This window comes from Lathyrus oleraceus, chromosome 7 (genome assembly GCF_024323335.1).
Source record: "Lathyrus oleraceus cultivar Zhongwan6 chromosome 7, CAAS_Psat_ZW6_1.0, whole genome shotgun sequence".
Lineage (NCBI taxonomy): Eukaryota > Viridiplantae > Streptophyta > Magnoliopsida > Fabales > Fabaceae > Lathyrus > Lathyrus oleraceus.
This window is the reverse complement of record NC_066585.1, coordinates 245,528,227-245,600,315: the sequence shown is the minus strand read 5'-3', so window position 1 is coordinate 245,600,315 and position 72,089 is coordinate 245,528,227. Positions and strand designations below refer to the sequence as shown.

Below are 72,089 nucleotides of genomic sequence, written 5' to 3'. Positions count from 1 at the left end.
CAAAAGGGAATCAAAATATTTCCAGGAGAAGGTACAAGGTACAGGTTACCTTTTTCAGAGCAAGCACCAAAATGGGATAGACAAACTGGCAGCACCAAAAGCACTTCCAAGTTCGACACCCCTTTGGTCTCAGAGGCCAATTCAAAAGACTCTTGCAATATGACTATAAAAGGGATGCCACTGTTCAAGAGCTGAGAAAAAAACCCTAATTTTGAAGAGGATTGGCGGCTACCATTCAGAAAAGAAAAGGAGAGAATTGAAGGCAACGCTTACTCACATTTGTCGGTCGAGCTCGCCGCAACCGGTTAGTTTCCTTTCCGAGCTTTATTTCCATGTTTCGATTATGCTTTGAACTTCATGTTTGATTTAGCAACACCGCTGCCTGTTTGATTGTGATGTTAACTTGCTGTTAAGACTTTGATTTTCAAAATGGAAAGAAGACTGAGCTTGGTCATCGTCGTTACTGTTTTCATCATGAGCTTTGTTTATTCGTAGTTACTGTTTTCAACTTTGTGTTTTATTTAAAAGGTTTGGTGCGTCGTTTGTTATATTATGTATTAGTGTTTGAAACTATATGACAAGGATGTTTATCTGGTTGAGTTGGTAAAGAGGTGCTTTGCTAAACTCTAGGTTCTGGGTTTAATCCCTGGTTTTCAACATTTCTCATTTTTAACATACTTTCTATTTTTTTACTAGTTTTCATTATTATTACCATTTTTTTATTATTTTAAACATTTTATTTATTTATTTATTTTTTCTCCTTTTTTTACACTTGTTGATTTTAATGTTAAACATCGATTTTTAATTTATGGATTTGACAATTTTCTTGTTATTTATCCATGATTATTTTTATCGATATATTGATAGTATTTCGCCGCGTTTCGATTAATCGCATATGACATTTCAATTGTTGTCAATATGTGCAAACCGGCTTTGAGCACATTATTTAGGTTTTGTGTGTTCCTCAATGTCCATCCGTATAAATCTCGATTTTACCCTTTTTTCGATTTAATTTTTAAGTGTCTTGTAAATATAACTTGTTGTGTTATTTTCACATGGCTTACTCTTGGGCCTTCTTACAATGAGACAGTTCTCTTGCACTTACACTCATTCATTGCATTATTTGTTGTTTGGGCCCGATTTAATTATTCCAGTATTTTGAATCCCCATTTGACAAAATGTACCCCACTCCCCCGATGTGTAATAATTTTACTGTTTTATTTCTTTGACTGTTTAGTTAGCTACTAACACAAGAATAAAATCAACAATTTCCAAAAGATCAAAAATAAGACTCGATCCAACGTCGAGTATTTTCTCAATAAACAAATCAATCCATTTCTTTTTCCCATTCTATTTCATTTCTTTCAAACTTTCATCAAACACTTGATTCAACGTCAAACCATTTTTCCTAATAAAAACTCAAAAAATATTAATTCATAGTCAAGACCTTTTCAATAAAGATGGAAGTGGAACGTGGTGTATACCGCGCACTCCTGAGACTAGGATTCGAGATGTATATCTCGCCAATCCTAGCCCTCGCCATCATCCAAATTTATCCACTTTGTTTTCTCTCAAACACTCATTCAAATTTCTCTTAAACGTCCATCAATACTTGATCTAGGGTCAAGTCATTTTCACAAAAAACTCAAAAATACTTAATTCCATTATTAAACACTTTTCAATAAAGATGGAAATGGAACATGGTGTATACCGTGCACTCCTGAGATTAAGATTCGAGACGTATGTCTCGCCTATCTTAGCTCTCGCCATCATTTAAAATTGTCAATGCGGTTTCTTCAAACCCTTTCTCAATCAAACCTCGAAAACACTTAATGCTTATTAAACATTTTTGCAAGTAAGATGGAAATGGAACGTGGTGTATACCACGCACTCTTGAGACTAGGATTCGAGATGTATATCTCGCTCATCCAAGTTCTCGCCATTATTCAAAACACATCAAACCAATCAATTTCTTTTTCTCGCCGTCGTGCGATTAACCCCTCAAACCTTTTTTCAAACGAAAGGTACTTTGTTTCAAAATAATGCAAGGCAATGTTTTTCCACTTGTTTTGGGTAGTCCAACAATGTTTTCGTCGATTTGACACAAAGTAGCTTTCGCTAAAATCGACCAACCAACAAACATTTTTTCTATCCAGAACTACGTAAGCCTTGATTTCTCTTTTGAGATACGTAGGAGCAGGATTCGTTAATCTTGTCAGGCCCACTAATAAAAAACTTAGGTTTAGTCCTTCGTCAAAAATCCAAAAATATTCTCCTCTCTTCTATTCTTTCCCACTTAATAACTTGAAAAGCCTAACATTTTAAACTAACATTAACGCGCACAACCGACCTAATGGTTCCCGTTGAGTACAACGGACGTGAGGGGTGCTAATACCTTCCCCTTGCGTAATCGACTCCCGAGCCCTGATTTGGTTGCGACGACCAATAATCATTGTCGTTTTGTCTTGGGTTTTATCGATATTTTCCCTTTCCTTTTTAGGAATAAATAAAGTTCGGTGGCGACTCTGTTCAGTCCATCATTGCGAGCATGCGATTGCGCTTCGCTTAGGTCGTATTCCCATTTTTTCTATGAGGTACGACAGATGGCGACTCTGCTAGGGACTACACCCAATCCCTAAGCGAGTCAAGCCTAGTTAAGACGTTTGTGTGCCTTTGTCTATTTAATAGTGTGGCTTTTCCTTATTTATTGCTTTTCATTATCTTTAATATTATATTGATATATTTGTTGAATATTGGTTCCACTGTGTTGGGTACTTGGGTATTTGATTGCAAATCATGTGGGAAAGACTCTACACCTGAGTCTAGAGTGAAAAAAACATAAGATAGGACGATGGTTGAGTAGTACAGACTCCCGAGGTGTATACTTCGTAAGAGTCGGTACGAGAACCTCACTTAGAGTAGATCCTTTTGCAAATATTGTCGCCCGAGGTGTATACCTCGTAAGCTTCGATGTTTCAAAGGGGTCCATGACTCTAAGAACCTTTTAGAACATTGAACCTTTGGCCAACTTGGAATGATGGTTGCGTAGTATAGATTCCCGAGGTGAATACTTCGTAAGAATCGATACGAGAACCTCGCTCAGAATAGATTCTCTAGATGGAGTTGATGATCGGAAAGTATTTTTCGTAAGCGTCAAACAGTCTTTTGAATCCATGACTCTGAGTACCCTGTCTAGAACCGAGTCGATGGTTGCGTAGTGCGGACTCCCGAGGTGAATACTTCGTAAGAGTCGGTACGAGAACCTCACCCAGAATAGATTCCCTTGATGGAGTTGACGACCGGAAAGTATTTCCCGTAAGCGTCAAACATTCTTGTGAATCAATGACTCTGGGGATCCTTTGTAACAAAGCCCTAGATCATACCCGGTGAGAACCCCGTTTTGGAAAGCAATCAAATTTATCCATACCTCAGACCTTTGAACCCGTACCAAAAAAAAGAGAAAAAAACATTGCATCCATCCATTCATTGCATATGCATAAAAAGCAAAACTCTTGGTTTTTATCAAACAAGATGCATTCATACATTCTTAAAAAAAATAGAGTCTCATTCCGCCCTTTCTTCCTCCAGTTTCACGCTGAATCTTCAACACCGGTATAATACTCGCGCCAGAGCAAGACAGAGAATGGCTGAACAAGAACAAGAGAGCGCCCGAGTTAGAGCCGAACTAGACGAAATCAAGGGAGACATGTCTCAGATGCGAGAGATGCTGCAAGCTTTGACCTTCAGGTTTGAGATTCCGCAAGCGACTGTGATTTCAGAGACCACAGGCCCAGCAGTGGAAGTCCCACCTCAGAGGACGTTACCCTTAACCCTTCCTCTGTATGGGCTACCTTATGACTTCGTCCCCCGAGCGGAGGTGGTGCACGACATGGGGCAATCTGTCCAACAAGTCGTGCCATTACCGGTTTACACTGACGCACGTCCAGTCATCCATACTGTGGTTCCACCAGCTGCCTATGCTAGGCATATTCCTCATTATGAAGATCAAAAACACATGTATCAGACTGTCGACTCAACCGTTGCTGGTGACGAAGTAAGGCTTGAGGATTTCAGAGAAGTAAAGGAGAACATGCAGCTCCTTGAGAAGAAATTCCGAGATCTAGAAGGAGACCACGTCTTTGGATCTGCTGCCAAAGAAATGTGCCTTGTATCCGGGTTGGTGATTCCAGCAAAATTCAAAACTCTGGACTTCGACAAATACAAGGGGCATACTTGTCCAAAAAGCCATCTCATCATGTATTACCGCAAAATGGCTGCACACGTGGAGGACGACAAGCTAATGATCCACTGTTTTCAGGACAGCTTAAGTGGGGCTCCTTCCAAATGGTATCTAAGTCTGGATCAGAATAGGATCAGCTGTTTCCAAGACCTGTCAGACGCGTTCATAAAACATTACAAATATAATATGGACATGGCGCCCGACAGAAGACAGTTGCAGAGCATGTTCCAGCATGACAAAGAGTCCTTCAAAGAATATGCTCAGAGATGGAGGGAGCTGGCTTCTCAAGTTGAACCACCTCTTGCTGAGAAAGAATTGGCCGAACTGTTTATCGACACTGTCCAGCCTCAATTCTATGAGAAGATGGTTGGAAGTGCTTCCTTGGGATTCTCAGAGCTTGTGGCTATAGGAGCTCGCGTGGAATATGGTGTAAGGAATGGCAAACTGGCGGCTGTAGCTGGAACTTCAAGTGCTAATCCAAAGAAGTTCTCTGGAGGGTTTCCTAGAAAGAAGGAAGGGGAAACAAATGTTGTGACTGTTGGACAGGGAAGGGCTCCTCCAAGAAGGAGACCATAATAATATCCACCTCAGCAGTATGTTCAACAACCAATTCCCTATCAGCAACCCATGTGTCCCGTCCAGTATGCTCCGCAACCATACGTGGCTGCTGTGACGCCTGCATTCAATCAACAGCCTGCTCAGGCTTATCAAGCGCCTCCAGCTTACCGACCAGCTCCAGTTCAGCAACGTGCTACGGCTCCTCCAGCTTATCAACAAGCACCTGCAGCTCCTGTTTATCAACAGTCGAGAGCTCAAGCGCCAAAGCAAAATGCTCAAAACCAAAATAAGAGGCAAGGGGAGAGGGCGACCTTCAATCCAATCCCAATGTCGTACACTGAGCTTTATCCCTCCCTATTGCAAAAGGGGTTGGTGGTTCCCAGGCCTATGGGACCTCCACTTGATCGTCTTCCTCCATGGTACAACCCTAATGCACACTGCCTTTTCCATGAAGGTGCCCCCGGGCATGACTTAGAGGGTTGTTACGCTCTGAAGCATAGGGTTCGTGAGCTAATTGAAAGTAAGATCTTGTCTTTTAAGGACATGGGACCGAATGTGAAGAGCAATCCTCTTCCTCCCCATGGAGATCCTGCGGTGAACGCCATTGAAGATGCATCTACTATTGTTATGGTTGAGAAGGTGGATGATGTAAAGACTCCTTTGGCAGCATTCCATGCTCGATTGGTGGAAGTTGGCCTGGTTAATGTTGATCACGACAATTGTGAAGAGTGTGCCACACACGCAAAGGGATGTCAGGTGGTACGAGACAACATTCAAAATTTAATGGATAAGGGAGTGCTTCAAATATCCAGTGCTGTGAAGAATGAAGATGTGTTGGTAATTGAACCTTGTTTCAATTTACCTGAACCAGTTGAAATCCCTTACTATCTCAGAAGGGTGGCGCCTGAGAATAGTCATCCGTCGCCTGTGGAAATATGTATGCCCACGCCTTTTCCCTACGAGAGCACCAAGGTCGTGCCTTGGAAATATGAGATTACTGCTGTGGATAAGGTTGTTGAAGGAAGTGCAGACGCTTAAGTGATAGAAGCTGTAAGTGAAGATGTCACAAATATTGCAGGAATGAGCAGAATGACCCGTAGTGGTCGAATCTATACGCCCGAATTCAATATGACTCCTCAAGGGCCGACCAAGGAATCAACAGTTGTAACTCCTGCTAAAGAGCCCGAAGTGGTCCAATCCAAAGATGTTGTTGAATTCTTGAAGTTAATCAAGAGAAGTGACTACAAAGTGGTGGACCAGTTGCATCAAACGCCGTCTAAAATCTCTATTTTGTCTCTGCTATTGAACTCCCAAGCCCATAGGGAGGCTTTGTTGAAGGTGCTTGCTCAAGCTCATGTAACACAAAGCATAACAGTTGACCAATTCGATGGAGTAGTTGCAAACATCACAGCTTGTAATACTTTGAGCTTCAGTGGAGAGGAATTACCTGAGGATGGACAAAATCACAATCGTGCTCTCCATATCTCGGTAAAATGCAAAGATGATGCTTTGGTAAGAGTGTTGGTTGATACCGGATCTTCTCTGAATGTTATGCCAAAAAGAACACTCGCCAAGTTGTCTTATCAAGGACCAGCTATGAAGCCTAGTGCCTTGGTAGTGAAAGCTTTTGATGGTTCCAGGAGAACCGTGATTGGAGAGGTGGAACTGCCCATATTGATTGGCCCTCGTGTATTCCCGATTAATTTCCAAGTCATGGATATTAATCCAGCATATAGCTGCTTGCTGGGACGTCCCTGGATTCATGCTGCAGGGGCAGTTACCTCCACCTTACATCAGAAAATGAAGTTTGTAGTGGACAATCAATTAATCATCATTTCTGGAGAGGAGGACTTTCAGTCACCTTTCATCCTTCAGATACATTGAGGCTGATGAGGACGCTTTGGAAACCTCTTTCCAAGCTCTTGAAATAGCCAATGCCACTTTTGTGGAAATGAAGGACCCTGTTGGGAAAGCTTGTTCATCTTTCGCTTCTCTGAAAAGCGCAAAGTCTAGCATTGAAGGAGGAAACCCTGAAGGTTGGGGTCAGCTTATTGATATTCGTGAGAAGCATGATCGCTTTGGTCTGGGATATGTGCCTTCCGCTGCGAAAGGAGCCCGAGTCCCTACAAAGGACAACACCCGAAGCATCCAGGAAGTATTCCTCAGCACATGATTCATCCATGGAGATCAAGTCAATGCAATTGAAGATAGCACCAAAAATGAAGATGAGCCATGTTTGGTTTACCGGTGTGAGACAGCTTTGAACAACTGGAAGGCGGTTGAGATCCCCGAAATTTTTCCTTTGTCAAAGTAATAATTATTGTCTTTTTCCTTTCAAATCCTTAACTCTGCCCAAGGCTAATGGATCATGTTGTATGGGCCCTTTTCATTTTTCAAATAATCATTATCAATGAATGAAAGGCATTTTGTTAAATTCTTTTTATTCATTTACTTGGCTTTCTCATAAGAAAATGGCAATCTTTTCAAAAACAAAAAATATTATTTCATTTATGCATTTTCTATTTTCACTTTTCTAAAAGAAATCAATCATTCAAACATGCAGAATAAATGATAACCCCGTTGAATCCAATGACTTTACTACCTCTCATAACTTTGACTCCCCTATCTATCAAGCCGAAGAAGAGGGTGAAGAAGATTGTTACATCCCCGACAAATTGGCAAGGCTACTCGAGCACGAGTCCAAAGCCCTTCAGCCACATGAAGAACCGGTGGAAACAATCAACCTTGGCACAGAGGAAGAGAAGAAAGAAGTCAAAATCGGCACCACGCTTGAAGCAAGCATCAGAGAGAGATTGGTCAAGCTGCTACAAGAATATGTGGATGTATTTGCGTGGTCATACCAGGATATGCCAGGTCTAGACACCGACATCGTTGAGCACAAGCTCCCGCTTCAGCCAGAATGCCCGCCAGTAAAACAAAAACTCCGAAGAACAAGACCAGATATGGCTCTGAAGATTCGTGAAGAAGTCAAACGACAATTTGACGCTGGTTTTCTCGCAGTGGCGAAGTACCCACAATGGGTAGCTAATATTGTACCTGTGCCCAAAAAGGATGGAAAGGTGAGGATGTGCGTTGATTATAGGGATCTAAACAGAGCTAGTCCAAAAGACGATTTCCCTCTACCACACATTGATACTTTGGTAGACAACACTGCAAGATTTGTTGTCTTCTCCTTTATGGATGGTTTTTCTGGATACAATCAAATCAAGATGGCTCCAGGTGACATGGAGAAGACCATTTTTATCACCCCTTGGGGCATTTTTTGCTACAGGGTAATGCTTTGGTCTCAAAAATGCCGGGGCAACTTACCAAAGAGCTATGGTCACTCTTTTCCATGATATGATGCACAAGGAGATAGAGGTCTATGTTGACGACATGATCGCCAAATCTCAGAATGAAGAAGATCATATGAGCCATCTGAAGAAGCTGTTTGAACGCCTTAGGAAGTTTAGATTACGATTAAATCCTGCAAAATACACATTTGGTATCCGTTCAGGGAAGTTGCTTGGTTTTATCGTTAGTCAACGAGGAATTGAGGTGGACCCTGACAAGGTCCGAGCTATACAAGAAATGCTTGCTCCACGCACCGAGCGAGAAGTCAGAGGTTTCCTTGGACGTTTGAATTACATCTCAAGGTTTATCTCACACATGACGGCCACGTGTGAGCCTATCTTCAAATTGCTTCGAAAAGACCAAGATGTTGAATGGAATTCTGATTGTCAAAATGCTTTTGAGAAGATCCGTCAATACTTGCAAGAGCCTCCTATTTTAATTCCACCTGTCCCGGGAAAGCCATTAATCATGTATATGACTGTGCTTGAAGGATCAATGGGATGCGTGCTGGGGCAACATGACGAAACTGGTCGGAAAAAACATGTTATTTACTATCTGAGTAAAAAGTTTACCGATTGTGAAAGTCGATATTCACTTTTGGAGAAAACTTGTTGTGCGCTAGCATGGGCCGCTCGTCGTTTAAGGCAGTACATGGTTTGCCATACTACTTTATTTATCTCGAAGATGGATCCAATAAAGTATATCTTGGAGAAACCTGCCTTGACTGGAAGACTTGCCCGTTGGCAGATGCTTTTGTCAGAATACGACATCCAGTACGTAACCCAGAAGGCAATCAAGGGAAGTGTGTTAGCAGAGTATCTTGCTCATCAACTAGTTGAAGACTATCAACCATTGAAGTTTGATTTCCCTGATGAGGATATAATGGTGATAAAAGATTGTGAGACCCCCGACCCAGATGAAGGACCAGAACCAGGATCTCGATGGAAGCTCGCGTTCGATGGTTCTTCCAATTACAGTGGTCATGGTGTGGGGGCTGTTTTGATGAATCCAAATGGTGGCTTTACCCCTTTTACAGCGAGGTTATGCTTTGATTGTACGAATAATGTCACAGAATATGAAGCTTGTATCCTTGGTCTTGAAGCTGCAATTGATCTCCGAATCAAGATCCTTGAGGTGTATGGAGATTCAGCCTTGGTGATCTATCAAGTCAAAGGTGAATGGGAAACTCGCGATGCGAAGCTGATCCCGTATCGCGCTCATGTTATGAAGATGATAGAATACTTCGACGATATCACTTTCCATCACATCCCAAGAGTAGAAAATCAAGTGGCGGACGCTTTGGCAACATTAGCATCAATGTACCAAGTCAGATTCCATAATGAAGCTCCACTTATTCGAATCGAGCGAAGAGATGAGTCTGCCTATTGTCAACTGATTGAAGAAGAAACTGATGGTAAACCATGGTTTCATGACATAAAGCGATATCTTTTAAGTCAAGAGTATCCAGAAGATGCTACATTGTTGGATAAGAAAACTCTGAGGAGGTTATCGTCCAAATTCTTTTTGAGCAATGATGTGCTTTACAAGAGAAACCATGACATGGTTCTGCTCAGATGCGTGGATAGACACGAAGCAGACATGTTAATCAAGGAGATTCATGAAGGATCCTTTGGGACCCATGCCAATGGACATGCCATGGCCAAAAAGATTTTGAGAGCTGGCTATTACTGGTTGACCATGGAGTCTGATTGTTTCAGCTATGCAAGAAAATGTCATAAATGCCAAATTTACGCCGATAAAGTGCATGTACCGCCAACACGACTGAATGTTTTAACATCCCCTTGGCCTTTCTCAATGTGGGGCATCGACATGATTGGTGCTATAGAACCTAAGGCTTCCAATGGTCACCGTTTCATCCTGGTCGCCATCGATTACTTTACTAAATGGGTAGAGGCTGCTTCCTACACCAATGTGACGAGACATGTGGTTGCTCGCTTTATCAAGAAGGAGATTATCTGCCGCTATGGAATCCCCAAGCAAGATCATCACCGACAACGGTTCAAACTTGAACAATAAGACAATGACAGAATTATGTGAGAGTTTCAAGATTGACCACCATAATTCTTCTCCATATCGTCCAAAAATGAATGATGTTGTTGAAGCTGCCAACAAAAATATCAAGAAGATCCTGCAAAAGATGGTGAAAACTTATAAGGATTGGCACGAGATGCTACCCTTTGCTTTGCATGGATACCAGACCTCAGTCCGCACTTCAACAGGGGCAACCCCATTCTCCTTAGTATATGGGATGGACGCAGTCCTCCCAATCGAAGTAGAGATACCTTCCACGAGAATATTGATGGAAGCCAAGCTGGATGAAGCTGAATGGATCCAGAATAACTATGATCAACTTAATCTCATTGATAAGAAGCGAATGACCGCTTTGTGCCATGGACAATTGTACCAGCAACGAATCAAGAAGGCATTTGACAAAAAGGTCCGTCCTCGAGAGTTCAAGGAAGGAGATCTCGTGCTCAAGAAGATCTTGCCAGTACACAAAGATTCACGTGGGAAGTGGACTCCCAACTATGAAGGCCCATACGTTGTAAAGAGAGCGTACTCTGGAGGTGTTCTATTTCTCACAACTATGCATGGCGAAGAGCTCGTTCACCCTGTGAACTCTGATGCAGTCAAAAGATACTATGCCTAACAAACCCCGGTGGACTGAAAACCCGAAAGGGCGGTCTAGGCAAAAGTTAGGGATATAAAAAAAATGGTAGCTCGCTAAGTCGAAAACCTGAAAGGGCGACTTAGGGAAAAAAGAGCGTCCCGGTGGATTGAAAACCCGAAAGGGCGATCCAGGCAAAAATTAGGGACAAACGACATATACTGCATCAGTCTGTCACTGATCAACACAGAAGAGCTAAAAAGGGAAGATCAATCTAGTTACTCCCTTCGGAAGCGAGGTCTCGTGGAGTCATTGTTATTAGGGATAGTAGTAGTCATTGCGATTCAATGTAAACCTTTCCCTATTGCCATTTTCAAATTTGTAACATTCCATGGAGCTACGCCATTTGTGTGCTACCATTCTTGAATAAATACAAGTTTGCATATCAAATTCTATCATTTTCTGATTTTCTTTGTTATGCAAAGTGTCATTTATTTGTTAATAATGAAATTTTGAACCCAAAAAGATTTTTTTCAACATATTGAGAAACACAATTTTGCTTTGACATGTGGAAATATTAAAAGGAAATCTTTCGTCTTTCCCCGCAAGTCTCAAGTTGCAAGACTCCCCTTGGATGATCAACATCTATCTCCAAAGAGCACAAATTTATCATTCTCTGGAAGGATTATTGGGCCAGTTGTAACTGTTCAGCTTGATAGATCCTCCTTTGATGCATTTACTCACTCCTTCGGTTGAGTTATTGGTGTTGAGGATTCAGTACCTCCATAAAGATTTCCCTAACTTCCAGTCTGTATATTGTCAGCATTTGCATTTCATGATCATTCATACATCATGCATATAAGCAAAATCCAAATCATGCATAGCCCAAAGTGCTTCGCGCTCATTTGCATAATCTCAGGTCTCGTTGTTGATTGTATCCCTTGACCTCTGAGACCAGTTGTTACTGGCATCGTCTGTTAAGTCTGGTTGTCACCAGTGTCTTTGACCAAATCCAGTTGTAACTGGTATCCTTTAAGGTCTGGTTGTAACCAACATTTATTTTTAAACCCAATTGTCGTTGGCATCACTGTCAGTCTGTTTGTAAATACATTTGTGATTGATATATGAAGTTTGGTTGTCGCCAACATCATTTCAAGTCCAGTTGTTGCTGGCAAACTCCGTTGTAGCCGATAATTGTTTACTAATGACTTTCATCAAGTCCAATTGTTGTTGGCAAAATCCGTTAAGGAATCTGGTTGTAATCCATTGCTTACGGTCAAAGTCCAATTGTTGTTGGCACGTACAGAGAGTTTGAATACCTTGTCTTTCCTGATGGTTCCGTGAAAGTCATGTATGACTTATCATCTTGAGGAATTTCCATAAGCTTGGAGGTTCTTCGTGTTAGAAAACTCCAACGATGTTCCTTCGTATGTTTTCCAATATTCTCATATCATGTATGAACCTATTGATAAAACTCCCTTTGGTTTTTCCCAAGTGTTGTCAGGTCATGTATGAACCTGCTATTGAGCACTCTTTGAATGGTCAAGTGTTGTCAGGTCATGTATGAACCTGTTGTTGAAAATTCTTTGAATGTTCCTATTTTATCAGGTCATGTATGAACCTGTTGTTGAAAATTCTTTGAATGTTCCTGTTCTATCAGGTCATGTATGAACCTGTTGTTGAAAATTCTTTGAATGTTCCTATTTTATCAGGTCATGTATGAACCTGTTGTTGAAAATTCTTTGAATGTTCCTGTTCTATCAGGTCATGTATGAACCTGTTGTTGAAAATTATTTGAATGTTCCTATTTTATCAGGTCATGTATGAACCTGTTGTTGAAAATTCTTTGAATGTTCCTGTTCTATCAGGTCATGTATGAACTTGTTGTTGAAAATTCGTTGGATGTTCCAGCGTTGTCAGGTCATGTATGAACCCATTGCTGTTGAGCTTTTATTCCAATATTCCCAGGTCATGTCTGAACCTGTTTTTGAAGAATCTTTCCAATGTTATCAAGTCATGTATGAACTTGTTCTGGAAATTTTCTCAAAATGTTCAAGTTTGTTATTAGGTCATGTATGAACCTGTTGATATAATCTTTTTGAATTTTTCTGAGTTTGTTAGGTCATGTCTGAACCTACTGTCAGAACTTCTTAATATTCTCAAGCATTGTCAGGTCATGTATGAACCCGTTGCTGTTGAGCCTTTATTCCAGTATTGTCAGGTCATGTATGAACCTGTTGCTGAACCTTTTGTTCCAACGTTGTCAAGTCATGTATGAACTTGTTGTGGAAATTTTCTCAAAGTATTCAAGTTTGTCATCAAGTCATGTATGAACCTGTTGATATACCCTTTTTGATTTTTCTGAGTTTTGTTAGGTCATGTCTGAACCTGCTGTAAGAAATTCTTGGTATTCCCCAACATTGTCAGGTCATGTATGAACCCGTTGCTGTTGAGCCTTTATTCCAGGTCATGTATGAACCTGTTTTTGAGTTTTTATTCCAGTTTTACCAAGTCATGTATGAACTTGTTGTGGAAATTTTCTCAAAATGTTCAAGTTTGTCATCAGGTCATGTATGAACCTGTTGATATACTTTTTTTGAATTTTTCTGAGTTTGTTAAGTCATGTTTGAACTTGTTGTCAGAACCGTTCTTGTTATTCCAGCATTGTCAAGTCATGTATGAACTTGTTGTGGAAATTTTCTCAAAAAAAAAAGTTTGGGTTTAGTAAGTCATGTGTGAACTTACTACCGAAATCTCTTATATTCTAAGTGTCGTTCATCGAATTTCACTTTGAGTACTCTCTAGTGTGTGTCTGATTCTCCAGCAGGATTATTTTCCTCAGCGAGTTGGTTTTTACCATTTGTCTGTCTCCCTGTGGACCATCAGCATTCCCCACAGATCGGTTTGTCCAGTAGCATCTCATGTTAAGGATTCACTGTGTCCCTAACATATAAATGCAAAAAAAATAAAGAATCATGCACCCATGCATATCATATCATAGCATTTGCATTTTTCAGGGTCAAAATTTGGGTCTCCATGGTATTTAACCATCCCCCACTGCGATCCGATGAAAAGTGCCATTTCATTTTCCTCTGGTGGAGAATGTTTAAATAGGGGCAACTGTCATACCCCGATTTTGGCCCTGAAATTTTTTCCCCATCAATCACTCGTTTTCATTCTTTCTTCATTCACCTTCATATCCTTCATTCATGTTCATGTTTACTATTTCATATTTTTTACGTTTTTCACATTCCAAATTTACATTCATATTTTCTTCATTTACATTGGAAATTTTTTCATTCATATTCAAGAATTTCCACATACTCATTCATAGTTCGATTACTTCGTTCATTCATTCAATCATAATCATCCATGTACATGACATATGAATAACTTATAAAAAAAAACATCTCATCACATGAATACATGAAGTTTCTAAGATGCAAAAAAGGACTCTCTTGAATGATCTGCATATTCTGGACTTGGAAACTATGACTTGGGACAAAATTGATGTCGTTGGAGTGCCTCCTTCCCCAAGGTCTGATCATGCTGTTACTGTACATGCGGAGCGATACTTGCTCATCTTCGGAGGGGGTTCACATGCAACTTGCTACAATGATTTACATGTTCTCGATTTGCAAACTATGGAATGGTCTCGCCCCACACAACAAGGTGAGATACCAACTCCACGTGCAAGATTCTGATATGAACAGGCAGGAGTTGGTCCATCTCAAGCAACTGGTCGCAGATGTAGAGTTTGAGAAATCAAGAATTTCATATCTTCTGCATATGGTTCAAGCATCTTTAAACACAGCAGAATCAGATGCTCTAGTCATGAAATAGAAGATCAGTGCCGGTCTTAAATCTGAAGAAATACACTCTCAGCAGCACAATGAATCGTTTTCCAGTCTCGATCATTTGGAAGCTGAACTTCAGCAACTCAATTCCAAAAATCAGATCAGAATAACACAAATGATGGACCTTTAGTTTCAAGACAGAATATTCAAGAAAAGAGCATGTTTGGACCTACTGCTCATGGTATAAATAGTAGAGTCAATGTGGAAAACTTGTAGCAAATGAATCACGAGCAAAGATTTGTATCAATGCAAGATTTTAACAGGAGACAAGAACTAGCTGGATCTTCAGAGCTATCATCACAAGACAAGATAGTGCAGGTTCCTTCTTCACAGAACATAGCTAGACTAGATCCAACTGAAGAGAAGATTTTTTTTGGCTCAGATGACAGCCTGTGGGATGGATTTGGTACAAATATAAGTGACATTAATATGCTGGATGGTACAGATAGTTCTAGTGGATTTCCATCCCTTTAGAGCGGGAGTTGGAGTGTGCTTCTGTAGTTTGCTGTAGCAGAAACACCTAGTAGTGACATGGGTATCCAGGAGGAGTGGAGTGGTTTTGGTTTTCGGAATATGGGACAGTTATCTGGAAATGAGCAACCTTCAACTACTGATGGCAGCAAACAACAATCAGTTTGGGCTAACAGTAACATGCAAACACCTTCCAATTTAAACTAAAGACCTTTTATTCAGCCCGATGATCATGACAGATTACAGACCGATTCTCAGAGACCAATTCCACAATGGCTTTTGTTTCTATACCGAGGAGCAGCATTTGTTGATTTAAGTCCACATCCCTTTGCGGTTGCCGATGCAGCTTATAGGCTCGTGATAAATGGTGGAATCAACCAGTCAGTATTGGCTCATCAGGTGGTGGAGGAGGGATATGAGTTCTTTGCTATGTGGATGTCGTGGCGATGAATTAGGTATCACCAAGCTTCATGCGCAAGAACAACCTGTTTGCCTTAGAGATTGCTGTGAAAAGAGATGGTGGTTACAACTACTCTTCAACTGATCTAACATCAATTTGGTACCGTCTGAATGTCGAAAATATTGAATGGAATATATATGTTACAGATGTTGGGCAGTGGCAACATTTTAACATGCTCTTTAAGGATTACAGGCGTGCAGGGTGACTCCCAAAGGATGCAAATGGATATCCAAAATGCACTCATGTAGTTTTTGGCCTTGTTCTTGGCGACGATGGAAAACGATTCGAGACTCGCAGCACCGAGACAATTCGATTGGTTGAATTACTTGACGGAGTTAAAAGGCGCTGTCAAGCTTCCCTTCTTGAACGTGATAACGCTAAAGGCTGCACAGAGGAAGAGATTGAGAAAACATCAAATGCAGCAATTATGCATAAATTCACCAACTCTGTCATATGCCATGAAAAGCTTGAACAAAGAAGAAAAAGCTTACCGTAAGTGAATGTCGGTGTTGTCACTACAGCAAACACAATTGTGGCCCTGCAAGAATTAGACCAAATCGAACTCAAGCTGCTACCTTCCAATGCCACTTTCCTGAGCGCCGACCAAATTGCGATGATCAGTTTACATCTTCTGTCCTGTCGCTGGGGATGGATTTACCATCAGTAATTCAAATAATGAATTGATTGGGGATTTGCCCAATGCTCTATCTGATATATATTCTCATGGGATGACATCTGAATTACCGGATAGAATAATTACTGAATTTACAGCAATCGACGACGCTGAGCCGGTTGACGGGGTCATTAAAAATCAGGGCCAAGTTAGTGAATTTGCACCAAATCATGGACATATTGGTGATTTTGTGCCAGCGGAAATGAGTCGAGAAGATCCTCAAGGGGATAGTCAAGTTGTGGTATCTCAGTCTAATGCAGGGGCTAGTAATTTGGCAGCCTTTAATCAAAGTTCATCATTAAGAAGTCCACCAATTTTTGTTGGCCAAGTATTCAAAACCTGAATGCAGTTGCCCACAAGGAAAAATGCGGATGGTGCTTTTCTTGTAAGGATGCAAATGATGACAGATTGCATATACCTTGTTGTCAGTGGATTGCAGACTGATATATTCAAAATCAACTTTCGGGCTGCTTGGATTATAACTGTCATAGTGATAGTCGCTTTTCTTGCAAAGATCATTGCTGTTATTTAGCCAGGTTACAATTGGGACCAGTTCAGAGTCTCAAGGAGGGACAAACGTGGAAAGCAACAATGAACTGCATGAGAAAAGTGGTTCGCCAAAGGACAGTGATACAACACAGAGGGTTGTAAGAAAAACCATTCAAACTTCAAACAGAAAAAAAATCACAAAACAGGTTTGACAGAGCATATTTCTTCACCACTTCAGATTGAAGCTCAGTTAGATGGTCCTAACATGAACAAAACCAATTCTAGAGTGCTTGATGAGTCTCCTGGATTTTCAAACCAAAATGATGTAGCAGAGTCAGGCTGCCAAAGACTGGACAGACTTGAAACTAACTCTCGCACTGTTAAAGGTGCAAAAGTAATTGGGCAAGACAATGAAGCATATGGATTTGTTCTACAACCCCTAAGATGGTCGAAGGGATCTCAAAATATTTGCAGTGATCAAGATCTTCCTGCTTCAAACCAGTCATTAAGAATTCTCAAATCTAGTTGATGCCGGTGTCTTCAATTCCACTGGACAATTAGACGAACTCATAAGTGAGCTTCTTTTGTTTACCAGATCTGTTGTAGCAATGAAGTCTGTTGAAGTTTTGACCTGTTAACAAAGGGTTTCTCGATCACCAAAGTTTTGCTAGATATTGGTGGGAAATTCTGTTCAAACTCATATGCAAACCACTGGGTTGAATTGATTGACATCTATTCTCAGGTTGTAACTTCCACAAATGATGCATCAGGAAGAGTTCTGTATGAGCCTAGTGCTTGCATTACAGTCATGTTGTCTAAGTTGCTCAGGTGCTTAAATCATCTCAAATTTCAAGCTTTGAGACACTGAACGAATCAGCTAACAGAATTATAGAGCATGCGGAAACATTTGTTTTAATTGACCGTTTGTTCTCGTGCTTAGCGACTTCAGGTTCAGGTCTTATTGCAGGTTCTTCCAATATGCTACAGGCTGCTTCTGAAGCATGCATGGCTGCGTGGTCGTTGATTAATATTCTGGATGTCCTTTTTAACAGAAATAGTGCCATTTTGTTTCCCATCAGTGCATTGCGGAGGACATAAATTATGGATCACCGACAAGATCCCTTGTTAGATGAAGAATCAACAAAAAAATGGCTGATGTAATCACAAGAGCATCCCTGAGATCCGAAGTTGTTCAGGTTTCCGTGTATTATTGTTTTCACCAACGGATTGAGTCTGCAATGATTTATGGTCTTCGGCTTTTGTCAAGTTCCTCTCTCAGCAAAAATGCACCCAGATTGCAACCATGCTTCGGATTATACACACCTCCTTCCTGCAAGCATCAAATAATACATATCATATTCAAGTGAATTCGCAGCAGTGAATAGCTTTTTACCGGCGGTAAAAATCCACAAATAAAAGGGAATCAAAATATTTCCAGGAGAAGGTACAAGGTACAAGTTACCTTTTTCAGAGCAAGCACCAAAATGGGATAGACAAACTGGCAGCACCAAAAGCACTTCCAAGTTCGACACCCCTTTGGTCTCAGAGGCCAATTCAAAAGACTCTTGCAATATGACTATAAAAGGGATGCCATTGTTCAAGAGCTGAGAAAAAAAACCCTAATTTTGAAGAGGATTGACGGCTACCATTCAGAAAAGAAAAGGAGAGAATTGAAGGCAACGCTTACTCACATTTGTCGGTCGAGCTCGCCGCAACCGGTTAGTTTCCTTTCCGAGCTTTATTTCCATGTTTCGATTATGCTTTGAACTTCATGTTTGATTTAGCAACACCGCTGCCTGTTTGATTGTGATGTTAACTTGCTGTTAAGACTTTGATTTTCAAAATGGAAAGAAGACTGAGCTTGGTCATCGTCGTTACTGTTTTCATCATGAGCTTTGTTTATTCGTAGTTACTGTTTTCAACTTTGTGTTTTATTTAAAAGGTTTGGTGCGTCGTTTGTTATATTATGTATTAGTGTTTGAAACTATATGACAAGGATGTTTATCTGGTTGAGTTGGTAAAGAGGTGCTTTGCTAAACTCTAGGTTCTGGGTTTAATCCCTGGTTTTCAACATTTCTCATTTTTAACATACTTTCTATTTTTTTACTAGTTTTCATTATTATTACCATTTTTTTATTATTTTAAACATTTTATTTATTTATTTATTTTTTCTCCTTTTTTACACTTGTTGATTTTAATGTTAAACATCGATTTTTAATTTATGGATTTGACAATTTTCTTGTTATTTATCCATGATTATTTTTATCGATATATTGATAGTATTTCGCCGCGTTTCGATTAATCGCATATGACATTTCAATTGTTGTCAATATGTGCAAACCGGCTTTGAGCACATTATTTAGGTTTTGTGTGTTCCTCAATGTCCATCCGTATAAATCTCGATTTTACCCTTTTTTCGATTTAATTTTTAAGTGTCTTGTAAATATAACTTGTTGTGTTATTTTCACATGGCTTACTCTTGGGCCTTCTTACAATGAGACAGTTCTCTTGCACTTACACTCATTCATTGCATTATTTGTTGTTTGGGCCCGATTTAATTATTCCAGTATTTTGAATCCCCATTTGACAAAATGTACCCCACTCCCCGATGTGTAATAATTTTACTGTTTTATTTCTTTGACTGTTTAGTTAGCTACTAACACAAGAATAAAATCAACAATTTCCAAAAGATCAAAAATAAGACTCGATCCAACGTCGAGTATTTTCTCAATAAACAAATCAATCCATTTCTTTTTCCCATTCTATTTCATTTCTTTCAAACTTTCATCAAACGCTTGATTCAACGTCAAACCATTTTTCCTAATAAAAACTCAAAAAATATTAATTCATAGTCAAGACCTTTTCAATAAAGATGGAAGTGGAACGTGGTGTATACCGCGCACTCCTGAGACTAGGATTCGAGATGTATATCTCGCCAATCCTAGCCCTCGCCATCATCCAAATTTATCCACTTTGTTTTCTCTCAAACACTCATTCAAATTTCTCTTAAACGTCCATCAATACTTGATCTAGGGTCAAGTCATTTTCACAAAAAACTCAAAAATACTTAATTCCATTATTAAACACTTTTCAATAAAGATGGAAATGGAACATGGTGTATACCGTGCACTCCTGAGATTAAGATTCGAGACGTATGTCTCGCCTATCTTAGCTCTCGCCATCATTTAAAATTGTCAATGCGGTTTCTTCAAACCCTTTCTCAATCAAACCTCGAAAACACTTAATGCTTATTAAACATTTTTGCAAGTAAGATGGAAATGGAACGTGGTGTATACCACGCACTCCTGAGACTAGGATTCGAGATGTATATCTCGCTCATCCAAGTTCTCGCCATTATTCAAAACACATCAAACCAATCAATTTCTTTTTCTCGCCGCCGTGCGATTAACCCCTCAAACCTTTTTTCAAACGAAAGGTACTTTGTTTCAAAATAATGCAAGGCAATGTTTTTCCACTTGTTTTGGGTAGTCCAACAATGTTTTTGTCGATTTGACACAAAGTAGCTTTCGCTAAAATCGACCAACCAACAAACATTTTTTCTATCCAGAACTACGTAAGCCTTGATTTCTCTTTTGAGATACGTAGGAGCAGGATTCGTTAATCTTGTCAGGCCCACTAATAAAAAACTTAGGTTTAGTCCTTCGTCAAAAATCCAAAAATATTCTCCTCTCTTCTATTCTTTCCCACTTAATAACTTGAAAAACCTAACATTTTAAACTAACATTAACGCGCACAACCGGCCTAATGGTTCCCGTTGAGTACAACGGACGTGAGGGGTGCTAATACTTTCCCCTTGCGTAATCGACTCCCGAACCCTGATTTGATTGCGACGACCAATAATCATTGTCGTTTTGTCTTGGGTTTTATCGATATTTCTCCTTTCCTTTTTAGGAATAAATAAAGTTCGGTGGCGACTCTGTTCAGTCCATCATTGTGAGCGTGCGATTGCGCTTCGCTTAGGTCGTATTCCCATTTTTTCTATGAGGTACGACAATAAGCCTTGGCAGAAAGATCTTATTAGGGAATCATTGATATACATTGAGTTGAAGCTCGCCACATTCTTACGAAAAGCGACCATGCTTCCGTGTGAAATCTCCATAAGTGTTTTGTCGATCATGTGTAAGAAGATACCAAGTAACATTGTTATCCCTACTTTCTTCATTATCAAAGCTACTATAACTATTGTCATAGCTTTCGAACATCTTCATTTTAATAAAACTCCAATTTACTTTTCCATATATTCTTCTAGAACTTTCAACTCAACGCCACCATAACTCACACTTTTTCTCATGAGTATTAAGCTTGAATATATTACTACTTTCATCATAATCCCTAATGAATACCATCTTAGAAACACAAAATAAAAAGATAAAGAAGGGAAGAATGATGTACCCGTAGTTAGGCTTTGTGAATGATTAATGAGATTGAGTTTGCGATGAAGACAAGAATAATGAAATACGGGTTTTACAAAGAGTGGGAGCTATTATGGAAGAAAGCGTTAAAAGAAAGAGACAAATGTTCTAATATTTATACACTCATAGACTTACCCATCCAACTTAGAAGTGATCATTAGCATGACAGAGCATCAACGAGTCCCATTCCAAGCATGAAAATTAATGGATGACCCGAATTAATCAACCATTCCCAATATAAAATTAATCATCACAACCTTAAAAAGGAAGTTAAAAAGATTTTCTAAATTTTTTCATTAAAAAGTTGAACACTCTCACTTAAATTAAATGATTAAATTAGTAATGTCATTAGTAACATGACGATAACAACCTTTATAACTATCCTTTTTCTAGATCACCCAGTCTCTACAAGCATCATGCTTGAGCGACTATGAACTATCAAATATTCTATAAAACACCCTACTCATACACGTCCCATGCTTAAAGAAATATAAACTATCAAATATTCTCTAAATCATTTCGCCCATATAGACCTCGTCATTCAGGGATTGTGAACTATTAAATATTCTCTAAATCACTTCGCCCCTACAGACCTCGTGCTTGAGGGGTTATGTATCAATATGTTCCTAATGGACCAAACTTGTCTAGAATCAACATGACCTGACTCATCCCCTGTGTTTGAATCAACGTGGGTGTGGCAAATCCGACCTAGAGTTGGATCGACTAACCCATCACAATCTTATGAATGGGCGAAGTCACCAAACTATAAATCAACTCAACTCTAAAGGAAATGAGTTGACACAACCATGAGTCATGCAACTGTTTATCAAATATTATGAGACACAATCCTAAACAAATGAACATGATAATAATGACACGAAGATGTAACTGCCATAATGGTTATAAACAACCATAACAATAAAACCATAAATATATATCGTGCGGTCAACTTTCAGACAAGGGAGGAACATGATACAAAAAGGCAATAATTATATAACAAAAACTCTCTAAAACTAGAGGAGACTAAAATGATTATAAATAGGTTTACCGTGGTGACAAAATATGACTTATTTAGTATTAAATGAGATTTACTTGTCCATACACATACACTGTCACATATATTATACTGTTTTTTCAAATATAAAAACGAATAAACCAATTAGAAATTGTGTACAATCTCTACCGTATTGAATTCCCCTAGCATTTGAATGTGTTCGGGTTTAAAAAACCCGAACTAACCAGGAGCTTCGGTTACTCGCATCTTGACCCGGTTGCCCAAACCCCAAAAACCCTCTCTTACACTCTCACACTTCACGCTACTCGTTACTCCCTCCCTGCCATGGCGTCACTGAAGCTTCTCCTCTCTCAAGCTCGCCGCCACTGCTTCACCAATCACCCTTCTCATGTCCACTCTCCCCTTTCTCATTCCTTCTTCTCTCAAACAAGATCCTTTTCTTCATCCGAATCAAACCCTTCAACCACACCCTTCGAACCCATTCCAATCCAACCCGTTTCCTACCCCGTTAAACCCCAAGACCCACCTCCACCGGAGCCCCAATCTTCCTCCGATGCCCCATCCCTCAGTCAACCTTCCCCACCTCCTCCTAAATCAGCGGACGGTCCCGAACCACCACGGGCATGGACGCGCGAAGATATTCGCTACGTGAAGGACGCCCCGTCGATTACTCCGGTGTCTTACCCTGTTCGGGTAGCTCCACTCCCGGACGATAAGGGTCCAGCTGAAAATGACGAAATGGAGAAGGAGAGGAGGAGAATTGAGGCAGAGGATCAGCTGAGGAAGAAGATGCTTAAAGCTTCGGAAGATGAAAAGTTGAAGGTGCCTTTTCCTTTGTTGATAAAGCCCAAGCAGAAGGAGAAACCACCTCTCTTTGATTTGTCTGAGGCCATTCGCCAAGTTAAGGTTAGACAAGAGAATATTATTCTACTCATTTCAAATTTGCTTTCTTTCTTTCATTTTCTACTTAATTAATTCAGCGGGGATTGGGTTTTGTCACTCAAACTTAGCATTAGGTTGTTGCAAACAACATGTGCCTAACTCATTGGTGATTGGGAAATTGTTTGTGAAAAAAGGAGTCTTGGTAACCCAATAAAAAAGGCATACTAAAACTTTGTACAATTTATTTGGATGATTTTTCTAATTTGTGGTTATGGTTACATTGCGAACTTATGAAAACCAATGTGGCCATTGCGGTTGCAATTGCGGTTGTGATGCTGTTGGAAAGACATCTGAAACCTTTATAATGTGGTTGCAGACTGTTGAAATTTCCGTCTTCATTGCGGTCCGCCCCTAATCGCCTAATTGCGGCATTTGGCTTGCCTTCATTGCAACCTCCAACACCTTCATTGTGTTGGGTTTGAAGGGGTGAATTTAGTGTCACATTGCTTAGAGATATGACATGTGTCTTGTTTATAAAGTGGGACAATTCTTACCTTACAAGCCAGTAACACCTTCACTCTGTTGGGTTTGAAGGGGTGAATTTAGTGTCATATTGCTTAGAGATATGACATGTGTCTTGTGTATAAAATGGGACAATTCTTACCTTACAAGCCAGTTTTATAGGAATGAGTTAGGCCCAACCCACACATTCTAAGATGGTATCAGAGCCTATCCTAGATCACTTGTTGCAACGGCCCACCTTTAGTCGTGTAATTGCGGCATTTGACTTGCCTTCATTGCAGCCTCCAACACCTTTATTGTCTTGGGTTCCAACATCTTTATTGTGTTGGGTTTGAAGGGGTGAATTTAGTCTCATATTGCTTAGAGATATGGCCTGTGTTGTGTTTAAAAGTGGGACAATCCTTACCTTACAAGCCGGTTTTGTAGAGATGAATAAGGGCAAACCCAAACGTTCTAAGACAAACCATGATTCATAACTTTGTGTCTGTCTCGGGAACTTTCAACAAGTACTAATAGGAAAATAAATGCTGAAATAATTTTACAATGTCCATGTCTTTTTAAAATGATTATGTACCTTAACTTATTCAGATGCTTTTTCGCCTAACTTGTCGATAAACTCCTACAAATTTTCAAGAGCTTATTTTGTAAATTAGGAGCTGAATACATCACTGAGTTGAAAAGTATCTAAAAGGTTGAAGTTTGTTCAAACTTGCCCCTAAGAGCTATTGCTTTTGTGAAAGAAAGTGTATGTTGTTATTTTCAGACTTCGTAAAAACACATGTTTTGATATTATGTTAAAAGGTTGAACCTTAGTTGGTTATGTATGCTGTCCATAATATACAATGCCTTGTAAATTTTAAGGACTGAAAATGAATCCAGCAAATCTTCCTGAAAAGAAATACCTATTGCACAATGAAGTTCTAAAAATTGCAGTCACAAGTTGAAGATATACTGATGCAAAACTAATGTTCTTTTTTGTTTAGCAAACCAATTTAGAGAGTATAAAAGTTAACATCCTGTTTTTCCCTCTGATTCTGTGTATGTGCACTCTCATACATATGAACATTTTTGCATGTATGTGTAGGTATTATATATTCTGTGCTACTGTTATTGATGTACTCTGAGACAGTTTCTCTCTGTTGCACTTTGAAGTTTGGATTTCAAATATTCATTGTTTATAACAAATCTATTGGCTGATCCCATACAATCCTGCACATGTAAGATTTTCTCTATGACAAATTATTCTAAATTAATGAAGTTTTAGGATTTAGGATATAGCTAAAAGTCACAAACAAAGAGACATTTCAAAAATGTTTGTGTGTGTGTACTGTATTCTTGATTGATTAAGATATTGGTCTGTTTCCAAATGTTTTTTGTGATTTATATACTTTCATCCATTCCCTTACTTATGTCTAAGTTTTGGTGCCATGGATTGGGTTAGGGATACTGGACACAATTACATCGTTCCTGTTTTACCTGCAATGTTCCATTGTTTACTGTATCATTTAATATAATTATATATTGTTCAGGCCAATGCCAAGGCAAAGTTTGACGAAACTGTTGAAGCACATATAAAACTGGGCATCGATTCCAAGCGAACAGAACTGGTATGTTTCAAGATACTTCTTTTTCTTTTTTATTGTTTTTCTTGTGTTTGTGTTTTTTTTTGTGAGCTAGGGTGATTCTATGAGTACCATGTAAATTTTAAATTTGACTTGTTGACTTAAGTTCTTTAGGTTTGGCATATTCAATGAACTACATCCTATCTTCATTGATACTCTCAAAACTTGAGAGTCATATGCCCTTTGAAGACTAACATCTAGTAGTTATTGCAAATAACTAAAGAAGTAGGTTCTCATCTATATAGCCATGTGCTAGAATATTGTTCTCTGTCTATGAGGACTTTGAATTATTCCATCTGAATCACCTACCCTGTATCTGCAAGTATACTTTGAATTATTAGCCTTTCTAAGGACATGTTTTTGATAAATATCTTTTAGTGATGATATAGCTTTTTCAAATATGCTAAATATGGCATACTGGTAGTTCTGTTATTATTTTGTTGAATGATTATTTACTCAACAAAACAAATAGGATCTTAAAAATTATCATTATGTCTCTTCTGTAGACTTTCTGGTCTTGCACATACAATATCACTGTTATATTCGGTTTTCTGTTTTTATTAAGTTTTTGGATAAAAAGTATTATGTTCTTCTTTCTCAATCCTTTATTTTAGAAGTTAACTGTATTAACTCTGGCAGGCAGTTCGTGGTACTGTGATTTTGCCTCATGGTGCTCCTAAGGTAACTTATGAATGTTAAGCAATTGATATATCATATAAAGGTAGTTTTGTCATCTAATTATCCATACTTCCCAGGCCGTCAGTGTGGCTGTTTTTGCAGAAGGGGCGGAGGCAGAAGAAGCAAAAGCTGCAGGAGCTGATATAGTTGGTGGTAAAGAGCTTATTGAGGAGATTGCTAGTAATGAACTGATCTCTTTCTCCGAGCAATTTAGTTAATCATGCCGATAGCTTTTTCCACTTCTAAATTTATGGAGACAATGTGCAGATGCATATTGTCTCTTGTTGGTTCTAAGCTTGCTTTTCTCAGCGACATTCTTCTCCCTTTTATATCTGAATGCTCGATTTGTGGTTTATGCTAGCGTAACTGTACATTTTTCTGTTGTGCTCTGTTTGTCCTTATGTCTAAATTATAATAGTATATGCTGTTTTAGTTAAACGCATGACATTACTTTTTTTCATCACTTCATGATAAGAAACATTTCAAGTGTCACTCAATAGTGTAGTGAGGTTATACTATGTAGAATATGTACAGTGTTATTCATATCTAATAGTATTTATACTATTACAGGTGGTAGTAATAAGCTCAAAGTTGACAAGTGCTTCTCCACCCCTGGAATGGCACCTCATCTTGGAAAGGTATATTGGATTCGAATCCTCTTTTTCTTGTACAATCATCTAAATTAGCAGTTTCTTCCTCTAAAGCTTATATGAACTGATATGCAGATAGCACAATATCTTAGAAAGCGCAGACTGATGCCGGACAAGAAAGTTAGTTTCTCAATGTTGACATTTTATATTCTTTTTGAAGTGTAGGGTACATGTGTTGTATTGTATTGTATTTAACTCTTATTTGGTTCTATTACTTACTATGTTTTGCAGCTAGGTACTCTGACTAGTGATATTGCTGGGCAGTTAAAAGAGCTAAGACAGGGACGTATTGAGTTTAAAATGGAAAGTAAATCAATTTTGCATGCGGGAGTTGGAAAGGTAATATTGTGTTTCCTTCAACTCGTTATACATTTCTTAATAAAAGTAATAAGTGTTTTGGGTGAGATATTCTCATGTGCTTACTTACCATAATATCCACAGGTAAGCTACAAAGAAGAGTCTTTACGGGAGAATATTGGTGCATTTATGAATGCTGTATTGCAAGCAAAGCCTGCTGGCTTAAAAAAGAGTAAGTAGTATACAAACTCTTATGCTGTTCTCCACCCCTTCCCTTTGTTCCTTGGAGAAAAGTAAAGATGAAATGTCAGAACTGTTACAGGCCTCTCCCTTCCAAAGGGAAATCATAGTGTTGTAGACATGTTTCCCTAGTACATAAGTGTGTGAAAAAAAGCAGATATCTGCCAATAGTTGCTTACAAGTGTCTGAGGCCTTGTTTATATAGTTTCTCAATCTGGATTATAAAATAACTAAGCATGTGTGAAATCCAGGTCCAAACCTTTATGACTCATAAACTTAGAGTTAACATTATAAAGACTTCAATTGGGATCTTTATACTCTCAAAGTTTCAATATTTTGTATTACAGAATTCAGCTATTTAAGCTCCGTATATGTGGTTATGTTTATGGTCTCTTAATTTAATGTAGGATTTGACTTGGTTTCCTGTGAAACATTGATGTTATGGTTGTTCTTTCTCTTCATTTTCCATCCTTTTCTCACTTTATAACCTAAAGAATTTCAAACATAACGAGAAAAGAAAAGAGTCTGCTATTTGATTATATAGCACACAAGAGAAGACAGAATATACTGTCACCATAAGTCTGATAATGTGAGAGAAAGCATTTGAATATTTTAATAAACCACCTTTAACTTATCCTACAATGATTAGGTATGTACAGCAACCTAATTCTATAAAGATTAGCACCAAAACATACTGCTATTAGACCTCCAAGAAGCTTAGACACAAAACCAGGTCCAATAACTCCTAGGTATCATAAAACCGGGCTTATATTCAAGATACTACTAGGAAATAGAAATATCAGTAAAATTCCACCAGGTCTGAAAAATAAAAGTTGAATAAAAATCTTAGAATTGCCAGTGAAAATAATAATAAGGATTTATTGAGGTTATATGGAATAATAAAACAGTAAAAAAATGATGCCAAAATGATGACATGGTGCCTTCTCGATGCTGGTGTAATGTGATCTCCCATTTTGTATGCTGAGAATATTTCTATCATCTTACACTTGCTTTTTGTTGTCCAGCTTCCAAATATGCTGGGTATGTGCTGTCAGTCCATATATGCAGCACGGTAAGCTCTTGCATCACATTCTGTTTTTTTTATATATCTTTTTCTAATGCTCAGTTTGTGTAATTTGTCTGACACCAATAAATTTGATTACATTATATAATTTGATTTTTTTTTTCAAATCATTATCGATGTTGATGTGTGTCAGTGTTGTGTCTGTGCTTCATACGCACGTCTGGAAACAAGAATGCAGTAATGGAATTTGAATTTTGAAAAGGATGGAACGTCTGCCAAACATTTTGCTGGTTATAATTATTGTGAAATGTGGTTATATTCATGGGTAGGGTTTTATGGAGTGGAAAACAATGTTTAGCCATCAATATATAGTCCACAATGAAAGATAAAAGGAAGACATAAAAAGGAAGACGCCGTTATTAATGCCTTTCTGTGGAACATTATAATTTGTGATTTGTTTATTGCTTAGTGCTTATAGGTTATATGGCATGTTTGGTACTGAAATTTCAAGTATATTTTAGCCTTTTGTATATCTGTAGATGAATATAAATGATCAATATGAAGATGCACGTATTGGTATTTACCCAAATATAGCATATGATAGACATATCATTGTCAGTCGACACAACCACACAACTTGACATGTGAAGAAATGCCATTAATTTGCTAGTGTGTCATTATCTGCGGTGATTGATGAGCAATGTCACATTCTTCTACATCTGTTCTTTGTTTCAAGTTATTCATTGAAATTGTATTGATGCAGATTGGCCCAGGGATACCTGTATCAATTCAATCATTATCCAAAGCAGCAGATAACTATAAGAAAGCGCATGTGGTATGAATCATGTGAATAGGGGGCAGTGGCAGGCTTCCAACATGAAGCTGAATTTTGATGATTTGTATGTTGCCGTAGTTTTTTTGTTCATTACCATTGATTTTCTAAAGTTTGTTCTGTGATATAGGTGGCAATAAGTAATTAGAATGTTTAACTTTTTTTTTTGTATGGGATTTTTCTTGTGCTTCACGGTCTTCCTTGCAACACTGAAACATATGGCATACTAAACTTATTCTTTGTAATACTAAGCTAACCACTTCATTTTCTGGACTTAGTGGTTTATTTGTTTATCTTTAAACCATGCTGTACTGATGTCCTGCAAACAGATTTTACATGACAATTATTCAATTATATATCATGATTTTTTTTTTATTATAGAAGAAAAACCTACCAAGTGAATTTACAACATTTGAAATTTCATCCAAAGCTTTGTTTCATGCGCAGTGGTTTTCACGATCACATCTCCTTGTAATATAATAAACCACAAATGTTGCAATTTGATACTAAGTTTGATACACAGTAATGATGCACCTTCGTTAGGAATGGCAATTCCGTCAGCATCGTGTGTCTGAATGGTAGTGGCTGTGGCTCTTGGGGATTTTCCCCTCACTTGCGAGACTACTTAGAAAGTGAAATGCAAGAAGTTGTGAGCTCAGTAGGCTTAAACGCCAAAGAAAGAACATAGAGAAGAATCATGAAGGACAGGTACTTATTCAATGATTATTTTTCCGAGGCATCAATGTACACAAATGATTTTTTTGTCACAGACATTGAATGTATAAACATGTATGCATAAACATGGATTCCTTCTTGGTCAACATGATGAGTATTTTCCGCATAAGGTTGATGCCACTTGTAAATAAAATCTCTTTATGTTACAAAAATGCACTATAGGTATTCATATGTTGGCATATGGAATATTTGTTGATAGTGTGGATGACTATTTGAGAATAAGTGAAACTACGACACTAAAATGTGTTGATAAATTTATAAAGAGTGTGATAAGTGTATTTAGGCCATAATATTTGTGAAAATCAGTCATTGAAAGCATTAAATGCCTGCGGCCGATGGGGGAGACACGTGATTTAGGAATTTTATAAGAAAGACCTGTAGTGTGGCTTAGGTTGGTGTAGATATGTGAAGCTTTAGTGGTACTGTTGGCGATTGTGAGAGTAGTAGTGATTTCTTTTTGTTCTTCTACACTTTCATGAACAAAGAGATAAATGTTGTCCCTTCCGGCGTACCTAAATAAGTCAAAGATGTCCACCTATGTCACTAAAGAACAAATCCTCTCCATTCGAGAGGAGATGAACATTTTTTCTTCAGAAAATGAAAATGAGGTAATTATGGAGGCATGTTCGCCTTCAGAGAGGGTTACCATACTTGTTTCTTCTCCTCTTCTTATTTCTGCCTTTACCTTCCCCTTATCAAGGACATAGAAGTTCTCCCACCCCAAAGGTGGTCTTTAGCGTGACGAAACCTTCCACCCCCACCTCTTCCTTAGAGAATTCCACTATCAATCCCTTGAAAGTTTTTAAGTCGTTTGGGTCAAGGCGAAGCCTCTCGAAGGAATCCCGATAAAGAATATTCGCACAAATCCCTTGGTCAACGAGAACTCTTTTGATCTCTCAACCATCGCACTTGACGGTGATAACCAAATATGCATGGCAACGGGGCGAGTTGGGGACGGTGTTTACCTTCCCCAAACCCAAATCTCGATCCCCAAACAGTCCTCGTTCTCCGCCCTAAACCCAAACGGGGATGGAGAATCAAAATCCAAACCCGTCCCAAACGGGTTCGGATTGGTTTCGGGTATCCTTGCCCTGGCACCATTCATTTATTGAAATCAATTTTTTTAATAAAAATATTTATTTTTTTCAAAATAGAATTAGATTACAAATAATAAAATAAAACAATCTAAAAAAATTTCATACATATGTTTCAAATATTTTAAATAATAAATTAAAATTAAAATATCAAAATATTGATCACATATTTAATATTCTAAATTATCAAAAATAAATAATAATGTACATAATGAAATAAATGGGACGAGTTCAGGGTGGGTACTAGTGTCCCCATTACCCGATTTGTCCCCGTATTTTATAATCGAGGAAAATCCAAACCCAGTCAATGCGAGTTTCCCCGTCAACTTCGGGATGGATTCGGGTGGGTACCCGCGGATACGGGTTAGGTTGCCATGCCTAACCATGAGGTCATCATTATGAGGGTGGATGCCTACTACATCTTTTTCAAAGAAGAAGATCTTGGTCTCTAGCGTCTTAGTTTTTCCTTCCTCTGACTCCTTGGGGAGATCCTCTATATTCAATATTTGACGGGCGTACCTTTTGCGGATAGAGCTAGTCTCTCCGTCTCCATCAAATCCTCTTGCATCATCCCACCCTCTTCTTTGGATGGCTCATTTCCTTTTCAAGATCTAGAACTTCATGCATCATCCCACCCTCGAGAGTTGGGCCCACCTGACCCTTGGGAGTAGTCTCCATTAACATACTTCTTGAGGTGTCCCTCTTGGATCAGGCACTCGATCTCTTTCTTGAGTTGATAACATTCTTCTGCGTGGTGCCCTTTAACTTTGTGGAACTTACATTATCTGCCTGGATCAGGTCCCATAACATTTTCCTTTGGGACTGGAGGCGCAAGGATATTGTGTCGAGAAGCGACAACTACTCCCACTTGGGCCTAGGGTTTAGGGAATCTTCAAGAAGCGGTAATTGCTCCCTATTGACTTGATGAACTTTTAACTGTCTATTTATTAGGAAGTCATGACATGATTCCACATATGAAGTTAGGGACTGGATAACTGATATTATACACGTCTTCTCTTAGGGTGAACTTCCGTGCCACGTAAAGGACTTGCCCAACACGATGCCTTATTGGGAGGACGCCTAACAAAGGACTCGTGTCGCCTTATTTGGGCCCCTTACACATATATCACTACAACACATATTTTTTAGGGTAGCAGTTCAAACATCGATATCAGTTTGTTGAACCATTTAGATGTCTTCAACGATGTTATGCATATGTGAGATCTTGAGGCCCATTAACTAGTCAATTATATTGAATACATCATGAGTTATTATATATCAGTTGGTATTTATCATGAATGTGCCACATTTGTGAAAATTATCCTAATGTCACAATGTGATAATATAAAATTGTATGCTTAACATCAAGAAGACACAAGAAAGGATATCAAACAAGCATTTTGAGTTATGATTGTTAAAGATGAACGTGCCACACATGATATAAATTTTGATTATTCTTATGATCATCTAGGCAATAACCTGATTGAACTACCAAATATTTATAATAATGATTTTCAGGAATTCCTACATAGAAGATATCATGTTCACGGTAAAGAAATTCATTGACACCTAAACAAAACTTGATAGAATATATATAAGAACATTTTGGAAAAATGAATAACCACAACTAAAAATTATTTTAATCGATTAGTATATTCTCTAATAGTGGTTTCATTATTATTTATGTAGTGTGTTATTTAATATAATTTTTATTTGTTTGTATTTATTTATTTTTGGAATATTTTAATTAATTTTAAATATATGTTATTTCCTTTTAAAACATTTTAATATAATTGAATTAAATTATATTAATTATATATTTTATATATTAATGTAAAATATGATTTAAATGAGTGATATGAACATATCAATAATTTGTACTAGTAGTTTATTGGGGAAAAATAAATAAAATTGCATGAAGCCAAACTCAAAAAAGTGTAGAAAAGTACATACTGCCTAACTGGCTTCCCATTGGTCAGTTTTAGGAGACATGGATCACCAGGTAAGTGACAGTAGGCCATACATAAGTTATAATCCAACGCCATAATCACTAACATCTCACCGTTTTCAATATTCCAAATTTCTCACAACACAGCGAATTCAGAGTCAAAATGGACGCAAACACAAAGGTGAAGAAAGGAGCAGGAGGAAGGAAAGGAGGAGGACCGAGGAAGAAATCGGTGACAAGATCCGTCAGAGCCGGACTTCAATTTCCCGTCGGAAGAATCGGCCGTTTTTTGAAGAAAGGCAGATACGCTCAGCGTGTTGGTACTGGTGCTCCTGTTTACCTAGCAGCTGTTCTTGAATATCTTGCCGCCGAGGTAAATTTCAATTTTCACTTTCTCTTCTACTTTCGATTTCTATTAGTTAGGAATTTTTGATGAATTGTTGTTTATATTTATGTGAAGGTTCTTGAATTGGCTGGAAATGCGGCACGCGATAACAAGAAGAATAGGATTAGTCCAAGACATTTGTTGTTAGCTGTGAGGAATGATGAGGAACTAGGAAAATTACTTGCTGGTGTTACTATTGCTTATGGTGGTGTTCTTCCTAATATAAACCCTGTTCTTTTGCCTAAGAGGACTGAAAATACTTCTTCTGCAAAGGAGCCTAAATCTCCAAAGGCCAAGAAAACTCCTAAGAAAGCTTAGATTGAAAGATGGCAAGATTCCAGGTCTTGTTCTGCATGGATAGTTTAGTTTAGGCACCTCTAATTTAGCGGATACATATTTAGTGTAAACCAGTCAATCTAATTCCTAATTGTCTTTCTATGTTTATGAGTTTTATTTGATAATAAACTCCTTTTGTTTTTAACCAAATACTGTGTTTATCATGCTTACTGTTATTGACTTGCAATATTGAGAGGCGTTTAATTTATATTCCGTTACTATCTGAAAAGAAAAAAAGAAAAAGAAAAACATGATTAGGATATTGTCATTTTATGAGCAAAATTATTATTCTATCTTTATAAAAATCTAATAACATCCCCATCTATTATTTCTAGTTGAATTCTATAAATTGGGCCTTACTCAATTATGTACTATATAAAATTACTTCATTATCTATGATTAAAACAAGAGATTAATTGTTATGCATTGTCAGTGTAAAAAGTTTTACACTGTGAATGCATTACAATCATCAATCTATATTATTTTTTAAATGTTTCAAATAAAAGTCAAACATTTTAAATGAATTAGTGGTTGTGATTAACTGTCAGTGTAAAAAATCTTTACACTGTCAGTGTATATCAATTAATCTATTAAAACTAATATTATGTAATTTGTAATTTGTCGATTGCTAATCATGATTACTACTTATTTAATTAAATTATTTTTTAATTAGATAAAATATTAATTATAATTTGATTTAAACCAACCTTTCCAATATAGACTTATTTATTCTTCACTCATTTCACAGAATCTTTTTCAAAAAGAAAACCTTTCATCTTCAATGATGAATCACCTCTCATCATTTTAACCGAACACATAAAAATCCATCATTAACCTGCAGGTTCAAAAACCATTCTAACCTTCAACACATAACACCTGTAAATTCAATACAAAACACCAATTTCCAGAACACAATTCACAGATAATCGCATAAGCAAAAGAGCATATCTAGACGAAGCAGAATGGAGAAGAAGAAAACATAAATAAATAGTATAAAAGAGTCGATTTCGTAACCTTAGCTGTCAAATCTTTCGCCGGCTTCGGTGTTCCCCAGACTAGCTCTGTGTTCGTAAGTCTTCTAACTTTTTCCACATATTCTTTATACAGTTTTGTTTGTCTTGCTCCACTGATGTAAAACTCTTTGCTGATTGCGTAAATCCACTGATTTTGTCATTTTTAGGGTTAGGGTATTGATGTTGTATATACCTTTTTGTTTCATTGTTATCCATCGCCTCATTATTTTTTTGAGGTTCATCTTCTTCGAGATCAATTTCGTGGCTTCTTAAAGAACTAACAAGTTCTTCAAGACTAATGTTGTTGAGATCCTTTGCCAGCTTCAAGGAAGTTATCATATGTCTCCATTTTTTGGGAAGACTTCTGATCATTTTCTTGACATGGTCAGCTGTAGAGTATCCTTTGTCCAAAACTTTTAGTCCTACAACAAGCATTTGAAACCTTGAGAACATAGTCTCAACTGTTTCATCATCTTTCATTTTGAATGCCTTGTACTTTTGAATTAAGGTCAATGTCTTTGTCTCCTTTACTTGAGCATTCCCCTCACGAGTCATCATCAGAGATTCAAAAAGGGATTTGATAGAATCTTTGTTTGTTATCTTCTCATACTCCGTATAAGAGATTTTTGACAATATGGTTCTAGCCTTATGATGATTTTTGAAGTATTTCTTCTGTTGATCAATCACAACACTTTTTACTATAGTATTTCCTTCAGCATTCACTAGGTGAATATAGCCATCGCCTACAAGATCCTAGAGATCAACATCGTAACCAAGAAAGAAACTTTCTATTCTATCTTTTCAATAGTCAAATTTCTCACCATCAAAGATTGGTGGTTTTGTACTGTAATGATCTCTTTCATTACTATTAACAACATTAGCAGCGACCATTGTTTCTCACACAAACTGGATTGGTACTAAACACAGTGAGGTGTTGATAAAACTTATATCACAATCAGAATCGGAGCTTTGATTTCAATTGAATGTGTGAAAAACACAAGAAATAGGGGTTTGAATTGGGTTTTACAAGCAAAAGTTTTTTCCAAAACAAGAACACCACTTAACAAGTTAATAACAAAGAGATAAAAAAACACAAGTATTTTTATCCTGATTCGCTTGAAACTCAAATCTACTCCAGTCCACCCGCCAAGGTGATTTTTCCTTATACACAAGGACTTAATCCACTATATTCAACAAATTACAATAATCACAAAGAATAACCTTCTTTGTCTTCTTAAGGATCCAATTATACCTTAGTCTGCTTAAGAACTCACAAAGAACAACCTTATTTGTCTTCTCAAGGATAACCTCCTTAAAGAATCAAACAAACAGTTTGAATAATATTTTATGTGTTACAAGATGCTTCAATACAAGCAGATTTTACACAAATGAATAACAAACACTTAAAGAAAAACTGTATAGAAAAATAATTGATAGCTTTTCAAAAAGAAAATAGACTTGTCAAAATATTGTGTCACCGATAGTTTTCTTCAAGTCTCCAAGTCTTACTTATATAGCATAAGAAGAAGACGGTTGGAGGACATAATGGAAAAAACTCATAGAGCGGCTGTCCACTGTTGGATGGGAAAGGAGTGATACTACGTATTATCCTTCGCCTACAAAATTAATAACAAATGTGATGTATAATATTGTCCTTGCCCATGAAATCAGGTAGTGGAAAGGATGTTTGTTTTGTATTATGTACTATTTGATCACGTTCTCATTTGATCTTATCTTCTAGTTCATTTGCTTCTGATGAAAGTTGATGAAGTATGAAATGAAGAAAGATAAAGCTGGATTCAGAAACTTCAAAATCTTTGGTTTGAACCTTGACAACGTCAGTAGTCTGACTTAAGATCTTCAGAGTCTTTAGAATCTTCAGTCAGAACCTTGATAACTTCAATCATGTGACTTGAGATCTTTATAATCTTCAGCTACATAACATAACTTCAAAAGCTTGCCATCTTCAGAAGTTTGGTGATCAAAGTCACGTCCAGAAGCATGAGCTGAGAGAACATTGCAGAAGCAACATAATGTCTCCTTAAAAGCTTCTCAAAAGTGAATCAACACAGAAGCAAAAAGAACATTACAACATCAATATTGAACATCTTTCAGAACTTCTAATAGCTGGCGCATAAGCGAATTTGGAACATAGCATTCAGAAACTGATAACGTCGCACATTATATATTCAGAATCAGAATTGGTTGTTAAAGCTGCACAATAACAAACCATCAGAGTACCAAAATTGTTCTCACATAAATACAATATTATTATCATTAAAACTCAAGCTATAGATACAGAACCAAATATTGTTCTAACAGACATTCACGCATCTTTCTAGTACCTTTTCTAAGTTAGCAAAGGGACCCCTCAAAGCTTGATTCACATATTGAAAAATCATCCATGAATACTTCTATGATATCATCTAGAAAGTCTGTGAATATCCCATCTTGACGTGTCTGGTAGCAGCTTCGTCCTTATACCTTTGTTTATTTGTTACTAACTAGTAAACGAGCTTAGTAATCATCCAAGAAATAGATAAAGTGGAACAATTTGTCTATTTCGTGATCATGATGTTCAAAGGTGTTGAGGCTTGGTATCAGAAGATTGAAAGACTCACATTGGCAGTGGTGGTGACTGTAAGGAGACTTAGTAATTCCTGAAATTTGAGTTCAAAGATAGCAACAATTAAGCCGAATACGAAGCTCTCATCGATGACATGACATCCTTCCTAGAGGTAGCCGCATCGACTCTGAAAGTCAAAAATGAGTTGAACAATAAATTTATATATAAAAACCACATTTAAATTCAAAAACTATAAATTATAATTTTAAAATAAAACAGTTTTAAAAACCGAATTAATTCTATTTTAAAAAAACTAAACACCACAAAATTACTTTTAAAATCAATTCTACACCTTTAAAATATATAATCTTTTACCTTCTTTAAAAATCAAATCAAACAATAATTAATTAAATAAAGAAAAATACTTACAAGTGTTCCATGGACAAAGATCTTAAATACAATGTATCCCATTGACGACTAGTTGGATGTATATTGCATATATAAGTGTGGGTGCTCTTAGGCGGTGGACTGGCGGAAGCTTTTAAAACTCGTTGTGATTTAATTAAATGAATTTTACTAGTTTATGGGGAAAAATAAACAAAATTGCAAGGAGACAGATTAAAAAAAGAAAAGAAAAGTACAGACCGCGTAACTGGCTTCCCATTGGACAGTTTTAGGAGACAAGGATCGCCAGGTAAGTGACAGTAAACCATAGATAAGTTCTAATCTAACGGTGGCCTTGTTTCCAAAGCAAGATCCCATAAAAGTATAAAACCCTGCCAACCCCAATTCCCACCAACATCTCACCATTTCCAATATTCAAAATTTCTTACAACGCAGCGAATTCACATTCAAAATGGACGCAAGCACAAAGGTGAAAAAAGGAGCAGGAGGAAGGAAAGGAGGAGGACCGAGAAAGAAATCGGTGACAAGATCCGTTAGAGCCGGACTCCAATTTCCCGTCGGAAGAATCGGTCGGTTTTTGAAGAAAGGCAGATACGCTCAGCGTGTTGGTACTGGTGCTCCTGTTTACCTAGCAGCTGTTCTTGAATATCTTGCCGCCGAGGTAAATTTCGATTTTCAATCTTCTGCTTGAGTTTTGTTTTTTCTTAGTCAGGAATTTTTGATGAATTGTTCTTATTTATTTATGTGTAGGTTCTTGAATTGGCTGGAAATGCGGCACGCGATAACAAGAAGAATAGGATTAGTCCAAGACATTTGTTGTTAGCTGTGAGGAATGATGAGGAACTTGGAAAATTACTTGCCGGTGTTACCATTGCTCACGGTGGTGTTCTACCTAACATCAACCCTGTTCTTTTGCCTAAGAGGACTGAAAGTGCTTCTTCTACTGCAAAGGAGCCTAAATCTCCAAAGGCCAAGAAAACTCCTAAGAAAGCTTAGATTGAAAGATGGCTTTAGATTCTAGGTCTTGTTCTGTGTTGATAGTTTAGTTTAGGCACCTCTAATCTAGCGGATACATATTTATTGTGTGTATCAATCCATGTAATTCCAATTTTTTCTCGTTTATGAGTTTTATTTGATAATGGAATCCTTTAATTTTTAATCAACTACTTTGTTGTTTATCATGTGTACTGTTATTGAGAGGCGTTTAATTTATATTCAGTTACTGTACAGTCAATTGTATTTCAAAATCTGAAAAGAAAGAAAAAGAAAAGATAATAATGATTGCAATGTTGTCATTTTATGAGCAAAGTTATAACTCAATCTATATGTATGTCTGAAACGTTTATATTTTGGACGAGATATAGAACTTACAGTTTCCATTCAGAAATTTTAGCATGCATTATTCAATCTATATGTAATTCCGATTTCTCTTTCTTTGATTTATGAGTTTTATTTGGTAATGAAATCCTTTTATATTAAACAACTATGGTGTTTATCAACCATGATTGCAATATTGTCCGTTCATGAGCAAAGTTATAACTCAATCTATAAGTAGGTCTGACACATTTGTTTTTCGGACTGGAAATATTATTATGCAAAAGAAATGGATCAAAATTTGACACTTATTGTTAGTTTGTGACATAAGGATAATGAATAACTCCAATGCATAGAGAAGAATTTCTTCAATTGATTCAATGAATATAATGAACTTTAGGTTAATCATATACAAATGTTTTTTATCTAGTTTAAATGGCAAACGTTTATTTGTCAAATTAGAAACTAGCTTAAGCAAGGTCTTAGCTACTTAGCTAATTACATATACAAGTGTAGTTTATACACCAGATTAAAAAAATGGGCTCGAATGTAGCGGTTTTGTGAATATATCATAATTTAATTTGCTTAATTAATTGATTGCAGATCTATATCCTTGTTGAGTAGTGTATCCCAAATTTGATGGCAATCCATCGTAATGTGCTTTGTTATAGGTTGAGGATGAAGTATGTGAAAGTCTCGAAGAAGATAAATAAGCTATTAAGCTTCATAATATACGTTTGCTAATGCCTTATACTCTGCCTCAGAGGAAGATTTAGAAACAATTGAGTGGGACATTGAGTTGCTCGAGTTCTAAGTCTACATCGAATTAAGGAAAAGCTCCGAAAGTTGTTCGTCGACTTCTTAGCAGAAATGAATCACATACCCTCGAAGCCAGATCGTATATGAGTGGTCTTTACTGATGAGTTGTCCAACAACAACAAGGGGAACGGTGCAAGTGTGATCTTAGAAATAAATTCTAATTTAGTAGTTAAAGTGTATGTAGGATTCAAGTTCCCAACAACCAACAATCAAGTCGAATATGAAGTCAATATCATCGGGATCATACTTGCGGGAGAAAGAGGGTCTTAATGCATTAAGTTACAAAAGAACTCCCAATTGATTATTTCCCAAATAAGAGGAGAATCCCAAACAAAAGACTTTTTTTTTCCAGAATTACCTCAAACTGGTTATGGGAAAGCTAGCAGAATTTGAAGCGTTGGAGATTAACCATGCACATTAAGAGGAAAACACCCGAGCCGATGTCCTATCTCGGCTAGGCAGTACTAAAATCCCCAGAATCAACCATTCTTTCATTTAGGAAATAAAAAAAAGACACCCAACGCCAAAACGAAGGGGAAATCAATAGCAATAGTAAGCGACACAATTCCACCCTCTTGGATGTCCTTGATTCAGCAATATATTGAGTATGGAATCCTTCCAATAGATCCAACCAACGCGACACTGATAAAAAGAAGGCCATAAGGTACACCATGGTCAGAGGAACTTTGTACAAAAGAGGTTTATCCACGCCATTACTTAGGTACTTATGGAAAGCAGAGGATGATTACACTCTCTTAGAGGTGCATGAAGGAATCGTCGGGAAACACCCAGGGGGCAAGAGCACTAGCTAAAAAGGTTCTGAGGGCAAGATAATATTGGTCGACCATTGCCCAGGACGCGCAGGAATACGTGATAAAATGAGACCAATGCCAAATGTACGATGACGTATTCAATACCTCAACCATTAAACTGCACATATTAATGTTGCCTTGGCCATTCATGTAGTGGGGAATGGATATCCTCGACCCTTTCGCTCAGGCACCAGGGTAGCTTAGATATCTTATTGTTGTTGTTGACTATTTCACTAAGTGGATCGAAGCCAAGGCATTAGCTAATATCACCATAACGAACATCATAAAATTCTTTAAGAAAAACATATTGGCCAGGTTAGGAGTGACCCAAACCATTGTCATAGATAATGGAACACAATTTATAGACAAAAGCCTAACAAACCTCCTGGAAGAATTGAGAGTCAAAGAACATTTCACATCAGTACGACATCCATAAACAAACAGTTAGGTCGAGGTTGCCAATCGAGTAATAGTAAGAGACTTGAAAAGGATATTGGAAGAAGCCAAATGAAATTGGGATGATGAACTACCACATGTCTTGTAGGGTTACTGTACTACACCATATTATACCACAGAAGAAACTCTTTTTCGTTTAACATATGGGATATAAGTTGTTATCCTGATAGAGATTGAAGAGATGAGCTAGAGGATAACCAATCCATTGCTAGCAAAAAGCAATGGAAAATCTATCAAAGAGGAAATCCACTTTTTGAAAGAAAAAATAATGGTATCCGCTTTCACCAACGTTGTCTTTAAACAAAGCACGAATTTAGGGTACAATTGACGCGTCCGGTATGAGAATTCCAACTCAGGGATTTGGTACTCTGAAGGGCACACATCAGAAAGAAAAACATTCAACATGGAAAATTAGTTGCTAATTGGGAAGGCCTCTACCGAGTACAAGCTGGCATTGGGAGAGGGACGTATCTCATAAAATCTCTCAAAGGATAACAATTAGCGATGACATAAAACATCACTTAGTTGAAGCGATATTATAGGTAATGATTATTTTAATTCCATTTTTATGTAACTAACTGAATCTGGTATGAATACAACTATCCATCTATTGTTATTCTCCTATTGCAATCTTTTCTATTTGTCATATTGTAGGACAATAGAAAATGGAAATTAATTGCATTCATGTGTATCCAATACGGACGAAACATATTATTGCATATCTGATACGACTTAAAGCGCATTCCATACTTTTATGCATATCTGATACAAACTAAACATGTTATTGCATATCTTGAAAGGCTTAAAATGCATTACACACATCGATGCATAGCTGGCACACCCCATCAGATCTAGCCAATCCAAGGGTGTTAGGTAGTGGACGTGGAAGCTTGTTTTGCAGATTACTTCTAGGTTACATGCCTTTAATAAAGACAACAAATTTTGATGATGACAACTAATGATGACAATTGAATGTCTAATAATGAGAAATTAAGTGTAATAGATTAAAATGGTTAAAGATCAATGGGCAATCTTAACAAGTGTACTAGTCTCGTCAAAATAATAAATAAAATTCGTCTCCATAGGGATTACGAATTTTAACAAGGTAGCGATAATGAGAATTTAAGTAAATAACCAAAAGAGTGGTTTTCAATATTGGTGTGGTATGAAAAATAATAACGAGAAATTTTACGAGATAAAATTCAATGATTAAAGGCGATTAGTTATTTCTTTAAACTCCCCTACTTATACTTGTTGATGAACTATGTATTAATTGAACCACTCATATGTTAAAGTCATACACCAAATTAACTAGGCCACTATATCCAATTCCTTGGTGTGCAACTCACAAATTTACATAATAATTTCCTAATTCCTTAGGGCAATTCAGTGTTAATCTAGGCGTTCTAAGTTCGTTAATTCAAAAACCATAACTTCTAATTATCTATCCCTAGTTAATTATAAAGTTGAACAGTTGCCCAATATCGGATTGGTAGACTTACAATTAATAATTTATACTCATCTGATATTGATTTATGCATTCGTCCATAAATAAAAAACATTAAAATCAAGAAAAATAAAATAATAACAATCACATAAAAGAATTCAATAAATCTCAAACACCTATATGATCCAACAAGGTACAAGCAAGTTTGTCCCAAAAGACCTAATCTAAGGAATCTAGCTACTTATTGTTGGTGTAAACTCTAGAGGCCAATACTTTTGGTACTTGTATCGAATTATTTATTAATAATAAAAGATTTTTTTCTTTATTATGTTTGTTTAATAAAGTACCTGGAATAGCTAGTCCGTTTAATGTATCAAGTGTGACTTAATCATGAGATCACATTAAACATAAGGACACTATTCTAAAAGTATCCGTAGTCGAGCTTTATTGTGAAGTGGGATAACATTAAAGCATTAAGACTATTATGTATATAGACTGATGATCACATCTCATGGATCATGGATAAGGAGTTATCAAGTCTTAAACATAGGTATGAATATTAAGAGTAATACTTATACTGGATTGACCCACTATGAGAATACTATATAGAATGTTATGCGAAGTGTCATAAGTTATTCTCATGGTGATAATGGTGTATACCACCCTTCGACCTGAAACTACTATGGACCCTAGATGTAGAGTTGAGTGCCTTATTGCTGATCAAATGTTGTCCGTAACTGGATGACCATAAAGACAGTTGATGGGTACTCCACGAAGAATGCTAAGGGACATGAGTGACCTAGATGGAATTTGCCCATCCTGCTTAACAGGATAAATGTCTATGGACCCAATATTGAACTGGACAAGGATGACACGGTCTATGCCTTGTGTTCAATATAGACATAAGGGCAAATGGGTAATTGTACACATAAGTATTATCACAAAAGGATTTGTCAGATCACATGACATTTTCGTGTCTTGGGTAGCAGTGATGTGTTGCTAGATACCGCTCACTATTTATTATGTTAAATATGTGATTTAATATAATTGTCAATGCCACAAAAACCTACAGGGTCACACACAAAAGGACGAATTGATGAGAGATAGAGTAACTACGGAATACCGTAAGGTACGGTGCACTTAAGTGAATTGTAGAACATCGTAAGGTACGATGTACTTAAGTAGAATACGAAATATGGTAAGGTATAACGCGCTTAAGTGATTTTGGCATATTATAAGATATGGGCCACATACACTTAAGTGGGCTTTTTAGCTTGCAACCCACACAAGTGGTTCTATATATAGAACCCTTGTGTAAAAGCATTTGTGCAGTTGCAATTTCGTTTCTCTCTCTCTCTCTCTCTCTCTCTCTCTCTCTCTCTCACTCAAAGCCTTCATTCGTAGCAGCTAGCACTGAGATTTAAGGAATCCGTTTGTGTGGACTGAGTAGAGGCGTTGTCATTGTTCAACATTTGTGATCGCTCTGTAGATCTGCATCAAATATTACAATCGCCATAAGAGGTAACGATTCTATCACTGATCATGCCCATTCGTAAGGATCACTAAAGGAGAATTTTTTTAAATTCCGTTGCGTTTTGGATCGCTCTTCTCCTTCACTTATAGTGTGTGTTAGAGTTACCATGAGTTTAGATGAAAAGTACATGAAATTCAAAGAAGATAAATGTATTTAATGACTTCCCAAACCCTCAAAGTCCTGCCTTAAGAACTCCAAGCCGTTTTTCCGGTTTTGGTACGATGACGCCTTCAACACTGGTCACAGTAATTTCATTAGGACCATTGATGATGACGTCCTATACACATACAAGCTTTTCAATAGCCATAATTTTCGCCGGTAAAAACAGGTGCTCTATTATACGCCCCTTTAGGTTCAGTAGCCATTATCTAATAAGCAAATCTTAAGACTGGAAACAACTGGAGCTCGTGATACCACTTGTTAGACGATAAACCTAGATCTAGAGGGGGGGGGGGGTGTGTGAATAGATCCCAAGTTAAAAATTTATTCAAAATTTGATTTAGAAAAATTTATGGCGCGAAAGCAAGTTTCAAATATTTTCTGGATCCAAAATTGTCTAACCGAACCTACTATTAAAAAGCCCGAATATGCGTAAGAGTGTCAATGGTATGATAATAATCCACAAGTTGACTAAAAATACTTTAAACAACAAATTGAATACTCCATAATAGTAAAGGTCTATCTCCAATGATAACAACACACAAAAAACTAGTTGAAATAATTTGTCGAGCACTTTGCGTGTGATCAACAAAGTTTAGATATTAGTATAGTGTTTGTAGTTATTAGAAATCCAATCACTACCAAATGGTATGTGATTACTACAACAACACAAATTTAACAAATGATTTAAGAGTTATCATCCAAACAATGTTGAACAAGAGACCAAAGTAATCAACCATTTATAAACTGAAAAATAAAGAGATAGATAGAGATAGAGATAGAGAGAAAGAGAGTACAAAAGAATTTATTTAGGTAGTTCCCTAATCGACCTCGCTATGGGTACGTTTTCCCTCAATTAGAATTTGAATTAAGATATTAATATAATAATTCTTACTTTGCAAATGTATGAATACAAGAGATGAGAAATCAAATCCCATAAACCCTAAGTTTATTCTTGACTCTAGCACCTCCAAAAACCTTGATCAATCTTGATCAAGTAACTAACCATGCCGCTTCAATTCACCTGTTGTTGCTAATTCCTTGCAAGTCACCCATTATCCTAAGGCTTTCACACAACTGAATTAATCCCAATCACATGATCATGTAACCAACAATGCCACTTCAATTCACTTGTTGTTGCTACTTCCTTGCACGACCTCATTGTCTCAAAGCTTTCACCCGACTGAATTAATCCTAAGCACACACTTATTGAACCCAAGATTTGTCAACATGATCCACCGTTTCACGCTACTCCCTTCCACGACACACTTAGTCCCAAGGCTTTCACTCGATCAGATCCAAATTGCACAATCTTGTCAAAAACCTTCAAACCCTAAAGATCTTGAAGGAAAACCCCAAATCAGTTTTCTTATTTGAATCCCTCAAAGATCGCAACCCAATATTCTCGGTACAAGAAACCTAATTGGACGTTATCAATCCTAATCTAGATGGCATCCAATCAAAAAATGATTATGTGTAGTTTGATTGTGTGTATGCATAGATTGAATTGAAGATGATGAGATGCTTTGAGATCATGGATTCATATATGTTTTACTCACTGTAGAAACCTTATTAGAGAACGATGCATGTATGAAGTATTTATATGCATGGGTGGTTAATGGAAAAAGGAAATGCAAATAACTTGGAGAAATTATGAATTTTTCAAAAAATTTATCGTATAGGTCGACCAGTAAACAACATGGGTCGACTTGTTCAAGGTCATGCGTCGACATGTAACAGCTATGTGCTTCCTATGTGTCGACCTGAGGAGTCAACACATGAAACAGAAGCTACAAGCTTTAGTACTGCAACATATGTGTCGACCTACAAAATGCATATGTCGACCTATAGTAGTGAAAATGACCTGTAGACAACACGCATCGACCTGTAGATATCATGTGACAACCTATAGACAACATGTGTCAAACTATAATGCAATTTTCACAAAAACTTATTTTTCATACATTTTTCACAAAAACTTATTTTTCATGCATTTTGGATACATGAGACCTTTTCCAAGTTGTTTCCAAATTCTTTTATGCTTTCTAATTCTAAGATGCACATAGAGAATCAGTGGATACCGTCCCATATACATTAATGCTAAAGTATCATAGTTTTGGCATCATACAAAATACATCTAAACGAATTTGCACTCACAGACTTCTCTTTTCTTCATCAAACTTCAATCTATAATGGAACTCCCATGATGATCACTTTGTTCATTCTTTTTCTGGGGACTTTTTCCTTTCTTTTCATGTTGGCACTAGTAAGGTAGCAAAATTAAAATTAAAATAAATAATAGAAGTAAACAAGTTCATTAATTAACACAAAGGGAAGTACAAAAGAGGAAAGAACTTTTCTTAAACTAGCTAATACTCTTCTATGGATCATATTACAAAAAAGAAGATAAAATAAAAACTGGAAAATGCTAAAAACTCCTAAGTCACATGTTATCGGAGTTGAAGAAGTCATGCATTCGCTCCATCTCATCCCTGAAATCTTGATCTTGCTTGTTCCAGGTAGTCCTCATCTTTCCCTTTGATTTTCCAAGGCTTGATATTGTTCTCTAAAATGTGTTTCCATTGCTTCAGCTGTTGGAAACCGCTCCCTTAAGTTTTGAACCAGCATATGGTCTTTGTGCTCATCATAGAAATCCTGATAACTTGATCCAAATCTGGGAGCTTCGCAGTACAAGGTTGTAGCCAATTCGGTGGACCAACTTGTCATGCCTAGAGCATAATCCTCAAGCCTTGTAAGCGGTCAGATGCGTGTTGTTGTTGTGGATGTCCTTTAGGTTAATGGATTTCAAGATGGTAGAATTGACCCTTTCTTGTTGTGCTTCCTCGGGGACACCTTCATTGATCGTTTGTGTGGGAAGTCCTCTCATGGCGCTCCTTCTGATTAGCATCATATGTCTTATCATCTCATCATCAGGATGACTTGGTACTCCAACTAACCTGCATAATTAATTAAAAATACAAAAATATCCACAAGCTCGTTGTGGCGAGTCAGCCACATACTTAATATTTTCAACAATCAATTTCTCAACATCAATGTCTTCCCAGTTTAAAATGGACATCAGACCGTGACACCGCTTCACAATAAATTCATATTGGTTGGATGCTTATTCTAAGGTTTGCACAATAAATGATGCCCTTGCCCTTGGTATAAGGCACATCTTACTAGTCCTAAGCTTTAATGATTCCCATTCATAATCACACATTTGCCCCTGGTTGGCAAAATGAATTTATCATCTCCTCACACCTTGCCTCAGTCATAATGAGGTTCCTTCTATTTTGGATATTACATTTAGAGGGAGGTTGTAAGTAAAGAAGAAAGTTAATTTTAGAAGGACTATAATCAATACACTTATCTCGCACACATGATTGTAGTTCTTGAGTGGACACAAGGTAGTATAGGCGTAGAACTTGAACCCAATGGTTTTGTTTGTTTCTTTAATCATGTTATTCAACCTCTTCCAGCCTCTCTTTTCCAACCGTATTAGTAATTCCTCGTAGCCTTCCAAATTTTATACATCAAATGCCCTTTCCTTCACTATCTTGAAGTATTTAATTTTGAGATATTTTTTAGCATTGACCCTCTAAATGATAAAAATAAAAATAAAGCTTCACCAACTTAAAAAAAGACGCGATAACATATCTAGATGAATAGGAAATAGAATCGTGTTGGAAACAATAAGCTAAAACTAAGAAGACGATGTTCAATGATGCAAAGAGGAAACCACCAAGGAGCATAAAGAAGAGAAAAATGAAGACTAGAAGTTAAAACCCAATTTTATAGAAAAACCAATCAAATATTAATGATCCAGATTAAGGATAAAATATTAATCCAAGGTCAATCACTGCCAATGGCAATCAACACGCCGCTCCTCTATGTAAAAACGGAATTGACAGAAGTACTCGAGTGTACCAGATAGAGAAACCATTCCCTAACTTGCGTCATTAGGATGACGTGATTGTAGCATGTATCAAAACGTTCATAGGACAAGAAAAACAATTAATGTTGTTGCCCTCACTACTTTTCAATAGATTTCAAAGTGTTTCAGTTCCACATCGCACCGGACCTCGTCTTAGAGGAAGATTTGCATTATTTAAGGATTTTCCTGACTCCTTCAACGCACGACAAAGCCTTGGGACAACTGTTTTGGATCGGGCAAATGTTCAATGGACCAAGACCCAATCCACTCTACTCGACCCAAATTATAAAAACAATTCACATATTAAGAGCAAGGTATACAAAAATCTCTGATCTTCATTTTCATTATACTTATCTTGAATTTTGAATTAATTTGAAGGTTGGAGTGCTAACTATGCAAGTCCACCCCGCATCACCGTAAAAGAGATTGAAACCACCATTCAAAATCACCAATTATTCAACTATTCTCAATTATAATTTCTTGGTGGAGTAAAATCATCCGATTTTGGTTTCCAAACAAAACATGTTTAAATAATTAAAAATGTAAAATAATATAATATAATAAGTGAAGTCACTTTATACCAAGAAAATGGAATCTCGGCGGTGTGTGATCAAATTAAAGGGTATTTACAACTACTACTATGGCTACTCAAATTCAAAAAAGTATAGAAAAGTTCATACCATCTAACTATCTTCCCATTGGTCAGTTTTGGAAGACACGGATAGCCAGGTAAGTGACAGTAAGCCGTAGATAAGTTGTAATCCAACGGTGGATTTGTTTTCAAAGCAACATCCCGTGAAAGTATAAAACCCTGCCAACCTCAATTCCCTCCATCATCTCACCATTTCCAATATTCAAAATTTCTTACAACACAGCGAGTTATTCAAAATGGACGCAAGCACAAAGGTGAAGAAAGGAGCAGGAGGAAGGAAAGGAGGAGGATCGAGGAAGAAATCGGTGACAAGATCTGTCAGAGCCGGACTTCAATTTCCCGTCGGAAGAATCGGCCGTTTTTTGAAGAAAGGCAGATACGCTCAGCGTGTTGGTACAGGTGCTCCTGTATACCTAGCAGCTGTTCTTGAATATCTTGCTGCCGAGGTAAATTTCGATTTTCATCTTCTGCTTGAGTTTTGATTTCTCTTAGTTAGGAATTTCTGATGAATTGTTGTTTATATTTTTTTATGTGAAGGTGCTTGAATTGGCTGGAAATGCAGCACGCGATAACAAGAAAAATAGGATTAGTCCAAGACATTTGTTGTTAGCTGTGAGGAATGATGATGAACTTGGAAAATTACTTGCCGGTGTTACCATTGCTCACGGTGGTGTTCTACCTAACATCAACCCTGTTCTTTTGCCTAAGAGGACTGAAAATGCTTCTTCTTCTGCAAAAGAGCCTAAATCTCCAAAGGCCAAGAAAACTCCTAAGAAAGCTTAGATTGAAAGATGACTTTAGATTCTAGGTCTTGTTCTGTGTTGATAGTTTAGTTTAGGCACCTCTAATCTAGCGGATACATATTTATTGTGTGTATCAATCCATGTAATTCCAATTTTTTCTTTTTCTCGTTTATGAGTTTTATTTGACAATGGAATCCTTAAAATTTTAATAAACTACTTTGGTGTTTATAATGCGTACTTTTATTGAGAGGCTTGTAATTAATATTCAGTTACTGTACAATCGATTGTATTTCAAAATCTGAAAAGGAAGAAAAAGAAAAGATAACCGTGATTTCAATATTGTCATTTTGGATTATAGACAATGGTTTGGATATTCAACACCATCCTTTTTTATGTTTTAAACTCCACCTCTTCTTTCTCAACACCCATTTAGCTGTTACTTATTACTACAATAGTTCTATTTAATAAAATTTAACATCCTACCCCACTGGTTTTATTTCATATTTTTATTTCTTTTATGTTTTGTAATTATATATTAATAATAATTATTGATCAAAATTAAATTTACATTATTAAGAGAGTTGAATAATTTTTTTCTAATATAATAATTTATTTCAATTTTTTAAACACAATTATCGAATGTCATGTAGTAAAATAATAGATAATGATAGAAACCATATTTATAATAAAATAATCTTATATATAAAAGTTGTTTAATCATTTAATAATTTATTGCAATAAAATAGAAGATCGTTTTATAATTTTATAAGTTACTTATTTTTTTTATCAAATATTATAATATGTATCTTTAATTAATAAAATATATTTTCGTTCACAATTATTCCACTTAACCATACATATTCATTCAACTTTCCATTAACTCACATCTAATAATTTAATTAATTAAAAATATAAAAATGATCAATTATTTATTCATTAAACTTCCCAATAATTTACATTCCATTATTTTATAATTTTTTTTATAAAGATTTAATTGATATACAATGAAAGTGTAAAAGAGTTTTTACACCATCAGTTAATCTTATCCGTTGGATATTGAAATAAGTTTGACTTTTATTTAAAAAATCTATAAAGTAATACAAACGGGTGATGGTGAAGAATCGACAATGTAAATCTTTTTACGTTGACAGTGCATAGTAATTAATCTCTTTTTATAATTATAATTACTCATAATCATTTTTTATAATAATTTCATTAAACCATTATCTAATAAAAAAATTCATCCAGGGTGTGTTTGTTTCAAGGTTTTGAAAAATATTCTCGGGAATATTGTCATGGGAAAACAACATTCTCATATTTGATTCAATTTTTAAAAAATTATTCCAAGACATTTTATTCCCAGAAACTTTATTTACATATGGTTTTTCTATATTAATTCCAAGGTTTAAAGGCTGAGAATTCAACATTTCCATGAGAATAAAGTTCAATTAGTTAGAAATTGGGAATAATCGGATACTGTTCTCATTGTATCAACAGTGCTTAAATATACATAATAGTGTATGGTCATTCTCCTATAATTGAGCCATCTATAATTACAGTAGTAATGACAGTAACTGTACATAGCTATAAAAGGAAGGAAATAATGTTGTTGCATTTCTGTCCATAATGATGCAGATAATGACAATTGTCTCATAATGATAATTGTGTCATCATGAGTTGTAATTGCTTAATTGCTTTGACTCCCCCTCTCAAACTGGTGGTGACTCAATGACACCAAGTTTGCTTCTCATGATGTTGAATCTAGTGTGAGTTAGAGCCTTGGTTAGACAGTCTGCAATTTGGTCTGCAGTAGGGACATAGGCAACTGTAACTTCATTGTGAATAACTTGATCACGTATGTAGTGAATGTCTATCTCAATGTGTTTAGACCTAGCATGCATAACCGGATTGGAGGCTAGTGCCTTAGCACTCAAGTTATCACACCACAAAACAGGTTTTCGAAGTATTGGCAGTTTGAGTTCCCCTAGTAATGATTTCAGCCAAGCTACTTCAGCTGCTAGATCAGCTAAGGCTCTATATTCTGATTCTGTACTTGACCGGGACACCACTTTTTGCTTTCTTGAGGCCCACGACACCAAAGTTTCACCAAGAAACACACATTGTCCCGCCATGGATTTCCTGTCATCTATGCTTGTGGCCCAATCTGCATCTGAGAACCCAGCTATGTCAAGATCCGTTGAAGGTTTAATGTGCAAGCCTAGGTTTGTTGTTCCATGGAGATACCTCAGTATTCTCTTTATACCTTGCCAATGATCTATTGTTGGAGAACTCATGTATTGGCTGAGCTTGTTGACTGCAAAGGCTATATCAGGCCTTGTGTTGGTTAAGTATTGTAGAGCGCCTATAGCCTGTCTATAGTGTGTAGGATTGGACATTGGTTCTCCTTCTGTTGTGAATTGCCTCCCGGTTACCATTGGCGTAGGACATGATGCTGCATTTTCCATGTTGAATTTCTTGAGTAAATCTCCTATGTACTTTGTCTGTTTCAAGTACATCCCACTGTTGTCTCTATAGACTTCTATTCCCAAAAAATAGTGTAGATTCCCAAGGTCTTTTAGTGAAAAGGCAAAATTAAGTTGGCCGATGAAAGCTTCTAGGAAGTTATTGTTGCTGCCGGTTATTATAATATCATCGACATAGATGAGAAGGAATGTAGTGTGATCAACCTCTTTTAGGACAAATAAGGACGAGTCACTCTTGGTGTTTTGGAACCCCCAACTTAATAGTGTGTGTCTCAGGCTATCATACCAGGCCCTCGGGGCTTGCTTCAAACCATATATTGCCTTGTTTAATCTACATATGTGACGTGGTTTGGTTTGATCAATGTACCCTTCCGGTTGATGCATGAAAACAGTTTCTTTGAGATTTCCATTCAAGAACACATTGTTTATGTCTAATTGTCTGACTTCCCAATTAAAATGTACAACAATTGACAAAATGATTCTTATAGTACTAGATTTTACGACTGGACTGAATGTTTCGTCATAGTCCAATCCTGCTGTTTGTTGAAAACCTCTAGCAACAAGTCTTGCTTTCCTCCTCTCAATTGTGCCATCTGCCTTGTATTTTGTTTTGTAGATCCACTTTGAGTCAATGATATTTTCTTGTCCCTGAAATGGTACCAAGGTCCAAGTTTTATTGTCCATCAATGCCTTGTACTCTTTGTCCATTGCTGTTATCCATTCTGGTCTGACTAGTGCTTCTCTTACATTCTCTGGTTCCTTATCTTCTTTAGATGCTTCAGTTAGCCCTATGTAAGGTAGTTTGGGCTTGTATATTCCTGCCTTGCCTCTTGTTCTCATCCAGTGTGTGTTGGTGATGTTCTGCTGCGGTGGTGAATTATTTTCTGAGAATGTCTGAGTGATTTCCTCCACCGATTCTCTTCCAACCGCTTCTGTTGGGTTTTCCATTTCACTACTACTGTCTCTGAGATTGTTGTTATTTGTAGGTTTAGAATTTTCACCCACGACTGGTTCATCTTCTATGGTGTTATTGTCATTTGCTTCTGGCTCTTGTTGATCAACAACGTTGCCGGTTGCATCATCTATGTTGTTTGTAGCTACACCTACAGGATAAGAAGGAAATCCTATAGAAATATCATTAGTAACAATTTTTATAGGATTTCTTGTGTCAAGAAAACCTTCTTGGAACGGAAAGTGATTCTCATTGAACACTACATGCCTTGACACAAACACTCTTCCATGAGAGTTAACACACTTATAGCCTTTGTGAGTATTGCTATAACCCAAAAATACACACCTAGTTGTGTGAAATTGAAGCTTGTGTTGATTGTAAGGTTTGAGGCAAGGGTAACAAGCACAACCAAACGGTTTCAGGATCGTGTAGTCAGGTTCTTTATTGAACAATAATGAGTAAGGACTTTTATTTGGATTTATAGATGACGGCAGTCTATTTATGAGATAAACAACAGTAGAGAAAGCTTCCCACCAGTATGACATTGGCATTTTGGCCTGTGCTAACAATGTTAATCCCAGTTCAGTTACATGTCTATGTTTTCTTTCAGCCCTTCCATTTTGTTGGGAGGTGTATGGACAAGACATTCTAAATTGGATACCAGAGTCTATGTCAAGTTTTTGTACTGGTTTATATTCACCTCCACCATCACACTGAATCACTTTTATTTCCTTGTTAAATTGTTTTTCCACTAAATTTTTGAACTGGTTAAAGGCATGCACAATTTCTGATTTTTGTTTTAAGGGAAAAGTCCAAGTAAATCTGCTGAAATCATCAATAAAATGCACATAATATTTAAAATTTGATTTAGACAATATTGGTGCAGGGCCCCATACATCGGTATGAATCAGATCTAAAGGTTCTTTAGCATGAGAGGAAGAGGATTTAAAAGGTAACAGGTGCAATTTGCCAAACTGACATGCTTCACAAAATGTAAATTGGTCACTAGGTGATGTCTTTACATTGTAATCTTTCAGTACCTTTTCCAGAACTTTATTGTTGGGATGTCCAAGTTTCCTATGCCAATTTTCTTTGAGTGACATGTAGGCACAAGGATCTTTATTGGTTGAGAGTTGATATAGGTCATCCTTAAGCCTCCCTTTTAGAAGTTCCTTCCCTGTCACTTTGTCCTTCACATAGCAACAATTTTCATCAAATTCAACAAGAGCATTATTGTCAGCAGTTAACTTGGATACACTTAACAAGTTTTTGGTGATTTCAGGCACATATAGTACATTATGCAAATTAACATCATTTAACTTAGTAGAACCAGATGCCAATATTTTTAATGTATCTCCATTACCAACAAGTAGTGAGTTCTTACCATTGTTTTCACTAAGATCTCCAAGTTGGCCACCTTGATGTGTGACATGATTTCTAGCTCCACTATCAAAATACCATTGATAGTCTTGGTCGTGGTAGGGTGAGGCTATGAAGGCACTGTGGGTTCCTTGTTTTGCATTCTCACCATAGTTGTTTGGTTCTGTGTAGGACTTATCGAACCGATAGTAACATTGAGCAGCAGTGTGACCGACTCTATTACATATCTGGAAGATAGGCCTTCCTCTACCTCTGCCTCCTCTCATAGCTCTAAAGTTGGAACCTCTCCAGTTTCGTGTTCCATGTTTGTTTCCTCTGTGCTCAGTCTTGTTGGCAAAATTTGCAGATGCATTGATTGTGAGACCGCTGAGTTTGTCGAGTTGATCTATTCTACTTTCAAAGGCTAGTAGTTGTGCTTGTAGATTAACCCAACTGAGATTGATTTCATCAGCAAGTTTGACTACTACAGGATTGTAGTCAGCATCCAATCCATTCAAGATTTGGATCATCAGATCGGAGTTTGAGATAGGTGATCCTGCCAGTTTCAGTTTGTCTGCAAGATTCTTCATCTTCATGAGATATTGCTCCATCTTCATGTCGCCTTTACGAGTGTTGTGAAACTTTGATTTTAGGTAGATTGTCCTTGACTTTGTATGTGCTCCAGCAAGCTTTTGAGCTTCATCCCAAACTTCCTTAGATGTTTCACAGTGGATCAATTGTGTGGCTATGTCTATTGTCATAGAGTTTATTATTCATCCAAGGAGTGCTTGATCTCGAGCAATCCAATCCTCATAGTCGGGATTGGCCTTCTTTGTTGTTTCATTTGATGTGATGAATTGGTCTGGGCATTCTTTTGTTCCCAACATGTAAACATCAAGTTTGCAGCCTCTGATTAATGGAAGGACCAAGGATTTCCATAGAGGGTAGTTGTCTCTATCCAGCTTGACAGAAACTATTGTGGGCAGGTCATTTTTCTTTGTGTTGGCCGTAGAAGACATGGTTGGATCGAATAAAAGAAAGGGAGCTTTCAAGCTTAAAGCTCTGATACCAAGTTAGAAATTGGGAATAATCGGATACTGTTCTCATTGTATCAACAGTGCTTAAATATACATAATAGTGTATGGTCATTCTTCTATAATTGAGCCATTTATAATTACAATAGTAATGACAGTAACTGTACATAGCTATAAAAGGAAGGAAATAATGTTGTTGCATTTCTGTCCATAATGATGCAGATAATGACAATTGTCTCATAATGACAATTGTGTCATCATGAGTTGTAATTCCTTAATTGCTTTGACTCAATTGACTACAACTCCCCACTACTACATTTATTTATTTATTTTTTATAATTTTTAAATTAAATAAATATTATAAACATCCCTAGAAAATTTAGTTTTTACCAAACACTTGAATATGAATATTATTCAAAGTAATAATAATGATGGGAATAAGATTCCAATGAATGTTACTTTTAAACTTGAAACAAACATACCCCATATTCATAACCATATATATTTTTTTCAAATTGCTTCTCTTTCCAATTTTTTATATTATTTCTTTTTGCATAAAACCTTTCATTCAATTTTTTTTTTAATTTTGGTTTAATCGCGTATTTTTTCTTCTCTATTATTTTATATATAATAATAATTACTACAATAAAGAGTAGTAATACTTATAAAGAATAGTAATTCTTATTATATATAAAATAATAAAGAAGATATGCAACTAAACCAAATTTAAAAAAAAATTAAAAATGAAACCTCTTATACAAAGAGAATTAATATAAAAAATCGGAAAGATAAACCATTTGAAAAAAAAATTATGAGTATGAATGAAATATTCATGAGATAATGATTTAAAGACTAATTGTGAAAGGAAATATATTTTATTAATTAAATGAGTTAAAGGTATAAATCATAATATTAGATAAAAAAATAAATAACTATTAAAATTATAAAATTATCCTTCATTTTGGCGTTTGTTAAATGACTTAAGAATTTGTATGTATAAGATATAAAATAATAGAGAGGAAATGTAACTAAACCAAAGAAAACAAAAAAAAACTTAAAAATAAAAGCTCTTATACAAAGAGAATTAATATAAAAAGTCGGAAAGAGAAACCATTTGAAAATAAATAAATATTGTTATGAATATGGATGAAATTTTTATGAGATAATGGTTTAATTAAATTATTATAAAGAGTGACTTTGAGTAGTTATATTTATAAAACAAATTAAAATTGTAAAATAATGGAAGGTAAGTTAGTGGAAAGTTTAATAAATAAATAATTGATCTTTTTTATTTATTTTAATTAATTAAGTTATAGAATGCGAGTTAGTGGGAAGTTGAATGAATATTTATGTTTAGTTAGTGGAATAATTGCGAAAAAAATATATTTTATTAATTAAATGAAGTAAAGGTATATATTATAATATTAAATAAAAAATAAATAATTATTAAAATTATAAAACTATCCTTCACTAACCATTTGAAAAGAAATAAATTATTACGAGTATGGATGATTTTTTTATAGATAATGGTTTAATGAAATTATTATAAAGAGTGACCTTGTTTATTTAATGAATTAAGTTATAGAATGTGAGTTATTGGGAAGTTGAATGAATATTTATGGCTAGTTAATAGAATAATTGTAAAAAAAAGTTATTTTATTTATTAAATGAATTAAAGATATATATTATAATATTAGATAAAAAATAAATAAATAATTATTAAATTTACAAAATTATCCTTTATTTTGACGTCAAAATTTGCTAAATGACTTAACATGATAAATGAATTAAAGCTATATATATTATAATATTAGATAAAAATAAATAAATAACTATTAAAATTATAAAATTATACTTATTTTGGGTTCAAAAATAACTAAATGACTTAACAACTTTTATATATAAGATATAAAATAATAGAGAAGAAGATATGCAACTAAATCAAAATTAAAAAAAAACCTTTAAAATGAAATTCTTATACAACGAGAAATAATATAAAAAATCGAAAAGAGAAATCATTTGAATAAAAATAAATATTGTTGTAAGTATGGATGAAATTTTTATGAGATAATGCTTTAATGAAATTATTATAAGGAGTGACTTTGAGCCATTATAATTATAAAACAAATTAAAATTGTGAAATAATGGAATGTGAATTAGTGGGAAGTTTAATAACTAAATAATTGATATTTTTATTTATTTAATTAATTAAGTTATAGAATTGAGTTAGTGGGAAGTTGAATGAATATTTATGGTTAGTTAATGAGATAATTTTGAAAGAAAATATATTTGATTAATTAAATGAAAGAAGGTATATATTATAATATTAGATTAAAAATAAATAAAGAACTATTAAAATTATAAAACTATCCAATGAAGCCAAAAGTTGTAAAATGGTTTAGTAACTTTTATATATATATATATATATATATATATATATATATATATATATATATATATATATATATATATATATATATATATATATATATATATATATATATATATATATATATATATATATATATATATATTGTTTTTCAAGGAGCTGTTAAATTTTCTTCCAATGTCGATGAAGTAGAAGAGTAATATAATTCTGCAGAGTTTCTCTCTACCCACAAACTGTGGAAAACTTCTTATTCACTTTGCAACTGCAAAATACTGTGAATACAATGTTATAAATGCTCTATTCACCTCTATATGAAAATAAAGGTTACTCCCTCTATTTATAAATTTAAGTTAATTTGGACCTCAAGCCAAAGCCCAAAATTATGAAAGCCCAAAGTAGTTAACACTACTCAACACACTAAGTGGTTCGACACTTCCTTGCTTCTGTCGAACAACCTGCTTCGACACAAGGAATTACAATTCAACACACCACCTAATTCATTGTGTCTAAGCTATCTATGTTCATCATGGCTTTTAATCTTCTGAACACTCCGACCTACACTCCCTTCTTTCACACATAATGCATCGAAGTCTTTCGACACATACTCTCCACCACCATCCGTTTTCAATATCTTGATCTTTCGACCCCTATGTCTTTCGACCATAGATTTAAACTTGGAAAATACCTCGATCATTTCACTTTTCTTTTGGATCAGGTAAGACCATAATTTTCGACTGAAATCATCTATGAATGTAACAAAGTATTTGTTACCTCCAATCGAATCCACCTGGAGAGGACCACATACATCAAAGTATATGACTTCAAGAATTGCCTTCGACCTGCTTCCTGCATCCTTACTGAAGTTGTTCTTATGCTGCTTTGCCTGCACAGATTCTTCACATACTTCGTTTGGAATGTCGATTTTCGGTATCCTGAAACCATATTTCTTCTCTTCAAATCTTTGATGTCTTTGAAATTGAGATGGCCAAGTCTATAATGCCATATCCATTCATCTCTGCTGGCTGCTGTTGCAAGGCACTTATGCTCCATCACATTTAGTTCAATCTTGAATGTTCTATTCTGAGACATTGGAGCTTTCAATATTAACCTTCCATTTGAGTCGATAACTCTCATCATCTTGTCTTCGATTGACACCTTATAATTCTTTTTCGACCAACTGCCCTATACTGAGCAAATTACTCTTCATGCCTGGTATGTATAACACATTTAAAATTAATGACCTCTTGCCATCTTTCCTCATAATCAGAACATCACCAATACCTTCAACTGCTAGAGTGTTGTCATTTGCAATTTTCACCATGTTCTTCATTGAGGGCTTTATGTTGACAAACCAATCTTTTCTTCCAGACATGTGTGATGAGCATCCTGAGTCCAAGTACCACTGGTCCTGGAATCTCTCTTCTTCTCTTGTTGTAACCATCAACAACGTTTCTTCTTCTTCATGTTTTGCCAGCTTTGTATAAGTTTCTTGAGTCTTCTGCTTTTCTGAACAATCACTAGAATAGTGACCATACTTCTGACAATTGTAACACTGCATGTGACTCTTGTCTGACTTTTGACCACCGCCTCTTCCTCTATCTGCAACACCATCTCTTTGGTTGCCTTGGTTCCAGGGTTTTCTCTGATTCAACCAGTTTCCTTCTTGCTGATTTTGACCAGTCGAATTGTTGTAACCTCCTCTGCCTTTGTTTCCATTCCAGCTACCTTTGCCTTATCTTTCTTTTGCTGATTGAGCCTGCAAAGCCATATCACTTTTCGACTTTCCTGCAACTCTTTTAGCCATTCTTTGTTCATGAGATTCAAGCGTCCCTTGAAGCTCTTCCTTTGTCAGTTTTGACAGATCTTTCGACTCTTCTATGGCTACTACCACATGATCAAACTTTGGAGCCAACGACCTCAAGATCTTTCCAACAACGGATCTTGATGTCAACGCTTCTCCATATATCTTGATTTGATTCACCAGTTTCGTAACCTTGGTGAAGAAATCAGTTAATCTTTCATTGTCTTCCATCTGAAGCAATTCATACATTCTTTTGTGAGTTTGTAAACTCACCTCTTTCACCTTCTCTGCGCCTCCAAACTCTGCATCACTAACCTTTTCAAAATTATTTGCATCAACACATTGATGGATTATAAAGAGAGCTTTATAATCTTTCTTCTTCAATTCTTTATGTGCATCATTTTCTTGATCCGTCGCGGCTTCTGCAAGCGTTGCTACTCCTTCCTTCACAAGATCCCAAAGATCTTGATAACAGAACACAACCTTTATTTGCTGGCACCAATTCTCATAATTGTTGTTCTTGAGAGTCAGAAGATTTGCTGGAAAATGCCCGTTTAGCTGATTCGTTGCCATGGTGATTTTCTTCCCACGAATCGTTTCAATCGGAGCTCTTGATACCAAATGTTGGAAATTCCCCAAAACCTATGGAGAATTTCAATCAATCTTGATGAACAAGATTGCTATTACCCACATAATGGCAATGAAAAGAAAGGAACAATGGAGAAAGAGAGAGTGTATAGAACGATGAAGGAGAAGAGTAAAAGAGAGTGTATAGAACGATGAAAGAGAAGAGTAAGAGAGAGTGTATAGAACGATGAAGGAGAAGAGTAATATAATTCTGTAGAGTTTCTCTCTGCCCACAAACTGTGAAAAACTTCTTATTCACTTTGCAACTGTAAAATACTGTGAATACAATGTTATGAATGCTCTATTCACCTCTATATGAAAATAAGGGTTAGTCCCTCTATTTATAGATTTAGGTTAACTTGGACCTCAAGCCAAAACCCAAAACTATAAAAGCCCAATATTATAAAAGTCCAAAATAGTTAACACTACTCAACACACTAGGTGGTTCAACACTTCCTTGATTCTGTCGAACAACCTGCTTCGACACAAAGAATTACAATTCAAATATATATATATATATATATATATATATATATATATATATATATATATATATATATATATATATATATATATATATATATATATATATATATATATATATATATATATATATATATCATTTTTGTTTCTTCTAATTTTTTGATATTTTGTATAAGAGCTTTCATTTTTAAGTTTTTTTTAATTGTGGTTTAGTTGCATATCTTCTTCTCTATTTTTATTTTATATATAATCACAATTATCACTTTTTATTGTTTTTATTAGTATTACTTTCTTTTTACTATGTAATTATATATATTTTTGTTTCTTTTAACTTTGTTGATGTTGGTTAATTTTGGTTTTTTTATAGGTACAAGATTTAGAAGTTTACAATATGAATGTAGAAGATTTATGTTTTTTATTTCTTTATTATTCTTAATTTCTTCTCATTATCAATATTATACCATCTTATTTCTAACTTTCTTGATGTTTGTTAAAAAAAGTGCAGATACAAACTTTCAAGCATCACAATATATGTAGAAAATTTATATTCTTTGTTATTTTAAATTTTATTATTATTTAATATTATAATATTTTACTTTTTTCTAATGTTATTTATTTTTATGAAATGTTATAAATAATTATAATTAATTAAATAATAATTATTAACTTTAAAAATGCAAAACCCCCTTTTTCAATTACTCAATTAAATAAAGTAAACTCGCATAGTAATTTAAAATAAGTTTCATATTTTCTCTTAATTCAATTTTTCTTCTCTCCACCTACTACTTTTGCCACTACTTCAATCTTATAATATATTCACTATTTTACTTACATTTAAATTTTTTATTTTTGGCATCAATTTTTTTTCGGTAACCTTCCTTATATTAATTTTTAGGATTATTGTGTTTTTCTAATTTTTTTTAAGATACAAAATATAATGTATTATATTTTTTTTTTCATATATCAAACATGTCATTTATATATTCTTCTCTCCACCAACCACTTTTATTATTAACTCAATTTTTATAATGTATTCACTATTTTTTCATATTTAGAACAACATCTTATTTGTCAATTTTTAAGATCACCTTTTTTTAGGTAAATTTATTTTTACCAATTTTTATTATAATTGTGTTTTTCTTGATTTTTGCAATAGTTTTTCAAATTATAAATTACAAGGTATTCTTTTTGATATATATCAACATGATAAAGTTTCTTCTTTTATTTTTATATTTTATTTTATACTTATGACTTTGTTGGAAATCCACCATAACCTATGACAAATTTCAATCAATCTTGATGAACAAGATTGTTATCACCCACACAATGACAATAAAAGAGAAGCTGTGAAAAACTTGTTATTCACTTTGCAACTGCAAAATACTATGAATACAATGTTATGATTGTTCTATTCACTTCATTACAAGAATAAGAGTTACTCCCTCTATTTATAGATTTAGGTTAGCTTGCACCCCAAGCCAAAACCCAAAACTATAAAAGCCCAAAATATATAACACTACTAAAATAGGCATAAGTCGAAATCATGCTGTCGCATCACGAGAAAAACCGGCGGGAAAAGAAAGAAACAACAGAGCCGCCACCGTGCGTTATTTATCCCAAAAGAGGGAAAGGAAACGCTCAGAGTAAACCTGGAAAGAACATGGTCTCGCGACCAAAGAGAATGGGTTCGGGAGTCGGTTATGCGAAGGGAAGGTATTAGCACCCCTACGCATCCGTAGTACTCTACGGGATCCACGCACAAAAGAAAGGAAAATGGTTGCTAAAACACTGCTCAAACTCACACACACACTCTGGCTGAAAGAGACACAGAAAACAGACAAGAATGACTTGGCAGGATGTCGCATCCTGGGCCTACTTAGTCTATCAGGCATAGACATCAGAGTCGAAGCGGTTCGGACTGGGGAAACAACACATGCTCGCTAGGATGTCGCATCCTATGCATACGTATCTTCTCGGACGAGAGAAGAATCAGAGCATTCGTAGCTCGGCTGACACGCACACAAACAAACAAAGGCAAAGGCAAACGTGGAGCCTGAATGCCAATCACTGGACTTACATCAGCATCCGAACCAAACACACGCACAGAGGCAAACGTGGAGCCTGACTGCCAATCACTGGACTTACATCAGCATCCGGACCAACAAACACACACTGGAACCCGAATGCCACTCGATGGACTTACATCAGCTTCCAAGCACACAACAAGACAAAACAAAGACACAGGCGCCCGGAGAGATCTGCTCATCTCCTGCCTACGTACCTCATCTGGTATGAGGATCAGGGCGATGTAGTTCCCCTACAGAGGGATAAGGATCTAGCCTAACCAGATAACAGAGGGAGACACAACTCTAGGGAGACTACGACTCGGGCCTAGATGTTGTCATGCAAAATCAACCCTAAGTTAAGGTTTCTAGCTAACTTGCACAGGAAGCAAGCCTATCCTAAACATGACTTGCACAGGAAGCAAGTCACACACACACCTAACTTGCACAGGAAGCAAGCCAAACAATCCTAACTTGCACAGGAAGCAAGTCAAACAATCCTAACTTGCACAGGAAGCAAGTCAAACAATCCTAACTTGCACAGGAAGCAAGTCAAACAAACCTAACTTGCACAGGAAGCAAGTCAAACCATCCTACAAGCACAGATAGCACACACTATACACAAGCAAGGGGCTCAAACAAGGCTAGGTTTTAGTCGAGGGGTCATATCAACCTCAACAAACAAACCTCTGGAACTGGGTGAATGTGCTCTTAACCTTGCCATTGAGGGGCTAAGGTGAAGCAGATGAAAGGTGAGTGAAGATAAGACTTCACAGCTCTTATCCCTGGCCTGGGAGAGCTTAAGACAGGAATGTGTGGGTTCAGAAAGCGGGAACCCTTCTACACATTTAAAACTGACTCAACTGTACAGTAGTACAAGATCTTGGGTTTGTATCTGCAATGCATCAACACAGTGGTGTGAGCAAAGCAGATGACACACTGAATAGCAGGGGATAGGTTGCATATCCCTTGGGTTCTGCCAATTGCCTCTTCACTTAGGAGGTCTTTGACTCTATGCAAGGACAAAATTAAACATACACAAACATGGCCTCTTAAGGAGGACTTCAGACAGTTGCCTGGCCAAGTAACAGGCCAGGTCTTCCAGACTACATGAAGATTAGAAGTATACCTCAATGCAAATTGCTTATACAAGCAAAGCAAAGCAAGTTCAAAGAACTAAGCAACTAAAGGTACCTGAAATGGTCAAACAGATCAGTATACAAGTCAAAGTTAAATCAGAATGAAACAAAGGCTAACAGTCAGCACAAGCAGATAGATGTGCAATGCACAAGGTTCAAGGCATGTGAGCCAAGCAACCTACAAAACAAGCATGTTAGTCATGATAAACAAGCACACTCAATCAATTTGTATTGGTCTCATTGAAGTATTTGTGGCTTAACCTGAAAACATGAGCTCAAAGGTGAGTAACAGGACCACTAGGGCAAGCCTAGGGTCAAAAGAGAATGAGAAAGTCAAAACAGCAAATGACAAGTGTCCAAAATCAAGTTCAAACATTTAAGACACAAACCCAATTGGTCTCACATTCATATCAATCATCATCATCATTTCATGAACAATTTAGGTCAAAGTATAACAAACAGAAGCTCATAGGAGTCAACAGCAAGACTTGCATCAAAAGCAAACTTAAGCATTTCCAAAAATCACCAAATAAATCATGATCAATCACAACCCACAGCATGGTAAGCATGTCAAATTTCATCTCATTTGGACAAGTGGAAGGCAGTCAATGAAAATCAGAAAGTCAAAGCAATTTTGAACATGCTCAAAGAAGTCAACCAAACATGCATCAACTTAGAAAATTCATAAATCAGAGATGGTGTATGATAAATGAATGGGATCAAAACCATGGCAAAGATGAGGATGTCTAGTTATCTCATGTAAAATTTCATGTCCATCTAATAAAGTATGAGAATTTCACAAATGAAATGGGAACAAGTGTCACAAAAAGTCAACCTATGACCAAGACAGGGGGGAAAATCTCAAACAATTAGGAAATGCCATAAATAATTCCAAGAAAATTCACATGTAAACTAGACATACAAGAGTAGGTTCATGCAAAAAATCAGATCAATTGGAGGTCAAGAAGCATGGTATCAAAAATCATCAAGTTGGACATCAATGGTGTGACACAAATTGTCACACCCTAATTCAAAAAATCATAACTCACAAACCACAAATGATAAATTCACAAACTCTACACCAAAATCACCATGAGTGTGTCTAGTTTAAGCACAAAAATTTTGGGAGCCATTGGATAAAGTATCATCATTTCACAAATGTTTTGGCAAAGTGTACAAAATGTGCATACATGTCACAAACCCTCATACAAATTAAAACCAACCATCCAAAAATTCTGGAAAAAATGTGATAAAAAAGTAGAGATCATGATGAACACAACACAAAAAATCCCATTAAATTTGGATTAAAAATGAACAAGTTATGATTTTTCAAAGTTTGAGTAATTAAATGAAATAAATATTGCCAAATAAAATGAAAAAAAAGAATTAATTTAGATTTTAAAGGACCGGTGGCAGAACTGTAATTAAATGAAGAAACTGGGGGCCAAAACAAGTCCAATCCGCTTGCTGATGTGGCGACCACTTAAGTGGTCTTGTCCCGCGTGGCCTGGTCAACCATGGTACCGCCAATAGCGCGCCCGCGTGATGCTCCGCTGGACCGAAGATACGCCAGCATGGACGAAGCGCTGGGCCAATCAGCGTGTTTCTTCAAGAAACAACACGCTGCACTGTAGCGAAACCAGAATGGCAGCGGCAGAAGAAAAACAGCAACAGTAACACGCGTCCCTCATGTAATCTCCAGCAGAAAAATAAATTTGCAACCAAAATCAAAAACAAATATATCAAAACGTTCATCTCTTAATGCTCATCAATATTCCAAGATCAATTTACCCTAATACGAACTAACGAGGATGAACCGAGCCAAAACAAATTCACACATCAAACTTCAATCCAACATAACTTTCAAAATAAACAACCATTTTCAATCATTCAAAGTGCAGTGTGATCAGGGAAAGGTGATCTACCAAGTGTGCATCATGGTTTTGCGAATGAAGAAGTTCGAAATTTTACCAAATTGGAGAGCAGATGTCGATTCGGTGGTTGTTTGGTCTTTTGGGCCTGAAACAGATGCTCCTTAGGTCTTCCAATGATGAATGATGATTGATGTTTGGTTCAGCAACCCTCGAAATGGCCCAGAACTTGAACTGCCATTGATGAGTGCTTTGTGAAAACAGTCGTGTGCTGTGGTTCCAGTTGGAGAATGGTGGTAAAAACAGTTTCACAATGATGCTTGGATGGTGAAACAATGTTAGCCAGGCTTGGTTCTTTGGAGTTTTCTGACTGGTTTTGGAAAAGTGTGAAAAAATGAAGTTTTTTTAGAATGAGTGATTTTTGTGTTGCAATGTGTTTGATGGCTGCTAGTTGTGTTTACAATGGCAGAAAATCATGTTTTGATATGCTGTTTGATGTTGCTTTAGGCAAGGCCATGTCAAACTCTTTGGAAGTTTTGGACAACTTTTGAGAAAATGGCCAAAATGTGATTTTGAGAGAATGAGTGAGCCAAGGTTTTTTTGCTGTCAAAATGTGGCTGCTACTAGGGTTTGTTCTTGCAGAAAATCATCTCCAAAATCTCTGTTTGATAGTACCAAGTATGGTCCATGAAATGGTGGGATAGAGTTGTTGCAAAATTGTACTTTTTTCCAAGTTTCAAGCAAGTTGGCATGGGCTACATGTACTGCATAATTTTGACTTTGTAACATGACCAAAACCATATTTCTGAACATATTTGGTTAGTAAGAATGGTGGGAAATGATTAATTTGAAAAGTCAAAATTCCACTCACTTGAATTTAATTCATGCAAGTCAAAAAATGCCATTTTGATTGGTGAAGTTTTGGTACATGAAAGTTACATTTTTGGAAAGAGGGGATCAAATGTGACTTGTAGGAAAAAACCCCACCCAAATTGGCCAAATGGTTTGAGAGATATGGCCTTTTGAAGTTCAAGAATTTCTGAAATCGATTCGATCATAACTTGCCAACCACACATGGGAATTGAGAGTTCTTGGACTTTTTGGAAATGGGAGAACAAGATCTTCAACTTTCATGTTGGGCAAAAATTCATTTGAAGCTTGTATCATGATGTAAGTTTGAGGATCAAGACTTTCCATTTTTGGTAAGTTTCAGTTACAGGTCCAGTTTCCATTTTTGGAAATTTCTGATCTGGCTTCAAATTCTTCCATGATGGTGTTTGACATGATATATGAGGACTATTTGGACATGAATGAGACCTCTCAAACCAATTTCCATCATCAAATCACTGATTAAATGGACAGTTGACCAACAGTTGACTTTTTAGGGTTTCTGACTGATTGTGCATTGACTGATGACCTCTGAACATCCAATCCTTGACCAAAACACTTCAAATGGATCCCCAAGTCATGTGAACATGTTGGACCAACCCTAGGGCCTTGGCTCCTTGAGAATTGTGCTTGCTTGCTTGACTGACTGATCTCCTGACCAGTTTGACCTAATTCTCTGATTGGCTTGCACTTGAGGCAACTGGGACAATGCAATGCTATGCAGTGGACCATGATATGCTATGACCTAATATGAGAATGTATGTACAATGATAGGTGCAAATTTGAGGTGCTACATCCAGACATCGCAACGACGATGAATGGGAAAAGAAATCACAACTAGATGCCAACGGACAACTAGGAAAAACTCAACGTTTAGCAAGACCAACGGAGAGGTAACCAGACATTAATGAACGACTGGAAGAGATACAACCATATGTCAACGGACGAAATGGGAAAAACTCGACGTTTATCGGAACCAACGGAGAGGTAACCAGACATTAATGAATGACTGGGAGGACTCGGCCATACGTCAACGGACGAAATGGGAGAAAACTCGACGTTTACAGACATCGGAAGATGATGTTTACAGACACCCAAAAGATCGACCAGACACTTACAGATGAATGGGAATACTCGACGTTTACAGACATCCAAAAGATCGACCAGACACTTACAGATGAATGGGAATACTCGACGTTTACAGACATCGAAAGATGATGTTTACAGACACCAAAAAAAGATCGACCAAACATTTACAGATGAATGGGAATACTCGACGTTTACAGACATCGAAAGATGATGTTTACAGACACCAAAAAAGATCGACCAGACATTTACAGATGAATGGGAATACTCGACGTTTACAGACATCGAAAGATGATGTTTACAGACACCAAAAAAAGATCGACCAGACATTTACAGATGAATGGGAATACTCGACGTTTACAAACATCGAAAGATGATGTTTACAGACACCAAAAAAGATCGACCAGACATTTACTGATGAATGGGAAAAAGAGAAATACAACCAAACGTCAACGGACGAATGGGAAAAACTCATCGTTTATCGAAACCAACGGAGAGATAAATCCACATGGGGAATGGTACAACTAGACATCATCGAATGACCAGGAAAAACTCGACGTTTATCGACACCAACGGAGAGGAGGAAACTCTACTGGGGAGAGTGTATACAACCAAATCATCAACGGATGATCGGGAAAAACTCGACGTTTATCGACACCAACGGAGAGGAGAAAAGCTTCACTAGGGAAGGGGGACGATGTTACGAACATCGAAAGATGATGTTTACAGACATCAAAAGAAGACCAGACACTTACGCATGACTGGAAATCACCGAAAGATGGTGTTTACCGACACCAAGGAAACAACACACGCGGGTGCTGACGGGATAATGACATCTACAAGATGAACGGGCAAGGCCGAACACTTGCAGGGGGTCTCACTGGGGAGAAACATGCTTTTCTTTCACCAACGGATGAGGAAATAAACCTCTATGGGGGATTATCAACACCAATTGTTGACTGGAGCAACTGTAGCAAATGCGTTGTACAGGTTGAACAAAAATCCGTCTCTGCAGGGAATACGGTCTAATGGGGTTTCGAACATATGAATGCATATGTTTGATTTTTCTATGGCGTAATGCTCCATTTATGAATGGAAATGCTACGCGATTTTTGAGGATGCAATGATTACTACATGCAAAATGCAAATGAACCCTGGCTAGGGAGCCGAAATGATCAGATACTCTGACTCTGTGGGGAGACTTCTCTTGGGGAAATACTCTGCGGGGAACTCTGCTTGGGGAATGGCAAAACGACTTCACTGGGAGGAAGACCCAACCAATCTTCAGATAGGGTAAACCCTGCTTTGGAGAATGTCTGTTACTCCGCTGGGGATAACCCACGCGATCCATAGGTAGAATCAACTCAGCCGGGGATGCAGATATCAGTCTACTACAGAAACCCGTCCAATCCACTGGTAGGATGAACTCTGCTGGAGAAATAAATGCTACTCCATTAGGGACGACCCAACCAATCCATATGTAGGAGAATCACTGCTGGAGATGTATTTCATGAGACCCGCTCCACTCGGGGATAACAATCGAAAGATTGACCAAATAGTGCATGAGATATATTATCTATAGCCGTCAAAACGTAGATAATACACTCGCATGGAAGATTATCCATAACCGGGTTGCAGGTTGTTAAATGGATAAATCGACCGAAAAGAAAGGCATCAGTACCGGGACTAGGTATGCAAAGATGACCAATCAAAAGAGGATAAAGTTGCTTACTCGGAGCAAGTATCCAAAAAGAAGGGGAAGACCCAATGGTGACAATACTGCTTGATCAAGACAAGTATCCAGAGGGGAAAAGAATATCAACACCGCAAACCGGATACTGATAACTGCAAGGAGGGGATTACATCCACCGGTTTGTAGGCAGAAAACCACGGAAAAGTAGCCAGTCATCGATAGGATGAGCACAAAGGGTTAACTCCAACAAGGGGATGAAAGTGGGATTTTACAACTACCAACTAGTAGGTAGAAAACCACAAAGATAGGACTTACAACTACCAGTTCGTAGGTAGAGGCCAACAAATTCCGCTGAGGATAAGATGAATGAGTGCCAGTTGGTGAGCGACTATTCATTTATGCCCCAGGGAAGCACAAGAGACGGTCAACGGGGAGCCAGTTTAGGATCGATCCAAAAAGGCAAACTGAACCAAGACTCACCCTAATGAGGAAAGAACTCAATAGGGAAAACCCATCCCGTGTGGGGAGGGAACGGAAACAACCGTCATCCACGAGGACGTATCTCAGTGGGGAAATGGCAGGAAAGGATAGACACTTTCTGCTTAAGGGGTTGGCTCTACATGGAGAGATCAGACACACCCGACTCTGCTAGGAAAATCTACTGGGGAGATTTGTATTACCAAATAGCAGGAGGCAATCATCACCAGATACACGGCAACAGCTGCAACATGAGTACCTGAATGCTATGATTATGCATGTATGCTTTATACCTAAAATGCATGATGAATGTTGACAAACAGACATGCTTAACACGCAGGTCCGGGAATCAACCATCCGGAGAGAAAACCAAAGTCACCAGAGAGCCAAGAAAATCCACTGGAGGCTGGGACAATAGGAAACAATCAACATCCTGCAGGGGAGAAAGGCCACCCGAGGCTTCCGGAGGGATCGTCGGTCACAACCGGAGAGAAGAGTTCAACATACAAGCGGATGCGCCACAACAACTTGTGCTAGAGATACCAAGAAGCGATCAGATCTCTGATGAAGATAGATAGGCATTGAGAAAGCTTTTCATGCCAATAACTCCATTGGGGAATCTATCTGAGGGACATGATGGAGTACTGGGATGTCAATTTGCAAAATACTGAATCTTCCAAGAAAAGCACCCATGCTAGGGAGAGATGAAGACTGCTCTGCTGGAGAGGCGAAAGTTGAAGTCTTCGGTAAACACTCTGCTAGGGGAGCTGCCCCACAATAATGTCCGAAACAGCAAACTTGCTGGGGATGCCCCACGATAGGGCTCAAACAGCACTCTACTGGGGATGCCCCACAATAGAGCTAACAGGGATTTGGAGGAAGAATCTGTACTGCCGGGAACATGAAGATGAACAACTTCAAACAACACTGCATCGGGCAACTTCACTGAGGAGAGACCATACGAGGTTCTGCAGGACAAAGATACAGTCATGCTCGAGATACGAACAATTGTCTTACCTGTTGGTAATCATACCACCCCCGGGAGAGCACCGTGGGTCTCCTAAGTATTCTTCCATCTTTGTGAATGTTCACTTTGTTTAAGAACAAAATTTTTTTGAAAAATTTGTTTATTTTGAAAAACAATGATACTTTATCAATTAAAACATGCAAAACGTTTGTTGAGTTGAAACAAATAAGAGTGCAAATAATTGGATAAAAGCTCAAATTGATGTGATGGAATGGTAGTCTGCAAAGGGCGAGACTCCATAGATCTGTGCAAGTTTGAAATCGGTGATGTATATTGGAGAGGGATACATTGAACATAATGACCTTTCCTCTACCATTCTGAATTTTCGATGTATTCAAAGCTTCAGTCGACGACAAATCGAGAATTCCTGACGGATGACAGATATAGAGCACAGTCTTGTCAAGATGCAGTTACTTGCCAAATCCCTAATTTTTGCCTAGATTGCCCCAGTGTGAGGTGCTCAATCTAGCGGGATGCAAATTCTTTTTTCAATGTCTCTAACTTTTGCCTGGATCGCCCTTTCGGGTTTTCAATCCACCGAGACGCTCCTTTTTGCCTAAGTCGCCTTTTGGGGTGTTCGACTTAGCGAGCTTTTGCTTTTTCGTCTTAGGCGAAGTATTTCTTGACTGCATCGGGATTCACAGGACGAGTGAACTTCTCCATCCATTGTTGTAAGTGTCGAAACATTGCCTGAAAAGGCTCTCTTGACAACATATGGACATTCATAGCTTGGGGGTTCACTTGCCCCTGGAATCGGGCGCGAAAGACAAGACCTTCTTGAACACAAGGTCACCTTCTCGGAACACACGAGGCTTGACCTTCATGTTGAATGCTTTTTTACTCTCTGCTGACATGACTGTCCATGACACACGGCAGTTGATCTCTTCCTTTCGATCGAATTCAGCATCAGCCAACTTGGGACTTTGAGGGTGCTATTTTTTTTGTTTCTTTCTTTCTTTTTCTTTCTTTTGATCTGGATTTCTTTTGATTTTTTTTTTTTGATTTTGCACCCTCCTCTTTCTTTTTCTTTTTCTTTTTCTCTCTTTTTTTTCGATGCCCCAGTTGGCTGTTCTGCTGATTCTCGAGATGCAGCTGAGTGATCTTCTTTTCTTGCTCAAGAAGTCGGGAAATACCGTCAGGAATCCCTTCAACATCATCTTCTTCCGCTTCGAATACAGGGAATTCAAAATTGGGAGATGACGTCTGATCACTATGTTCAATGGGTCTAAGAAACAACCTGCATAAAGATTTTGAGTATAAAAGCTTTTTGGAAATCAAACAAGACAATCGTTATGCAGATGAAAAGATTGCTTTTATTCTTGTTTTTTAGGGTTTTTTGTGATCACCAATTTCATGCAAAAAGCGAAAAGGGAAAACAATTGGAAAACAAATGTTTTAACATGAATTATTTGAATGAAAATATCATTGCACAAAAC

At 36.8% G+C, this 72,089-nt stretch overlaps 4 protein-coding genes across 6 annotated transcripts; all 4 read left to right on the top strand.

Annotated features, from left to right (window-relative positions):
• Window positions 1-3,643: 3,643 nt before the first annotated feature.
• LOC127103231 (uncharacterized) lies at window positions 3,644-4,816 on the top strand. Its single transcript, XM_051040497.1, has one exon. The coding sequence runs from the start codon at window positions 3,644-3,646 to the stop codon at window positions 4,814-4,816; it is 1,173 nt and encodes a 390-aa protein (XP_050896454.1).
• Window positions 4,817-22,339: 17,523 nt separating this feature from the next.
• On the top strand, window positions 22,340-29,203 carry LOC127107440 (uncharacterized). Its single transcript, XM_051044723.1, has 10 exons — window positions 22,340-23,085; window positions 25,113-25,190; window positions 25,845-25,886; window positions 25,961-26,063; window positions 26,454-26,521; window positions 26,609-26,653; window positions 26,765-26,872; window positions 26,975-27,062; window positions 28,096-28,142; window positions 28,858-29,203. The coding sequence occupies exons 1-10, from the start codon at window positions 22,504-22,506 to the stop codon at window positions 28,933-28,935; spliced, it is 1,239 nt and encodes a 412-aa protein (XP_050900680.1). The 5' UTR covers window positions 22,340-22,503; the 3' UTR covers window positions 28,936-29,203.
• A 3,596-nt stretch (window positions 29,204-32,799) lies between these two features.
• On the top strand, window positions 32,800-33,574 carry LOC127107439 (histone H2A.2-like). Its single transcript, XM_051044722.1, has 2 exons — window positions 32,800-33,076; window positions 33,164-33,574. Exons 1-2 carry the CDS (start codon window positions 32,867-32,869, stop codon window positions 33,404-33,406), a joined length of 453 nt encoding a protein of 150 aa, XP_050900679.1. The 5' UTR covers window positions 32,800-32,866; the 3' UTR covers window positions 33,407-33,574.
• A 4,265-nt stretch (window positions 33,575-37,839) lies between these two features.
• On the top strand, window positions 37,840-49,518 carry LOC127107438 (histone H2A.2-like). Of its 3 annotated transcripts, XM_051044721.1 has the most exons (3): window positions 37,840-38,069; window positions 38,159-38,300; window positions 49,218-49,518. In XM_051044721.1, exons 1-3 carry the CDS (start codon window positions 37,860-37,862, stop codon window positions 49,319-49,321), a joined length of 456 nt encoding a protein of 151 aa, XP_050900678.1. In that variant the 5' UTR covers window positions 37,840-37,859; the 3' UTR covers window positions 49,322-49,518. The 3 variants fall into 3 exon arrangements, with proteins under 3 accessions (XP_050900678.1, XP_050900677.1, XP_050900675.1); XM_051044720.1 differs by lacking the exon at window positions 49,218-49,518 and having other exon boundaries at window positions 38,159-38,571; XM_051044718.1 differs by lacking the exons at window positions 37,840-38,069; window positions 38,159-38,300 and adding an exon at window positions 48,709-48,984 and having other exon boundaries at window positions 49,076-49,518.
• Window positions 49,519-72,089: the final 22,571 nt, after the last annotated feature.

Bases quoted from the DNA above. Each gene is read 5' to 3' on its own strand.
- LOC127103231 (XM_051040497.1), top strand. From the start codon at position 3,644: ATGGCTGAACAAGAACAAGAGAGCGCCCGAGTTAGAGCCGAACTAGAC.
- LOC127107438 (XM_051044721.1), top strand. From the start codon at position 37,860: ATGGACGCAAGCACAAAGGTGAAAAAAGGAGCAGGAGGAAGGAAAGGA. The intron at 38,070-38,158 runs GTAAATTTCGAT...ATTTATGTGTAG, and splicing joins TTGAATATCTTGCCGCCGAG to GTTCTTGAATTGGCTGGAAA. The intron at 38,301-49,217 runs CTAACATCAACC...GTGGTGTTCTAC, and splicing joins TGCTCACGGTGGTGTTCTAC to CTAACATCAACCCTGTTCTT.
- LOC127107440 (XM_051044723.1), top strand. From the start codon at position 22,504: ATGGCGTCACTGAAGCTTCTCCTCTCTCAAGCTCGCCGCCACTGCTTC. The intron at 25,191-25,844 runs GTATGTTTCAAG...TAACTCTGGCAG, and splicing joins ATTCCAAGCGAACAGAACTG to GCAGTTCGTGGTACTGTGAT. The intron at 26,522-26,608 runs GTATATTGGATT...ACTGATATGCAG, and splicing joins TGGCACCTCATCTTGGAAAG to ATAGCACAATATCTTAGAAA.
- LOC127107439 (XM_051044722.1), top strand. From the start codon at position 32,867: ATGGACGCAAACACAAAGGTGAAGAAAGGAGCAGGAGGAAGGAAAGGA. The intron at 33,077-33,163 runs GTAAATTTCAAT...ATTTATGTGAAG, and splicing joins TTGAATATCTTGCCGCCGAG to GTTCTTGAATTGGCTGGAAA.